General features: G+C 42.7%; 2 protein-coding genes across 3 annotated transcripts; one reads left to right on the forward strand and one right to left on the reverse strand.

The window, feature by feature from the left end:
• The first annotated feature begins 995 nt into the window (after positions 1-995).
• Positions 996-16,413, forward strand: UPRT (uracil phosphoribosyltransferase homolog). The gene is made up of 7 exons (XM_082770656.1): positions 996-1,379; positions 6,724-6,766; positions 11,230-11,299; positions 13,286-13,348; positions 14,119-14,280; positions 15,021-15,119; positions 15,978-16,413. The coding sequence occupies exons 1-7, from the start codon at positions 1,063-1,065 to the stop codon at positions 16,082-16,084; spliced, it is 861 nt and encodes a 286-aa protein (XP_082626782.1). The 5' UTR covers positions 996-1,062; the 3' UTR covers positions 16,085-16,413.
• A 2,335-nt stretch (positions 16,414-18,748) lies between these two features.
• On the reverse strand, positions 18,749-45,589 carry ZDHHC15 (zDHHC palmitoyltransferase 15). Of its 2 annotated transcripts, none has more exons than XM_082770852.1 (12): positions 45,454-45,589; positions 42,660-42,686; positions 40,203-40,297; positions 38,627-38,747; positions 37,726-37,795; positions 37,083-37,115; positions 35,891-36,011; positions 33,971-34,103; positions 32,682-32,808; positions 31,132-31,241; positions 25,131-25,214; positions 18,749-23,768 (listed from the first exon to the last, which is right to left on the reverse strand). In XM_082770852.1, exons 1-11 carry the CDS (start codon positions 45,569-45,571, stop codon positions 25,171-25,173), a joined length of 999 nt encoding a protein of 332 aa, XP_082626978.1. In that variant the 5' UTR covers positions 45,572-45,589; the 3' UTR covers positions 18,749-23,768; positions 25,131-25,170. The 2 variants fall into 2 exon arrangements, with proteins under 2 accessions (XP_082626978.1, XP_082626979.1); XM_082770853.1 differs by lacking the exon at positions 45,454-45,589 and adding an exon at positions 45,124-45,179.
• Between the last annotated feature and the right edge of the window lie 26,500 nt (positions 45,590-72,089).

Genomic DNA, 72,089 nt, shown 5'->3' on the forward strand with positions numbered 1-72,089 from the left:
AAGGACATCGAGGCCCTGCAGTGTGTCCAGAGCAGGGCCACGAAGCTGGTGAAGGGCCTGGAGCACAAGTCCTGTGAGGAGCAGCTGAGGGACCTGGGGTTGTTTGGTCTGGAGGAGGCTCAGGGGAGACCTTATTGGTCCCTACAAGTACCTGAAAGGAAGGTGTGGGGAGCTGGGGGTCAGCCTCTTCTCACAGGTAACTAGCAATAGGACTGGAGGGAAAGGCCTCAAGTTGTGCCAGGAGAGGTTCAGGTTTTAAATGAGGAGAAATTTCTGTCAGAAAGTGTGGTTAGGTATAGGGACGGGTTGCCCAGGGAGGTGGTGGCGTCACCATCCCTGGGGGTGTTCAAGGAAAGGTTGGACATGGTGCCTGGGGACATGGTTTAATGGGTGACACTGGTGGTAGGGGATGGTTGGACCAGATGATCTTGGAGGGCTTTTCTAACCCTAATGATTCTGTGATTCTGCAGCTCTATGAAAGCGCACTACTTTGTGTGGTATTTCATGATTTTCAGCATGGAGCTTCACCTGTGTAAGGACGTGAAGCAGCAGAGGCTAAACCAGAGTTTACTCCAGCGTATTTGGGGTTAAAATCACCAAATAGCCCTTTGACAAGCTCCGAACAGGCCAGAGGGACAGGCCAGAGAGGACTCCCCCGAGGCAAAGGCAGGGCTGCGGAGGGACAGAGCAGCCCCAGCCCCGCTCCTGGGGCAGCCATCACCTCACAGCCACCCCACCCGAGGGCCGGGCAGCGGCGCGGGGCCTCCCGGGGCCCCACACGGGGCTGGAGGGCCGAGATCGTGAGCTGAAAGCACCGAAAGCACCGAAAACACCGTGAGGGGGCCATGCGGGGGGGACAAGGGACGGCCGCGGGGACTCCCCGCTCGCCTCAGCCGAGGCCGCGCCGCCAGCAGCGCCCCCCCGCGCCTCTCCCCGCCGCTTGAGCGGCAGCGCGGGCGGCCATTAGGGCGGCGGCGCTCCCCCACGGCCCGCCCTTCGGCGGCGCAAGCCGGGGGCCGGCGCTGAGCACGCGTGGCTGCCTGTGGGGCCGGGGCCCGGCGCATGGAGGCGATGCCGTGCCGCAACCAGCGCCTCGGCCCCGCGCCCGGCCCGCAGGACGAGCAGCAGCCGCCCGTGGTGTTGGCGGCGGCGGCGGCGGGGACAGGGGGAGGCGGCGGCGGCTGCTCGCGGTTGATCCGCTTCGCCGAGCCCGATGAGGGCGGCGAGAGCAGCCCCAGCCCGGACAGCAGCAGCGGCAGCAATAACGACGGGGGGGTGCTGGTGGAAGCGCGCAGCCCCGCGGCGGAGATCGGGGCGCAGCTGAAGCTGCTGCCGATGAACGACCAGATCCGGGAGCTGCAGACCATCATCAGGGACAAGTGAGCGCCGCGAGGCCTGCCCAGAAACCGGCGGGCAGGGAGCGAGGGAGGGGCGGGCGGCGGGCTCCGGCCGCGCTGAGGCGCTGGGGGGCGCTGAGGGGGGCTCCGAGGGGCTGAGGGGGGCACCGGGAGGCTGAGGGGGGCTCCGAGGGGCTGAGGGGGGTGTGAGGGGGCTGAGGAGGGTGGTGGGGGGCTGAGGGACGCGGCCCCGGGGAGGGGGGAGCGGGACGTGAGGGGAGCCCCCCTCACCGGCAGCCCCTGACAGACCGTGCAGTCAGAGAGGGTTTCGGGGTGGAAGGGACCTCAAAAACCATCCGGATCCAGCCGTGGAGAGCGCCCAGGTTGGATCCGGGAGCGGTGAGGCGCTGAGGAGGGTTTGGCTGAGGGGCCCTTAGCTCCGTGGGACGCTGCCCTTCCTGCAGGCGCTGCTTTCCGCGCTTGTCGCTCGCTGTCACCAAAAGCCCGTGCTGCCACCACACCTGGCGGGACACGGAGCTGTCGGCCCGCTTCTGCGGCTCTTAGGGGCAAAAAGCCTTTAAAATTGGGCCCTGCTGCTCAGCACCTCTGACACGAGGTGCTTAAGGCACAGGGAAACCTCAGGTCTCACACTGTGCGTCAGGAGCTCTCCTCCCGCCCGTCCTGTCGGCGTCCGATTGTTCTGCACGTGGAAGGTGATACTACAGCCTGATAAATTTAGCGTGCGACGTAACACAAACGCATGTAGAGGGCATCCCTTAAAAGCACAGTTTGCCTCCTGTGATGCGAGGAGCCCCAGCAGGTACAGAGGTGGGAAGCAGTTTGTTGGTGGAGTGTTCCAGGATCCCAATAACCCCTTATTGTCCTGCCACACGCGGTCTTCCTAACACCTGCAGTAACCAACTTGGTTCTTCCCCTTATTTCTTCTCTGTTCTACCTGCATAGGCTGCGTTTTGGTATTTCCCAGCTCTTGAGTACTTAACTTTGCAACTGTAATACCACTAATGTATTTTTCTGTAGAAGTAACCATCAAAGACAATACCTACGTTAATTGTACTGGCTTAGATGTGCCTTGTTACCTTAAATTAGGAATTTTTGACTCTTCAAAGTGTGGAAAAAGCTGATCTCATTGCAGGCAGGAGCACATGAATCTAGTGCTAGCTTGCTGCAAGGAGGGCAGTTGTGGCAAGACCACACAAAAGATCTCTGCAGGTAAGAATGTCTTCTGGCAGCCTTCCTGCAGAGCAGAAAGGGCAGTTTTACCTGGGCCAAGCAGAGAGACAGCGAGGCAATCCAAACTCTGTTTGTTGCATGGCCTACAGAAGGGTTTAAAGTTAGTGAAAAGGAAACAACATTTAGCTTTGATATCTAGGTGAATACTAGCAATGTAGTTACTGTACCCACCTAGGTATTTTTATTATTGTTGCAAGTAAATTTTTAACTCTTGCAGATATATTGAACAAGTTTCTGGGTGTATTGAATTTAACCAGAAATCAGCAGCTGATATTTTAACTCGGAGGAGATTTTTTTTTTTTTTAGAGTTGCATCAGGCCATTGCACAAGACTCCAGTAAGGCAAGGCGTAGAGCAAGCCTTGGAAATAATGAGTCGCTCCTAGCTGCAGTGCCAGCACACCGCGCTTTATTCTGAATGTGGCTCAGAAAGGCAGCAGCATTTCAGTGAAGAAAAGGCCTCAGATGGGACTACTTCAATGCCCATCGTCCAGAAAGATGGTAAAATGTGTGCTCAGCTGCACAGGTGCGAGCATCTCTTATGCAGGGGTTAGAAACTGTTGCAGTAACCTTTCCTCGAGCAGGTGTAATCTGCCTTACAAGGCCTCTGTCCAACTGTGCCATTCCAACCAAGTGCTACAAGAAGCTCCTCCTCAGACGTTTAATAGTTATGAATAAGGCGCTATGGCTAAGAGGAATTACTGGTCAAAAAATCTGATTTAAACTGACAAAAGGCTGCTTTTGTATACGAAAAGAGGGAAAAGCTATGTCACTGCAGCGCAGTTAGATACCACCAGTGTAGCTCTGTTTCTGGATTAGAAAAGAACAGGCAGCCCCACAGCTGGGAAGGCTCAAGGAGGGCATTGGGAATGCCCCCAATGCTCATGAAGACAGATGTTCCAGGTACAGCAATCAAGGGAAGGGCAGAAATTACAAAGCAAGCTGCTGGGAGAAACACCAAAAGAAGGAGAAAACAGTCAGTTTGGGGCGATTCCTGTGCAGAGAAGAAGGGATAGACATTCTTGGTGTGGTGCCAGCTCGCATCAGGCACTTTTACATCAGCCTAAGGATGCACAGGCTGGGTGCAGAAGACCTTAGGGACTCTGTATTGCCCATAGAATGAGCCGCACAGAAAAGTGGAAAGGAATTCAGGATTTAGAGGCATGCAACACAGCCTTTCAGTTGGAGTAACTGTCCAGTAAAAAACAAGACAAAAACACCTTCATGTTGCTGGGCCCACATCCTGTGGCAGGTTCAGAGATGGCTAACTGAATCAGTGGTGAGCATTTCATAGGCTGAAATTACAGTTTGTGTAATTAACTGCATTTTATGTCGCTGTCACTGCAGTTAATGAGGTCTGGGAGCCAGAATTAGGGAGGCAGAGAGGTGGCCTCGGCTTGTGCATGTTTTCCCCCGGCTGGCTCAGTTCTGGAGCCTCGGCTGTGCCAAACGGGCAGGCGGGTGCCTGCTAACACTGTCGGGCGTGAATTCTGGAGTCCTCTCTTAAACTGATGAGTTTAAGTACAGAGTGCCCGGGAGCAAACAGTCAGAGCCTCTTCTGAGGAGGGTGTGACCTCGCAGTGGTGTTCGGCCTGCGCAGGTTGGAACCAGCGATCTGGAAGCTGAGATGAGTAGCGTGGCAATCCGCAGCCCAGAGCGCTGGTTTCTGCAGGAGGAAGTTCATTAGCTCAGATGGGTAGTGCCGTTGGAGCTGCCGGTTTAACAACAGATTTAAATGTAGGTATTTAAGGGTTGGCGCATCTTTTATGGGAGATCATCGTGCTGTGTTCTGCTGCGGCTTCTTACTCCCCAGGGAATGGAGCGAGCAGCAGAGCGGCGCAGGCAGCGGAGCAGCAGGACGCAGCCCTGGCTGCCCTACAGAGCGCGGTGATTCGACTGCCACTCAGCCCTGATGAGCAGAGGTGGCTTTGCTGCAGGCAGGGCAGGATCCCTTTCACATGGCACCCCCATCCCGAGTCCTTACACACAGAGCTCTGGTGCTCCATCAGAGAGAGGGTGCTCCTGTTCCCAGCTGCCCATTAATGGCACCGGGTTCTGGTGCCTACACTTCTTATAAAGGTCTTCTATGAATTCTTCTTTGGGGAAACAGCTTTTTTCCAGCCTTGCCTTCGCAGCAGCCTGCTGTCTCTGGACGATCTCTCGTGCAAGGTGAGCAGGAGAAACAGAAATTACTGAAGTGTGTCAGAGTAGGACCTGCCTCCAGCCCTGGCAGTGGTTGGAACCAGTCCCGGTTACTTTATTAAGAAGTTTGTAGGCTGCTGTAGATCATTGCTTTGTATCCTCCTGATCTGTAAGGTGAGCAGTTCCAGCGTTTTCACATGAACCTTTTTTCTGGCCCCTTAGAAATTAATTTTCTCGTGATGTGGGGCTTGAAACCTGGTCACAGCTTTCCAGCTGAAGGTGTGCACGAGGTCTGTCATTTTCAATATTATTATTTGTCTCTAATTTTTATGCATGCCACCACTATTGTTCTCCATCCCCTTAAAGACCAGACAGAACTGACCAAGGGTGTTCTGTGAACAGTGTGTAAAAACATCAGCCTCCCTGTGCGAGGACAGAGTAGTTCATTTAAAACCTCCTAATCTGTATTAATAGCCCACAGTATTCACTCTGAACTTTTATTGCTTTGCAATCAAAACCGGAATTGTGACATGGTCAGGTTTGTCTTACCCCCCTCTCATGAAATATGAGTAAGCTTTCTGCCATGCCACGCTCTAGTCTGGAAAAACCTAATACACCACCTACACACTTTGCTACTTGCTGTTATTTTTTTATATTTGCACACACCACAGTTGGGGATATGAATCCCTTTAAAAATCTCAACAAAATCAGGTTGTGTGATTGCAAGCTTGTTTCTTGGGTATTTGATGGGGCTTTCTTCAGTTCTGGTTTTCTGACGAACATCAAAGTAGCAGAGCACTAAGAGTATCCTGTCATTGCTAGAAAGAGCAAAAAACAAACAGCATTTTGAATAACAAATACCGTGGTGTTAGCACAAGGAAAGAAATCAGATTAGGCTGCCAGTCTTTTAAAACCTCACTTTCTTAATGTGGCAAGGTTGTACTAGTAGTACGGGGAGTCAGCAGACAAACATCCTGACTGCCACTCTTGTAAACAGAAGATGTTGCAGAACCTTGGGGATTAAGTGCAAAACTATCCGTGGTATTTCAAGAGACATCCAGAGTATCATAGCGTGGAGATGAGCGAGGGGTAGGCCTAGTGTGATTACCAGAAAGTTTCACTAAAAGCGACCTGCCTGCGATAATGATTCCTTGTCTGAGGATTTTTAAGGCTAACGTACTGGAAATGTTGTCTCCTTAGTTGGAAGCTTGTCCTGCTGCTGTGTGGTGAGAGTTGGTCTTGACCCGGGAAGCCAGGTGTTCCAACCTGGCTTTCCGACGGCAGCCGTCCCCGTGGCGTGTTTGCACAGCAAGGAGCGGGGAGAGGCCAGCCTGCCCTTCCTGCCTTCTGGACGGGCCAGCAGTCGTGGTAGTAAAAAGTTCCACCTAAGCCACTAAGCCAGGAGAGAGGGGTTTGCGTAGTGCTGCTTGCTTGTCCCTGCTCATTTTAGGCTGAGGCTCACCAGGCTTACCACGCAGTGAGTGAATTCCTGATAAGATAGGAGATCCTGCTTGTCAGGTGTGCTGGGTCAGCCTCAGTGCCTGGGATCTGCTTCATCACTGTCCTGGGCTCCGACTGGTTTGAGAACGGGCAAAGCAAAGCTCTCCTGCTTACGGCTGCAGAGAACCCACCAGGCTGGCACAGCTCAGAGCTGCTGAGGTGTTCTGGAAGCGAGCTGGCATGGCGGCACAATGGAAAGCCTGCAGAATATCCTGCAGAATATCCTGCTCGTGTTTTCGTGCTTCAGTTGCTACGTGAGCAGTGCAGCGACGTGGCCAGTGGTACGAGGCAGAGCCCCGCGCGAGCTCACTGCAGCTCAGGCTTCCCCAGCCAGTAGGAAACACGCGGTAGGATCTCTGGGGGATAAAGTTGGAATGTGGCAGGAGACCTTTCTCCAAACCGCCTCTGGAAAATATTGTCCTTCGAGTAACATTATATTTAAGCACTGCTCTTAATTATTCCCCAATTTAAAATAGAAATTGTTACCTTTTTCAGGACAGCCAGTAGAGGAGACTTCGTATTTTCTGCTGATCGCCTGGTAGGTGAAGAATTTCTTCTTCTTGGTGTCGTGCTGTGTAATTGTTTTATAAAATGGTCTTATGAGCTACAATAATGTTAGCGTGAGGGCAACTTTTCTAAACAAAGGAAATTGCTGTTTGACAGCAACTTTCTGTAAGGGGATTCTGTTCTTTGTTACAGTGTTTTCATCTCAAAGGGTTCCAGAAACTAAGTTACTATCAAATACTTCAGTACAGTGAGAAGTAGCAACATGAGAACGCAATTTAAAAACAGATGCACAGAGGCTGTAGATAATTTAGTGTTAGTTTGAAACAGTACTTTCCATCTTGTCAACAATTTCTTACAGTCTAGATATCAATGACTGATTGCGTGCAGAGCACCTCCCGACACTTACTGCGTGGTAGATGAGCAGCTCTGGGTGCTTCCACCCAGGGAACGGGCCTTTAACCATGTGGTAGCTGCTAGCAGGGACAAAGCAATTAGAAACTTTCACACATCCTGGTAAGTCAGGACAAAGGCTGGTGGGAATGCAGCAGTTATCTCACGTAAATTAAATGCTTACAGAAGCCCACAACACTTACTACCACACATGTACTGGATACGCCCTTGTATTCAAGAGGGTGTTTCCTATTTGCGACTCGTTACTGAGGAAAGCCTTTCCTTCTCCCTCTAACAAAGATCAGTCCAGAGAGCACTCAGTCAGTGGCACTATTTGCTAAACCAGCCAGGTTTCCTGTGATGAGCCCAGTCTTAACCCATGCCTGATGCAGGCTTGCTCAAGGCTTACATACAACCCCGACCTGACGTGTGACTGCAGTGCTTTTTATCTCTGCAGCTTGTTCCACTTTCCCCACTGCTTTTCCCTTCCTGAGAATGTTTCTGCCTCTTCCATTCTCCAGGATCAGTGAAAGCCTGAGCCAACAAAACTCATCCCTGTAACTATTGGGTCAAGTTTCTGACTGCAGTGTCCCTCTTTGCCTTTGTCAGGGACAGGCAGAAAGCCACAGTCCCCCCTTCTTTCTGTGCCAGCAGTTCTCCGCAGACGTAATGTCCTTCACAGCGCTGGACAAGTGGGAACAGCACAGGAAGCATCCACAGCCTGTGCTAAACCAGCTCAGCTGTGGGTCAGTCTTCCTTTTCTTTTTTTTTTTTTTTATTTCTGGTGGTTTCAGCTTTTCACTTGCTTAAATGTGTAGATGAGATTCAGAGAGCCAACATCAGCAACCCCGCATACTTACAGGGTGCAGGTCTCCAGGCCAGTCAGGCCCCTTCCCCACCAGCACTCCTCTCTGGTTAATATTCTTGTTCTACCTTGCAGCAGCTTCCCGTCTTCTCAGGAGCATTCCTTCCGATCAACTTCCTCGAACTAAAGCGAAGCAATAAAGATTCCTGTTCTGTACCTTAAAAACGAGACAAATAATGGCTATTCTGTCACAGACAGGAGAACCCTTACGGGTCCCAGCTGCACTTTATCACCATTAATTAGTGTGACGGCCTCCCCCACCTACCTTCTCACTCTGTTTGGAGGTGGTCTGCTGGTCTGCTTTTCATTTTGTGAGAGGAATATTATGAGAAACAGTGTGTGACTGCCCCATTTTCTGTGTGGTATCACAGTTGCACGTGGGACGTGGGCTCCAGTAGATGTACAAACATTGTTAAGACACGCTGTGTGTTTTTCATCTGACTAGCAGACAGCTGATTAATGACAAGATGCAGTCTGAAAGCAAAAAAGAAACAAATGCAGAAAACAAGAAACTCAAATGTTGTAGAGTAGCAAAATCTCATTGCAGAGAGAAAATGAGACTGGAGTGAAGGTTGCTACTAGTTTGGCAGTTACTAGGGGCAAATATCTCACAAAGTCACAATAGGAAGAGGGTTCAAGGAAGGGTTTGATGAATTGATAGTGGTACAGTTTTTCCGTCTGGCAGCTTGTTTCTCACAGAAGGAGATGATAAAATAAATGTTCAAAGATATTTGTGGAAGAAAGGAGTTAAGGGATGGTAAAGGTTAGCAGAAAGTTCCTGAATGCGACTGCTGATGGTGTGGTCCTGCAGCTGCAAGATGGGGGGCTGAAATCATGAATAAGGTGACAAACCATCTTGTGTCTGGGAAGGAGAAGAGGCAGGCGTGGCAAGTAAGCCTCTAGCACAAGAAAGGATCAATTGTTACAACTCCTGGTAGATATCTGAACAGCTAGAGCAGAAGGGGGTAGGGAGAGCAAGCTGAGAGCCCCCAGCAGAGAACTCTGCAAAAGGCTGAGGGTGAGCCCTTGTGCACGTGCTGCCCTGCGTGCAAAAGGAGACTTCCAGTGATGGCGCCCTGCAGCTCATCTGTGGAATTAGTGAGGAGCTCACCAAGCCCCGGCATTCATACTGAGACAGCCTGAGAAGTATTTTAGGGCATCCCACTTGGTAGGCAGTACTGGATAAACTGGGTTCAGTCAAGCTGCACGCAGCTGGGTGGGCACCACAGCAGCTTGTTGGGGGCCCAGAGCCCAGGTGAGTGACGGGAAGAGGGGACATGTCCCAGAGAGACGCCAGGCATCACGTGCCTCGAGTTTGGGCAAGGACTCAGCACAGTTGCCTTGCAGCCTGGGCTCAGGCAGGGGTTTGTCATCTCCACAGCACTGCCTTGCGGCCTCAGCCGACAAGTAGGGTGAAGATAATGTTGGGCACTCTGGAATTTAGACTAGAAAAGTTGGAAGGGACTTTCAAAGATCATCTAGTCCAAGTGATTCTTTAAAAATTCATTTTTAATTTATTTATATTCTAGTTCGTTGGCATTTCATTGCTTCACCTCTTTCCAAGCTGCAGGCAGGCACAACGGTTGTGACATGCAGCCGCTCGGGATTACAGTTACCTGCTCAGGTGTCTCTAGAAGGGCTCTCCCTTTTCAAGGTTTGTCTGCTCAGAGACGCCATCCCTAACTGCACCTCGGCTGGTTTCCTGAGTTAGTGATTACACCTCCTGTAAACGGGAGTGCTGGCAGCTGCTTTCTCCAGGTGCCTCTATCCTGATTTCTCTGTTCATGGACCCTGAAGGACTGGTCCAGCCTGATTTCTTCAGTGGTATTTGAGAGTGGCAAGGAGACTCGATCCATGTGCTTAACTGGCTGAGAAAGGGTAGGGTCAACACCTTAACATCCTCAAAGCACTTCCGTGGTAGTTAGCTACAGCTGCTCAGACTCGTATTAGCTGTGGCTTTTCCCAGCAATTCTAACACACCTCGTGCTACTGAAGGTGCAAAGCAAACAGCATTTCCCTTGCTTACTGCAGGGGCAACCTTAAGCATATAACTGTAATAAACGAGCACATGGACTATATAATTTTGCGTATCAGCATTAAATGCATAACCTGAAGCTTCAGCAGAAGTCTGCGAGCTGTTACAGTTTAACTAGGCCTGCTAGAACTTAACATTGTTAGCTCGCTCCCTCCTCCCAAAACCTCATCAAAGAGGGACATTTAGTTCACTAACTCCTAATGCAGTCTGTGCCTGCTAGGAACTGGGGCAGGATGGAGGAACAGAAAAACTTTCCAGCCTGCCCTGCTTCTGGAGTGTCTGAAGCGAGCTTAGTCCCAGGAGCAGTCACCTCATTTCTGCCATCACGCAGTGACTTTTGCTTAATAGGTTTCATCTTGGCTTGGCGGTGGCTTTCCTTGAGCAGTCCTGGCCTTTGACTCTTTGGCTCACCAGCAGAGAGAATCCTGTCTATCTGCAACACCCAGGGCATCTGTCCTGGGCAGTCCTGCTGGGCTGAGATGAACGCATTTCGTACCTTCACCTGGGGTACAGCACAGGTTTCCTGCCCTCCGGAGGGACGTGTGACACGCCAGCCACACCTCCAGGATGTCCCCACTGTGGCTGGGCCGTCTGCACCCTGTGAACACACAGGGGCTGAGCAGAGCGTGTGGAGCAATCAGAGCTGCCAGGTGCCAGAGGAAGGGGGTGATAAAGAGAGTTGTAAATCCCCTGACACGTCCTTGGGCACTTGGTAGTGTGCTTACAGCGCTGCAGCTCCTGCAGCTGTTTGGGCAGCCCTGCTGCAGCTTCTTCTTAGAAATATGGATGTTAAAACAGGCCTTAGGGCCTAGCTGATGGGGAACTGAAAGAAGGGGAATTTTCCTCTTTTCTCACTGATATTTTCTGTCAGCAACATGAAGTTAACATGGGTGGTTCATTTACTTATGAGAAACATTTGTCTTTGACGGCTTTATCTGCCAGGCAGAACTTAAGCCGGTTTTATGGAGGCATTACAGATGTACCCCTACCCCCGTTCTGTTTTTTAATGCCTTCATTTGACGTGTGGACAAAACATACACATTGCCCTATAAAAGGTCTTTAAAGTCTATCCCTAACTACTAGTGAAAGAGGATGTTCTTGGCTGTTAGGCATTCACCTAGTACTTGCAGAAACTCCTAACACATTTAGTATCTTATCTGGCTTGATAACAAACCCCTTCAAGCTGCTTTCTCTGGTTCTACAGATCAGACTTGTGGTTGAAGAGGGACTGAACCAACTGCCGTACACGGAATGCACGGTGACCACTCCAACAGGTACGTGGGAAACCACTCGGTCAGGTAGGACTGGGAGTGGAAGCTGAATTAATATAACAATGTGGAACTGTTACAAGAGGCCGGAACAGCTTAACATTCAGGCTAGAGTACAAAGTTAAGGTCCCCTCAAGGTATTTAAAAAAAAAAGCTAGAAGATGTGTGATGACAGGACTGAGCAGAACAGTTATAGAGTTGTCACCTTACTATGGTTTTAAACTGGTCTTGCAAAACTGTGATAAAAACATTAGCAGTGTACGTGCGAGATCACCTTACTTGCCCCTATCACACCATCGAATTAAAACTGATGACATTTCATGTGCCCGTTACAGAAAAAAGTGCTCAGCACAAGGAGTTTTGTCATGCCAGCCTAAATCTGCCTCTGTTGCAACTGTGAGTGATGGTAAGCAGGAAATAAAAAGTGGCTGTGTTGGCGTTAGAGGAAACCCACTGCAGTACTTTGGGTTTGCTCCTATTAACCTTAAAAGATACGTAAGGTTGCATGGGTTACTCAGAGGTAGCGTAGTTGCTGCTCAGTACATCAGCCACATCTGGGGAGCCTCAAGCACACCCAGGGCACCTGCAGTACCCCTGCAGGACAGGCACCAGCTGAGTCCTCCTCCCCTTGAGGATTTTGCTGGCATTTTCTGCAGCCTGAGAGCAGCTCTGTACATCCTCTCATTCACTCTATCCCTCTGCCCTTCACCATAAATCGTCTGTATGTCTTCACCCTACTTTTAGTCACAGAAAAGATGGCCCGAAAACACTCGGTGCTGAAGCTAGCTGGAGTTTAGGAAGGCGCTCAGGCGCCACAGTCACTTACCTTGGCTCGCTTTTAACTAAAACAGCAGCTGCTTCGTGAGGCCTGGCTTCACATCAGTCCCAGGTCAGTCGGGCAGTTTGATGGCTGTTGGCTGTCTGCGTTACCCAGTTTGGCAGGTCCCCGGCGAGTAATGCCCTCCCGAAGCTCTGCAGGTGTTTCTCAGTGAGCCACTCGCCTGCCTGTGAGGAATGAGCGCCTTGGGCCTGCCCCTCTGGGCACACGTCGCTGTGGTGCACAGGCTGCTGTCTGCTGGCACTGCCAGCCCTGCCATCAGAGCGTCAGCCCTTTCACCCTTACCCCTGCCCAAGGAGGGAGCTAAAACGGCCTCAGGTGCGCCCATCCAACAGGAAGCGTGCCCTGAGAACACAGACATGTACCTATGAATCGTTGCTTATTTATACTGAACTCCTTCCCTCTGAGCATCTGGAAGCTGCCGTCAGCACAGACAATTTGTACTCCTTCAGAAGCAGAACGTCCCTCGAGGCCAGCAATGCAATGCCGTGTCGTCTCTCCTTTAAAAGGAGCCTTTGGACCTTTTTCAGCCAGGCAGAATATGCAAAACCCAAAAAAACACTGCCACGTGTTCTCTGCAGTGGTACTGGGAAAGTTCAGGTTGGATCTAAAGAGCTACGAGTGGGCTTACCTTGCTTGGCTGCCTTCGAATCCATAACCTTGAACTCACAGTGCTGGCGATCTCTTCCGAACACATACCCTCGCCCACTTCTGTCCTTCAGCGATCAGGAGCACAATTAGAGTAGCGTCATGCTCTGGCTCTGCCTCTTCACCTGCAGCTCTGGAGTGCATTTACGTGGTTACTTAGGGCACGTACCATTTACCTTTATTTTGGCTAACATCCTTCATCTAAAATAATCACCTGAATGTTTGAGTTATAAAACCTCCAGGCAGGATCACGCCTGTGCCGCTCTCCTGAAGGAACCGTTAGGAGTAAGTTCCTTCATGGTTTCGGTCCCGTTCCCATGGCTTGTTTGGGGAGTGCAGGATGTGGCGTGCAGGTGGGGCCACGCCACCTGCTGAGACACACAGAGCTCAGTACCGGTCCCTGTGCGGGGGAATCTCGTTTCTGTTCACACCAGGGTCACTTAAGACAGGATGGGGCAGAGGGGAGCAATCGCTGCCGCTGAGCCTTGGTTTCTTTGCTTTTTTAGGATACAAGTACGAAGGAGTGAAATTTGAAAAGGGAAACTGCGGAGTCAGCATAATGAGAAGCGGTAGGCAGCTTTTGGTTGTTGAATGGGTGTGAATTAAATGCTTTTGAAACCAGTAACCAGCTTCCTTCTGAAAACGTGCAACAAACTGCCCTACAGCAAAGGTTTCCCCCCAGGCTGCTAGCTGACATTCTGTAATCAAGGATACCTAAAGAAGAATAGCAAGTAATACGTTTCTTCAACATTTCAGCAGACAAATAGCAGCAGCAGACTACATCTGACCTCTTCTTTAACAACCAATAGCTCTGAGAGGCCAGGCCAACTCTCCTTCCTTGTTTGCCACTAGTTTTTCCTCCTCAAAGATATCTCCCCAAATAAACCATGCTCAGTGGTGCTAGAGGCAGCACTCTTTTGTCCAAAACTATGTAAAGCTTTTTATGATATAAAATCCAGCGGCTCCTAAGGTTCCTGTACTATGTTTTTTACCATGGTGTGGCTATGCAGAGCTCAGAGTTGTTTTTCAAACCACATACGAATTATGACATTAGTTGTTTTGATATTTCTACTTCTCTCCTTTGAAAATGTGCTTAGCACTAGAACATGAGAACACAAATACCTGGGAGCCAAATGACACAGAGTAGGCTTGTTTTTCTGTCTAAACAGAGATAAGGAAAATAGCTTAAGGTCTTTTTAAAACTTGAAAGCAAGGAAAAAAAAAGCTCTGTTCAAGAACTATTCGTCAACACAGTATTTGGACAGTCCATTTAATTGTAACGTCTCGTTGTTGTGCCCTTTGTTATCACGTAATATTTTTTTCTTCTGCTCATTTTGAGGCGAAGCAATGGAACAAGGTTTACGGGATTGCTGTAGATCGATCCGCATAGGAAAAATCCTGATACAGAGCGATGAGGAGACTCAAAGAGCAAAAGTATACTATGCTAAGTTTCCCCCAGACATTTACAGGAGAAAAGTTCTTCTTATGTACCCAATACTAAGTAAGTGTCTCTATTATTTCCGGTGACTGTTCTGTATTTAAATTAAAGCTTCTGAATTTCCGGGGTTTTTGTTAGATTTTGGCTTGATTTAGGTGACGTAGCAGGGACTTGATCAGGCTGCTCCAGAACATACATCAGTCAGCCCACATCAGCGTGAACGCAGAGCAGATCACTTGGGTTTGGCTGCACTTGTGAGAAAGGCAGCTGCATTCAAGTCCGATGGCAAAATTAAAAAAAAAAAAAAAAAAAAAAAGAACTTATATGAGAAAAGACTTCAAATAGTATTTTCACTATTAAAAGACTTTATGAGGAATAATTCGAAAGTAAATTATTTTAAAGTTAAATGCAATTAAAACTACAAAATATATCAACGCAGTAAGGACTTTGTCAGGATGAAGGAAATTTTCCAGTCTAAGATGTAATTCTGGTTCTGCACATGGAGCTCTTAATTGCTAACTTATTATTTTAGATGAGTTTTCTTGCCTTAGGGCTTTAATAAAATCCACTGACTTCAGTGTTTAAAACCTGGCAGAGTCAGCTATTTGGGTATAAAATTAAATTCCTTCATCAGGAGACAAAAATTTTCAATAATTAATGCTTGCAGAGGTGACAGTCGACCAGTGGGACAGGACAGTATTGTCGCTCAGCCCCACACCAGGATTGGTGCAGGTATAGCCCCGGCTGGCTTAGGAAGAGTTCTTCCAGCAGGAAAACAAAAATCTCACTTTTTCCCCTTTTAGGTACTGGTAATACTGTAATCGAGGCTGTCAAAGTTCTTATAGAACACGGCGTGCAACCAAGTGTCATTATCCTGCTGAGCCTATTCTCCACACCGCACGGTAAGTCGCGGGGCTGCGTGGGGGGCAGAGGTGCTCGCGCCTCTGCCACCCAGCAGGGAAGGCTTCCGGCAGTCCCGCACTCCAGGCAGCTGCCAAGAGCGCTTCCCTTGCGAATAAGGACACCAGCAGCACTCTGCTCAGGATTTTTTTCCCCTCTGAGTTTTGAAACTGAGAGCAAACACTGGCACGTGTGGCATGGGAAGGGGAGAAGGCTAGCAGAACAAAAAGGGCCTGTTACCCCTCACGGCAAAACTGCAACTGGTGAAGCATTCCTGTCAGCAGGAATAGGTAAAGAAAATGCTGCAACGACCCTAAGTCTTCCTGTTGCTCCAAAGCACAGCAGCCCATGCTGAGTTGGTCAGCCACCAACTAACACCAGTTGTACAGAAAGCACGATGTAAAATAAGCTACAGAACCGGACTGTCTGCACATTAAAGATCTTTTAATTTAAAAGATGACCCTAAAAAGGAATGTCTGTTTCTCTAAGTAGGAAAATGGATCTTGTATTTTTATTTTTAAATTGGCCATGGCAGAAATCACTATCAAAAAATCGACCATGGTGCAGAGAGTTATTCCTGGCAGTAACCAAAATAGTAACTGGATCAACTAGGGAATAGTTTAGTTTGGGAAGTTAAATGTATGGTGAAGAAATGAAAAATCCCAGTAAGAAAACCCAGAAGAACAATGTGGAATTCTGGAAGTTCTTCCTCACATGCAAGCAGATAAGCCAGAAATGAAGCAGAAGAATAGAGGCAGACTCAGCTGCAGAATTCTGCTTACCTTGATGTAACACGAGGCGCTGAAATACGGCTGCGGTGCGGCATTGATTTCTTTGATTTCTCTTCTCTCTCCCCAAAGGTGCCAAATCGATCATCCAGGAATTCCCAGAGATCACAATTTTAACTACAGAAGTTCATCCTGTTGCGCCAACACACTTTGGACAGAAGTATTTTGGAACGGACTGATGCACTTGGAACAAGGCGATGTGACTGTATGATAGTACAAACGAGGTTTTTTCTACATTTTATTATTATTTGTAGCAGAGTTGGTTGAGGGCATGTTTAAAAAATCTTTTTTGGCCAAAGGGGGAAATACTTGACCTAGATTGCTTCTGGTTGGTTACTGCCTGAACACTGAACCAAGCGCAGTAACAAAGCACTCTGAATCATTGCAAAGTCGAGCATCTTCATGTTGTACTCGTATAAACTGCTGCACTCTCTGCTTTAATTTATTTATTCTTCCATAGCCTGTTTTGTGGCTGCTTGCAAAAGCGAAATAAAACAACTAAATCATGAAGGTGTGTCCTTCATTTCTAGTGCTGACGTTGACATCGCTTCAGGTTAGGCAGCACAGCCACTCTTACTGATTCCAGTACAACAGGTGCACTCGGTAGCAGCCACACTGCATTCCTGGCACAATTTTCAGTCTTGGGATGGTGGCCAAGAACTAAAGATATAGCTCTCTGAATTTTGCTCTAAATAGATTGTTTTCAAATGGTAGAACATCTGCAGTTATCTTGATCCATGGTACTGAAGAAAGAATCTTCCTGTTGTAGTGTATGTGCCCTGATGGGCTGGGAATTGAGAATGGGAGAAGTGCTGTCTACACAAATTCTGCTCACAACGTGGTTGAGTTTTGCCTCTTAAAACTTCCGTGGATGAATCAGTATCACCGACCATTGTAAAGAAAAAGAAATGGCAAAAAGCTGGGCTCAAATTCTAGCTCTGTTCACAAAGCAACAGGGCTTAAAGTCAAAAGACAAACACGGTCCTCATTAATTTGCACCCTTCCAAAACAGCCGGTGCAGGGATCATCTGAATCAGACCAGGTGTAAATCTACAACCAAATACTCGCTTTCTTTGTCTGTATCATGTGTGCCGGTAAGTGCCCGATATGCAAACTAGCTCATATCCTACCTTACTCTAACTTTTGGAAAGTTAACATAGAAAGACAATGTAGTCCATTATTACTTTTTAAATATTCTAAGAAGTGCAGGATTACACAATGTCATCGCAGGCTTGTTACCTCTGTCAAAGGGCTGGAATGTAAGGCCTGGGCTGCTCCAACCAATGCCTTGTAAGACAAGGGGGCAGGATTTAATTAACGTATTTTTTTGGTACAGATGAAGAACCTTCCCCACTCTGTACAGTAATTCCGATTAATTCAAGTTCTGTAAGGCTTCCAGAAAGAGTATTTTCCCTCGTCATGGGTTAAGTCATAGGAAATAATCACTCACAAGTATAATAAATTAACCAAAAATGGTTTTAATGCAGTCCTTGCCTGCAGTACAGTATAAACTGTGCAGGCTTTCTAGTATAAACCATAATAGAAAATGACAAAGCAGAATGTACAGTATATCCAGCTGTAGAAACCATACAAACACTCGGAATATGCTAGTGAAACATACACAAAGCATTCATATTAAAGACAATGTTTGTCAGACGATAAAAACAAGTATCCAAAGCTTTTGTAAAAACCCATTTGATATCAAAAGTCTCAATGCTGGCAACAGCATTAAACTCCTGAACCCTACTAAACATCCCACATGTTGTCAGTGGACCGTTTGCAATGTTCCCTGGAAAACATTTCCTTCCTATTAAATTAAGGGATAAGAAATCAGTATTAAACAACCCAACACTGGGTGTCATGTCCTCTGCCAAGCAGAATAGTGTTGACTGTATGCAAAGTTTGCAGACTCAAGACGTTTATAAATACCAACACCAGGCCATCCTGGTTTCCTGAAACATAACTGAATATAATAATAAATGAAATTGATTTTACTATTTTGAATAATTTAGTAGTTATTGGCACAGAGCCCACTAAGCCAGTCTTCCTTGATATGAGAAGCTCTTTATACTACAGTGGTTTACAGTCAAAGTTCTGACCCAGTTGGAGAGAGAGTGTATCGGCTCCCAAACAGAGCTTCCTAATCCAAAACCAGCCTGATTCTCAGCTGAAAAACAGCTGGACAGGTAGAATAATTTACAGCAACCTGATCCTTTGTTTATGTTACTAGCAAGAGGGAAGCCGCAATAGAAGCTCCTGGCTCCTAACAATGCAATCTGGAATTACTGGGGATAGCTCGAGTCTAGATGATCAGTGAGCACAACAAAAGTTACACATTAACGTAATTATTGCAAAAGAAGAATGCCTGCACACGGAGTTAATTCAGAACAGCACCACACGTTCCACCTACCTCTTCACACAATCTCTGAGTCAGAAATAATATCACCTCCTCGTGGAGGCCACGTCTGCACCCGCCCGGGTTCGTTACATCAGCAGGATGCCACGTGCCTACACCAAAACCTCCCGCTTGTACACATCCTGGATCCTCCAGGAACAGGCACAACAAAGAAAACAAAACAACGTTTTCAAGAATCCACTGGATTTTTGTGTCTCTTATAAACTTTGGAAAATGGTGATCTGAGGAGGTGCAGCACATAACCCTAATGCAGAACGGAGATGGGGAGGACAAACCTTTTTTTTTTCTCCTCTCTCTGGGCTTCCTATGGGATTTAGCCCCAATGAAAAGTTTAAGTCTACTGAGTATTGAAATAGCAGAAATTCCATCAGATAAAACACCTTTGTGTTACATAAGCTGTTTGATATTAGTGTTTGATGCAATCAGGTTTCTTTGTTGTTTTTTTTTTTTTTTTTTTTTTAAGCACAATTGGAATAAGCAGCAAGGATAATCCCCTTGTACCTTTTTTCCTTAACACAAAACCTTTTTTTTTTTTTCTGAACAGTAGCTGTTATCCATTGAAGCTTTACACATGCTGCTGTAAATCTTAACCTTATACAGAAAAAAATAAATCAAGCAGCACGAAGGCGTAACCAGCTTATATGCTCACATCAGAAAAGTAAACTTACGTTGTACTTCACAAGGTTTACATTTCAAACTGAAGCTAGAACATGAAGAATTAAGATTTATAGGAAAGAGAAAAGCAATGCAGAAAGGTAGATCCCACTGCCCTGAGCAAAGCAAGCTGAACCCGAACGATAAAAATCACCAAGCGAAACCTGACAAACATTAAGATTGATTACAAACAAAATACATGGCCCAACTGTTTAAAATGACACCTACTCGCCTTGTTAGTATCCAAAGAAAACAGCACAAACAGTTGAAATCTGATACATTGGAGCTATGTGTTCGGGAGGAAGAGCATAAAGGGAGAGGGAGAAAAGACAGTTAAGAATAAAACTGCGACAGTGGGTATGGTCTCAGTGTTAATTACCAGAAAAGGAACTAATGCATTAAGCAGGAAGAATACATAATAATGCCACAACCTGGAAATGCTCATCACTGCCAAACTGTTTGACAGACCATTACTTTTAATGACAGAAGCCACCCTACCATGAATACGCTTTAATTGATGGCTTCGGAACAAGTTTATTTTTACACATGTTCTGTAACAACACAGAAGCTGATAGAATTGGAAAAATATCAATAAAATCCAGGTATGTTCAAGTCCTATGGATCGATTTCAAAAATTTGTACCACGAGAGTCACTGAAATGAAAATGTGACTCGAAGTTAATTAATTCTGGCTTAATAAACAAGGTCAACAGCACCTCCTTAGCCTGCTAATTCAACACGTTCAGGAATGAGCCAGCTATGCAAACAGCAAATCTGTTCTGCTGGCTTAGCAACTACATTGGAGGCAGCTGGTCCCTGAATACATCCCCACACATCTTCCTCTACATCTAACTACAGGGAGGAAAAGGTTAAGTTCTATTTTCCCAGACGCTTTACATTCATACTATGTTACAGACTTTATGCATCGAGTTTTGTAACTACTACTAAGTTGTGCTTTCAGTCCACGCCAGCATACAGAATATAAAACCTACAGTTACAGATTTTGCTGAATCACATCTCTGGTTTGTTCCAGGAAGTAAACATTCATTGCTACAGTGCTATTAAAAAGCTTCCTGGCCTCCATCAGCTACAGCACACCACATGCACTAGTACAGGCCTATGAAAACACAGTACTGCTCCTTGCTTAAAGGAATACAATCTTACTCTACTCCAAAACCACACAGTACCAATTCAGCAAGAGAAAAAAAAAATAAATTGCAGTGCAGTGATGCTTATTAAAGTCCTGATTCCTTGGACAATGTTCACTGGCCAGGGACAGGACTTAGCGCAATACAATCCACAGAGACATCAATGTGATGTCTGCTCCAAGGGAACTGTACCTGCATGTAAACGGGCGAGACGGGGAGAGGTGAGGAGGGGGCTGTTAGTGGGAAATTATTTTGGAGCATTATCCTCAGAGAACAGGGATATCTACCCTGCAGACTGCACCAGTGGATTTTACCCCTTAAAGGGGTAAAATGTTATTTGCATGTTAAAAAATCTAAATTGCACTCAGCTGAATACTTTACCTGTTTTGTTACCTGCAGCAGTGATTACAGGCAGCCTGAGCAATTTGTGTTCCAGTGCATTTACCTGGTATGTTTGATAGAACCTCACGCATCCTGCATTTACCACATTCTTTGTATACAATTTTCTTTCAGAAGCTAAGCAAACAAAAAGCCAATTTAAAAAGTAAACAGGAGCCCAGCCATAGGTAGCAGGGGGTGCAATGAAAATGACTGCTTTTATGCTGCCCTGCTCTCTAGTTAACAGTCTTCTTAAAGGCCAGAAGTGCCAGCTGAAAGCACTGTGTTCCCCTTAGTAGGTCATCCGGAATGATGTCTGAAGCATCAGCTGCACTAATGCACTGAGCAGAAGGATCCCAGCAGCAGTATGTGGAGGAACACCAAGCCTCCCCAGGGAGACCCAGCTGCTCACTTATAGGCTGCCCTGAAGAACAGAGGCTCACTGTGGCTACAGCAGCCACCCCCCAGACTCCACTCCTGGGCACCAGCACCTGCACGGCAGCTTTCTGCATGCAGCTTTAACCCAGGGAGGCAGAGGAAGCTGCCCAACTATTCTGCTGCGCTTGAGTTCAGCATACACAGTCCAAATACTGGGCTGTAGGAAGGGCATCTCCTCCAGCTCAGCAGAATAGAACAAAATGGAGTTTGTTCAGTCACCCAGACACACCAGGATTTGTCCGCTTCAGTATTTGTTTCATGTTTCACTCTGAAGCTTTCAAAATCTGATGGGTGTGAATGTTGACTTATGGCTCTGCAGCTATCAAATTATTTTTCATTTCCACCTGCACAAGAGTTTGTTCTAGCTAAGTGAGGTTGAGCAGCTTTTAAGAAAAGGAAAATGTGCCATTACTAACCACAAGAAAAATTACTTAATATGAGTATGTTAACGAAAGGTGTCAAAGCATCATTTAAGCACCTGGAAACCTTTTAAAGCTGCTTCTAAGTCTGAGCTGGAAAGCTGCATTATCCTAAAGACAGTTGTTTTAATAATAATTAGAAGACAAAATAGATTTTACTGGCTAAGGAACAAAGCTGCAGCTAGACAGCAGGCAGGGATCTGCCTGCAGATCTTCTAGGCAGCTCTTCTGCTGCTGTTTGGCAGAGAAACAACCCTGCAAGGATGGCACGGCTGTGAACAGAACCAAATGCAGAACGGACACAAGAACCTGCTCAGAAACTCTTGTAAATCCACTTGGCTTCAAACGCAGCTTTGACATTCCTGTCTTAAAAAACACATTTCAGTTGACAGGATGGGAAGTAGAGTTAGCGATTTATCCTCCTGCTTATATAAACAAGGAATTTAGTGGTTTAAAGGCACAAATACACAAGTAATAGGGCTAAATTCCTATATATTTCCTGCTCTGTTTAGCTACTACCTTCCCCTCTAGAATACATTTTGTCAGCCAAGAAGTGACCAATTCTATTGCCACCTTTGACAGCTTAAGATCCAGCACAGGATTTCTATTAGAAATGAAGGTTTAGATTTAATAGGAAAAAGAGTTTTGTTGGTTGACAGCTGTCTGATGAGAGCCATCCACCAGAAGTGGTAATATTCACAGAGCCTTCGGTAACAGCCAAAGGAGGAAGCAGAGTAACCCACACTGCGACTGGGAGAACCCGCCCCAATTCCCAAGACCTCAGCTTCAGCAATAACAACACATTCTATAGAGTCTACTGCCTCTTCTACACCTAAGTACAGAGTTTGATGTATAAAATATCTGTCCAAAGGGCACAGTTTATACCAGGTAGTTAAACTACTCTTATGGACAAAAATCTCTGCAAGAGTCTCTTCCATCTCACTAACACATTTCCGCTGGTAACAGCGGCAGAGTAAATAGAGGAGAAAAGACAAGAATGTAGCCGAGGCCTTTGTCACCAAACAGATACTTACCAGGTAATTTCTCTTGACAACTGCTTCTGCAGTCAAAGTCAACACAAATGGGCTGATGAACAAACAAAATCAGGATAGAAAACACTAACAAATGATCTCAGATGCAGTATACTAACACATTAAACATGCACCTAATTCAAACATGAGATGGAGTTGCCAGGTCTGAATCATGCAGATAAAAGAATGTCTCAGATCTAGAAAAATGCGTGTCATCCTGCCAGCAAATTCTCAGTTCTATTCCACAGAGTAAAAATAGCAATACATTCCTTCGACTGCCAATGGAGAAAAATAATAATAATAATAAAAATCACCTCTCAGTGCTGAAACACCTTTAAAATATCAGTCAATACATTTACTGAGGAAGAAGTTTGAAATAATTGAGTTTACCAAATGTCTCTTCAGCATTATGGGATTAAAACCACCGCTGTGGAGTGTAAACTCCAAACACTACTGTTGGAGTTAAACATTCAGTGCACATTTCTAACTCCTGTGTTTCAAATTTACTTCTTCCTTTCTTCCTTTCTGACTCCATGAACAAAAAATTTCCATCAAACACTGATCCAGGAATGAGTTGATAATGCTCTAATTACCATGCAAATTCTGTCATTTTAGCCCTAGTAATTAATGCACATTGTAATGTCTAAAATATCCATTTGCATTTTAGGTACCTGCAAGTAGGATTGGGCTTAAAGGGCACTGTAACTCAAAATCTAATGTAATTACACTTTCCTAAGAAAAAAAGCATCAATGGCCACAATATTCTTGAATCTTGATACTGGCAATGGGAATATTTTGTTTTTGTACACAGTTGCACATGTATATATACATGTTCAGCACTTTGTCTTTCAACAAACATATATCCAACTATCAATTTAGTGCCAAATCTAGATGAGTCTGTCTCTCATTGAGTTGAACTGACTCAGAACTTTAAGCATATTAGAAAATGCCACTTGTCAGAGAAGGTTAGAGAATCATTCTCAATATAAATACCATCCCCAAGAATATTATGGCTTGGAAGAATTTTGAGAACTCAAGTCCCTGATGTTTGCAAAATGAAAAGGCCTTTGGAAATGCACTCGCATCAATACTTTTTACCTATTTTGAATAAAAAATATATATTATTTATAAAATAAAGAGAGCAGGCCAAAGAAGATTGGCCAGAATCACTCTATAAAACTGTTCTGTTCACTCCATAACTTAAACTTATAAAGCCTTGAAACATCTGGATAGCGGGATTTCTGGAGAAGCACTCTAGAATGCAGATTCCAATCAGATGATACTTCACGATGTTTTCTCATCTTGAAGATCCACTTGTTTTCTGCCCCTCACAACTGAAGTCCATGCAAAGAAAAGGGATGTTGACTCCTGAGAGGAAAGCTGAAATTCAAATAAAGGAAAATGTATAAGTATAAAAGCACTGATCTGATCAGAAATATATGTCTAGTCTTGACTTTGAGCATCATTTTAAAGCCATGCAGAGTAACAGGCAAAGTGCTGCTTTTTCACCCCCTCAGTGGAATGGCAGTACGTAGTCCTCATTGACTGTCTACAGAAGAAACACAGGTTTTTCTCCTCAGTGGCAGAAAATGGGATCACACATACAATCTTCAAGAAGCCCATTTATAAAAACTTTAAGTTGCTCTATTCTAGTGCAAAACTAAGCAATGGATCATAGTGCATTAACTCTCAACACAGTTACTCAACATCCAGAGCAAGTAGGGAGGCGAGTTCTATCTAATTACTCCACTTTCTGCATGTAGTTCAGCAGAAGATATTCCTTGAATCTTGTGCAACAATACTGCACTGTGAAAAGGCTTCGTGGACACCGAAGAGGACACCGCGTGCAGCTGACTGCAAGAATATACGTGCAGGATACCTCCCCCCGTTACGAAAGTCAGGACAAATTGTCAACCACTGAACATTCTGGTAGCAGCAAACTGTATCATCTGTTGTCACACCCAAGTTTCTTCAGAATGAAAGAAAAATAAGTAAGAGCAATGGGTGATGTGGGTATTGCCAGCTACTTCCATTTACTCACAAGTGCATAGAGCACAGCGTGGCTGTTCTCATCCTCAGTTTCTTTCAAGACCTTATCTCCACCACCCCTCACCTTTCACAAGCCATGGAACAGACTTTTGTTCTTGTAATTAAACAACATAGGGGCAAGAATCATTCCTGCCACATTCAGCAGAGGAGTTGCCAGGGTTGTATCCTCCGCTAATAAACAGCGTTCTTGGCTCTTGTGTTAACCATGCAAACGTCCAGCCCAGGGCTACTAGAGAGACACTATTTTCTTTTAGATTCTCTTAAACAACATATTTCTGGACAAGATGGAGAAATATTGGTGAAATACTTCCACGCTCAGTTGCATCAACACGACATTCTGGTGGAAGGGTCTTTGCCCTTCTGTGAGGAACAGGCTGCCCACATAAGCTGTGGCTGCCCCATCCCTGGCACTGCCCAAGGCCAGGCTTAATGGGGCTTTGGGCAACCTGATCTAGTGGGAGGTGTCCCTGCCCATGGCAAAGGGTTGGAATTAGATTATTTTAAGGTCCCTTCCAACCCAAACCATTCTATGATTCTATCACAGCCCCGCCACTCTGAAGATTTTGGCATGTTAAATGACTGCCCAAGTGTCAAGTGAGATACGCCACCGTTAAAGTCAAAACCTGTCCAGGATTACCTACCAAATTCCCTGCAGAATGGCTTTCTGAAAATAACCAAGAAAGATATACTGACCTTTCTGAACAAGCTTTGTACTGCCATCATTTTCAAACCGCTATGTCTCCCTTTCTATGGCAAGGGATGAAGCTTCAGTGGAATCTATACAAGGAAAAACAAAGTAGTTAGAGATAAGTGAATCTGTTTTTCTCACTAAGAATGTATTTTTCACTAAGTATGGGAGCATGCCTTTAAGAATCATTCCAAACAAAAATAGACAACCACTTGTCAGAGCTAACTTAACAGCAGTATTTTAACTGAGATTACTCTATTATTGGCTTCATCTATTTCATAACCGTGTCACAAACTGTAAAGCCACTATGACAAATAAAGATCTTTCAGTTTTAATGGAACATTTCAGACCCTTCTGATTAGAAAATTATACTGGTTTACTTATAGTGTGCAAGATGTAATCTGAAAACGCTAAGCTTAGAGCTTCATTTACTGATGCCTTACAAAACAAGAAAAGCAGTGGTGAGAAAACAAGCAAAAGTAAAACATCATCATTTGTGTCTACCATGACCTCTCCCCAAACCCTTCTGTCAGAAGGGAGTGAGGGCACCAGAGCTTACTGAACCAGGAAATCACGTTCTCTGAATACATTTGCGTTAGTCCAGCAGAGGTAGAAATACATGATAATATATTAATATATGGAATATATCATCATTCACGATAGTTTATTCCTAACATTTTCACGTGCGAAATAAAAACATCATGTTTCTATAAATACACACAGTGCAAACCCTGAAAAACTGAAAGCAGTGCAGGTCAGATGTAAGCCAGAGGTAAGCAGAGGAGAAATTTCTACTTTAAACCTATAAGGCTGAGGCAGTTGGGCTTGTTTAATGTGGTGATGAGGAAACTCAGGGTCAACCTAATAGCGGTCTACAATTACTTGCAGACTGTTTAAAACACCTGGTTTATCAACTAGTCTAAAAGCAGCTCATACCTCATGTTTACCAGGAATAGCACCCTGCTAATTGTAGGTGACAATCATTTTTGCTCTAACTGTAGATCTGTGTTATTACAGCCACTAATGCACGAGAACCTCAAAAGCAGTCTATATGCATAGATCTATCTTCACAGCCTGCCTGAGAAGATTATCATACTGTACTTCTTGCCACCTGCAAAACACAGTTAAGTGAAACAAACTGTCCTATTAAAACAAGGAAAGACACCCAACAAAGAAAAAGCTGCAGCAGCTGTAGGATAAAGATTCAGTTCCCTAATGAAACTTTCAGAATTGTTCCCATGCCTGTTAAAAACAGCATTTCAAAAGTGTATTGTTCTGTAGACATCTTAACTGACCTGGCGCTGTTAAGTTTTAAAACCCAGAGCTCACTGTTACACATGATGGTCAAAATGCAAGAGCAGCACTGAGCAGTGTCAAAAATCAACTTGGCACAGAACTTTCTTAAGGTAAAGGAAGAAAAACAAACAGCAAACCCCCCCCCCGTTACCATTCAACAATACGTACACAATAAATAAATTTGCCTAGGCCTTTTGTTTCTTTATTATGCATACAGGGAACCACTGCTATTTCCGTATTTATTAGCATAGATATCTATTTTATCATGCAAAATCTGTTTATTCAGATGGGAAGTTCCAGGCAACAGCCTTTTATACTGCATTCCTTTAGAAAAAAATAAGTTTGAAGTGCCAAAGGGAACTGATAAAAAGATATATAGATCTGCTACCCAGACATGTGCCTCGCTGAAATTTCACTACCAACTTCTTATGGAATATCTTTTTTTCAAGTAATTCATTTAGCAGCTGCAGGTCTGATCCACATACAAAACCATATTGGTTTTACTAAATATATTTACCAATGCATTTGGTTAAACTGGTGCGGACTCCTGCACAGGTACCCCTCTGTTGTTTGAAAACTGATCAGAATGCAGTCAGTGACGCAAGGTTTAGCACTGCTTTAACTTAATCCTTCTTCTGCCAGATGCAATTTAAACATTTATATCACGCCTGAAATCCAGAGATGCAGATCTAGTCTTTTGTCTCAGTTTACTGAATTGCACAATACACCATTGTACTGTCTGAGCAATCTCTGCTCGCTTCCAACATCTAAGTAGCTTTTTTAATTTCTCGATGGATAGAAATTTAATCCCTACAATCACAACAGATGACTTCTCTACTCAAAGGACCGCTACGCCAAATTAGCCGGTATCGCAGGACATGATGCTCCTTTAATTAGACTCCTACCAATCTGAATTGAAATTCCAAGCACATGCCTTCAGACACCTGAAGCTTCATCACATCATCAGAGATCACCAACTTCCACCTATTTCTCAGGATACGCTGGTTTCTGCTGGAAAGATGTTACTTAGTGCAGATGACAAATTTTTGAAGATGAGAACAATCAGGGAAATATTTGATTCATACTGGAGCCTTTTGTACAAGTTAAAATGAAACATATTATTAAATTATTAATCAATCTAAGAGATCAGACATTGCTATAAATGTACACAAATGGCTGTCCTACCCTAGGCTCCACGAGACAAAGAGCACAAGCATTCACAGTACTGACACATCCGCAACCAACGCGTCAAATGCATTATAGATGAATTCTTTGAAAAAACTGATAACCTTATAAAAGCTGCCAGCATGTGATTTGGGCTAGCTCGCTGGCTAGACAGATTAAACAGATGCCTGTGAATAAGGGATGAGCATTAATAAATCTGGAAAAGAAAAAAAATCACTTTACCATGACTTTGGAAGCAAATGTTTTCAGTTTCTGGCTAAGAAATGAAACAAAAGGTTCCTCAGAATAGTTTTTTGCCCCTAAGTGAAACATTAAAAGCCTTAGCAAGTCAGGATATATATATATATATATATATATATATATATATATATATATACACACACTCACACACATAAAATCCAACCAGTAAGGGCACACACATTTAAATACCTGTATCACAGAAAAAAAGGACAACCTTATGGGTAAGATGACTGAGAAGGTGGCCTGTACACTCCTGGGACCCCAGACAAAGCTACCTCAGCTTCTTGCTGTCAGTTGGGTTTGTCCTCTCCTCATGAATCTCCAAGTCCCCTTAACGACTGATGAGGAGAGCCCTCATTACTATGCCCTGCTACATAACACAGGTGTGTGAGCAATTGTAGGTGAAACTCCAGGAGGAGAGAGACCCCACTTAAATACAACAGGGCAGCTATTACTCTGCTCTTGATGCAGCTGGCAGTGCCATCTCCTAGGACTGCAGGATTGAAACACCTGCCTTTCTATGCTTACTCAGCTCCTGCTTTGTCTGTGGGTGATTAATGTCCAGGTGATGTCTCCCCCAACATCTTTTACATTATTCAAAATGATAAAGAGACATTTGTTATCTGCACAGGCAAAATGGTACAGTGACAAGTTTAGAAAAAATGCTCTAAGAGATAGATTTATCATGTATCAGAAAACTACTTTAAAGTATTTTACATGCGTTGTTATTGAATCAGTTGCGACCCTACCTGGTGGTCATGGCGTGAAGACTCAGGCATCCCTTGTCTGCTACAGAGCTTTTTGATGAAAGCTCTTGTGCATCCCTGCGCTTGTGAAACTAGATCGTTGACAGAGACAGCCACACGCACTCCCCCTAATCCCCTTGAGGGATTTTATCTTGCAAAATTCAGTTGTTCAGACTGAGAGGTGAAAGGAGGATTTGGCTGTTTGTAAGAAGAATAAGGGAAGTGGATTCCTCTCAATGTTTGCACTAGCAGCTGAATTCCAGCTCCAAATCACTTATTTGTAGACACACAAAGACACATTGTCCTTACCTAGGGCATTATTTTTTTTCTTGTTCCCATCTTTACTTCACGCTCTCTACAGAAAGAAAACAAAAAGTCTTCTCCAGTCATGGCCCGAGGTCCATATACTAACAGCTAGCCATCCCCTCATGGAAAGTGCTCAGCCTGTTTTCTCACTTTTGTGTTTCCCTGTGCACAGCCTCAGATTGGCTTTTGTAAGACAGAAAGATGTTCTATTCTACCGTCGTTACAGCTTTACAGGTTCTTGGATTAAAACTACAAACGCTTTTTTCACCAAGAAAGACTAGTAAAGGCCATTTATTTCATAAGCACTACAAACTGTGGGACTTCATGCAAGCTCCAGATTCAGATTCTGGGATCCGACTTGGCCAAAATTCATGTAAATATGAAAATGTTTGACAGTGATGAATTAATTTTTTATTCAGAGAATTTTTGTACTTTGGAAAAGTTGGAAGAACTTCAGATTGATTCCTAAAGGAGTTATTTTAAGCATCATAAGCAATACACAGAGATGCCATATTTTGTTATTTTTACAGTCAATTTGTGTTACCTTATCACTGCCAAAATATATAGAACAAAACAGGAGGAACAGATAGTTTTCTACCCACACAAACACTAACTAATTAAAGCAGTTAATCTGAAGTAAAGCTGAAATGAGCCTCTTTAGCCCTATTCACAAAATCCTGGAGAGTACACTTTCCCAGCAGTACATGCAGCATGCCTTGGAAAAAACACAGGCTGTTTATTTTGCAGTGGAACAAATGGTTGCAAGTAAGACCTAACCAGAGACTGAAGAGCAAATACTGTGCTGCTCAGATTAAAGAGCTCATTGCATGGTATTTCACACACCTATACAAAAATTCACGTGGAAAGTTCTTGTTTTCCCTTTTGACCAAGACAACTGCCTTCCTCATGGGTTCCCAAACATACATTGTGCACCTATCATTAAAATGTATGCCATGAGAGGGGACATGACTGGCAAAGTTTCTGAAAACTGTTCTGTAGCAATAAACAACGTGACTATGGAAACCACGTCTCTGAACAATAAAGCAGTGGTAGTTGGTTCTCCAAGCATACTTGCTTGATCCGTTAATTACAGCAACCTTAGAATTAAACAGGCTTTCACCATTCTGTAGAAGTGAAAAGAACAGGGAGCTTATGACGTTTCTTTCAAGGGAATCTAATTGTCTTTCCTATAGCATGCGGTAAAGTTGCTGTCAATTTTACTGTTACTATAAATGTGGATGACATCCTTGGTCTACAGAAAAAATAAAACAAACAAAACAAAACAAAAAAATATGAACTCTTGCTTAACTTAGCAGCAGGATTTCTGAATGCTGGTAACATGATAAATATGAACCCTGACATTAACCCTGATATTCTGCTACATACTGTATTCTCCAACGACCAAAGCCTGGTGATAAATATGTAAGAAAAAAACCCTCAAGTATGAGCAGAGAATAGTAGTAGTAACAAACCATTAAACTAATTTTGGATGCATCTCACAAAAATCAAAGAATGTATATATATATATATATATATATAAAGTCTTTTTTCTAATAGGACATCTATAGTATAAAAAATATGTTATCACTTCAGAAACTGATTAAATCTATTGTACAGACATGCCAGTTCACCCAGAATTGCTCTCAGCATATATATTTCATAAAGATTAGATAGCACATAGATAGGTACTGTCTAATCTGTAAGTGTTATAGTATCAAAACCAAATAAACTTTTATCTTCTTGTACTAAAACTGAACAAAGTACAAAGTAGCTTCCTAAATGTAACACTACATGCAGGTGCTTGCATGCACATTTTCAAACTCTCAGAGGATAAATGCATGTAAAAACCTCTTAGTCTTTTTACTTTTGTAGGCACAGCTTTATGTCTCCAGGAACTGCGCTGCACACAACAGCATTTATATATAAATACGTCCAATTTGTGGAAATTTCAATTTCTTTCTGCAACTTGTAACAATCTCTCAGTCCATTTATTTGCAAGTATAAAGCTACTACTAAACAAACAAACAAACAAAAAACCACCACCACCAAAAAAAAAAACAACACACACCTGATTTCAAAGTAGAGATTATTTTTCTTTTGTGTTCATTAGTCAAGTCAGAGCAGCCTAGCGATTTAGCCAACGCACTGTTTTTTAAATTTGATTAGCTCTCATAATTCAGGAATTAGTCACTGTAGTTCAAGACACAACTAATTTCCTTTAGGGCTACCTTACCATGAGGCTCTTCATCTATTCCATCATCTTCCCACTGCTCTTCATTTGCTAGGAGAGGATTCTGAGCTTCACACAAAGCTCTCATTGGGAAAAAATGTCCATCACCCTGGCTGCATACAAAGATATAAAAATGCTGTAAAGAAGTAGTAAGTGATTCTGAAGGATTATTATTTCTACACATGTTCTTTTTGTTTGCAGAGGCAAACTGAAATATCCAATGTTTACTTATTATGCTTTAAAGCTTTGAAAAATACTGTGTTTATTTTTTGTAGCAGCTGAGATACTAAATACTAGATTCAATACTAGATTCAAACCTTAATTCCTTCAAGCTTTTTGGAGAATAAAATTAAAACCTATGTCCTGAATGAAGTAATTTCTAGCAGAATTTAAATGTGTAACTTGATCAAGATATTGGATACAACAGAAAACAAACTTAAGGACAGCTAGAAGTGAGATGGTACTAAGGAAAGTATTTATGTAGAAAGAGCAATTTTACCAGTTTTTATCTATACCATAGACTCTTCAGAGCAGAAATTATACTTAAGTGTTTGAATGATGCCCAATAGGAAATGGCCCCAATCTTAGTTAAATGTACTGAAAGACAAGACCGACTTTCCTGTGACCTAGACCTGTAAATAACATGGGAAAAAAATACCCCATGCAAAAAATCTAAAACCGGAAAAGCTGTTTTTCCTTTACTCTACCAAATATAAATGCGTTTGTGTGTATGGATATCAAACAAATTACTGAAATTCATGTAAAATAAACTAACAAGGTTAAAAACAGGATGTTACAGATTGGTCTGCCCCATATTTCAATTCTTAACATCCAGCAGCCTATACAGAGGAGCTGTAAATTAGCTGAAGTACCTTTTTCTTCTGATAATTTATCCTTACCCAAGGAAAATAACCTGCGTGTTGTCCCTAGGATTACTACACACTCTGTTAACGTGCCTCTGACTAGCATTCTGTGCTGCCTTTCATTAACAGCAAGGCTTCCTGTGCTAATCTTTTCCCTTGGACTATTCTTAGAAGCAGAAAACAGATGGCACTTGGGATGCAACTGGGTCTTAGATCTTATACACCACTACTTGAAAAAGTTTCAAGTTGCTGTGCAATGAAGTTATTTTAAATTGGGTGCAATAACTAAAGGAATTTAATTGGAGTATACTTTACTGCTGGTCGACTAAGTGCCAAAATGACACCTTCCCCTAAATTAAATAGCATAAATCATTTCAGCCACAGGAGTCTGAGGATGAAGAAATCAGCATCTTTGCAGTGAAAACCCATCCACATGTCGCCAGGAGTCTAAAAAGAAAGTTCAAACACCCTGTGCAGTGCGTTTACCTGACAGAAAGCTTTCACTTCCAGACTTCTTGTGTATGGGATTAACACAGGTGGTGCCTGCTGGTGCATTTACAGCGATGTACAATAGCAGGCAGCCAAGCCACACAGTAATAGACATAACATGTGAGGCCATACAAGGGATTTAGAAGTCAGTCCCTTTAGTTAATTCTATCAGCTTTTAGCACTGATTTGATTATTACTTACCTAGAGGCAATAGGCAGTAACCACAGCTTTTTTTCTTCTCCAAACACTTGTTGAAGATTCTTTACAAAGCCAAGATTGAATCCATTTTTATCTGGGCCATTTTGAAACACTGGAGCTGAGAAAGCCTCTACATACAGATGCAATTTCAGTGAAAAAATGAAAATCAATGCCAAATACACTGAAACAGGACTGTGCATGTTGTAGCCATCTAAGGACAACATGATTTGCCAGATTATTAGCTAGCATTACAAAGACACAAAGTGTGAAAATAATAGGTTTCTTATTTTGCAAGCCTGTAAAGACTTTCAAACTGAAGGCAGGAATTTGGTCTTGGAAAATTAACTTAATGGAATAATCAAACTGAACTAAAATCAGTCTGTTTAATCTACAAAATAGAGTTAGAAGATCTTTGAATTAAATTTGTTTAAAAAAGGGGGTAGAAATTTCTAAATCAAAAACCTGCAGAATTAAGTAGGTCTGTCTTCAACACATACTGCAGAAGTAGCACTGGAGACTTAAATTGCCTCATTCGTTAATGATATAATGAACAAACATATGCAGACAGGCCCTCTGTTATGGTGATAAACGATATTAAAAAAGAAAGAGAGGGGAGGAGAACCTTGGGTGCACTAGAAACAATTTTATCTACCTTCTAAGCTGCTGCAGAGGTCTGATGTTTTGGGCTAGATGAGCTTCAGTGCCCCTTGAAATTGAGTTTTAAAGTTAATAATTATACAAAATCTGAGTATTTGCTCAAACTCTTGACACTGTTTTGTTATAGAACTTTATCCAAAAATCTTTAAAATTTGAACAGCTTATCTGAGGAAAGAAAAAGAAATCACTCCATAAAATCATACTGCTTCAGATTTTAATTTCAACAGCTTAATTTTACAGTCCTAATTTCTTTGCCTTTGTCACTGAAGATGGACATTGTTTTTCCCAACCTCACCAGGCTTAGGATGCACTCCAACATATGAGCATAAACAACCATTATTCCTGAAAAGCTGCACTCATTTCACTGCAAATGTAGTTACACATATGCATAACATTTGTATAATTGGACTCTTACACTTTAAAGCTCTAGTTTCCCTAACAAAGCTTTTGTCACATCAGCTAATAAATACAGCTCATTTGCAGCAAGAAATTTCTGCAGCACTGTGCCAAGACCTTAAATCCTCCTCCCCTCACAAGCCAGCAAGAACATACAGTAGAATATATTTTTTCCCCTCTTTCTTGTTACAGCACTGCTTAATGGAGTGTCTCACCTAAGCAAGACCCAAGAGCCTTACCTAAAGTAGATCTGTTTCTACTGACAAGCCAGCAATGGTAGCCAAACAGAAACATAAGGCTTACAAAGAACATAACCGCCACAAAGAGAAGGAAAAGGACGTGAAATTTGGAACGTCCATTAGTCAGTTCTCCCTAGAAAGAGAAGAAACACAGAACAAGTGATAAGAACAAATAAAAGCTGATAATTCTTTCTTCCCAGAGAAGAAAGATATCCTCTAGAACACTTATTTTAAGTTACCAAACTATTATACAAAAAGTTGCACCTTACTATAAAAAGCAAGAAAAGACAAAGAAGTGATCTGATTCTTTTCCCCTCCCATAACCAAAGCTGAAGGAGTGGTATGCTACTAACTTTCTACATGTGACAGAGCCAGTAAAATCATGCCGTCTTCCCACCTGGGCACAAGACTGTCCTGTGTCCACAGGGAAACAGGCAGGCACAAGCTCTTGAACTCCTCCTTATACGTATACATCTACAGATGGGCTGTGGGGACCCCAAAGCAAAAAAAAATTTCCTCTAAGCATTTGTACACCATACATATGCAAGCAGAGAGTTGAAGTCTCTGTGCCTTTCTTAGCATAAAAAATAATTCCTGCCAGTGTCTCATGAATATCTCAGGAGGCATTTTTTGTAGGTGATTAGACTTTATTTTTATTTTTTTTTAAAGAGGAATTAATAAGTTAATGCACAGCAAAGTTATGTTACTTAAACACTGTCATGTAGAGCTGACAGCACAGGGGACATTAAAGAAAAAAGACCAGAGACATAAGGTCTCCCTTAGCTTAGTTGCCAGGTGGTATTGCTTGCATATAAATGACCATTGATAACTGAATAAGAAGCATGTTTTATTTCCATCAACTTTTAAATCAAGAAAGGAGTCATATGGGGATTAGAAAATATTTTTTTTTTGACATTGTTCAGTAAATATGTGCGTATCAGTGCTAGGATGTTATGCTTTGATATCAGAACAGAGAAGGGAGCTGACACTCTTCAAAACACGAAGCTGCTGGAAACCATCAGTTAAGAGTGAGTAGTGTGGTGGCAACCCCAGGCTTAGTCTACAGGTCTGCAGTCTACACCTTCCTTTACTTGCTGTATCCCTACAGGCAAGGGACCTCATCCTTAAGATAGGAATATAGACAAAGATAAAAGAAATAAGCCCAGGCGGTTCAGGAAACAACATAAAAGAAAAACACCCACCCACAATTAATGGTTTCCTGTAATAAGACAGAATTACGTAGGAGGTATTCTTGCAACCACTTTAAAGACATCAAATGTTGACAGCTAAGAATTTCTACCTAGAAGACAACTATTTCTATAATCAGTAGAAGTTGGTTGTTGTTGGCTTTTTACACCCATCCTCCCTCCCCAATAAGGAGGTCTGACTGGCCAACAACAGCTGTATTTTGATGTGGGAAGATTAACCACATTTACATCTAAGAAGAGGCTAACCTAACTCAAGCTGTGTTTACCCCTATGCAACACCTCCGACTCTGGTGATAGGGCTGATGATATACTCTAATGTATATTGAAAAATCAACGTTTTAGTAAACTGCAATCTTGGGCTCTCTTTCAGTGAAGTGTATCTTCTTTTGAATGATATTTGAGTTTTCTAAGCTTATAGACTTGTGATACATTCAAAAGAATCTAAGATACACATGTTCATATACATTTGTACAAGAAAGAACTTGTTTTCCAGAAGCTATCCCTGTGATTAGAAATTCCCAAAGTCTATTTTCTCCTCACTGTGTGGAGTTCAGACATATTGGGAGTTACACTCAAATACGGGTTCAAAAAAACCCCACACCTTATAGAACAAACACAAACCCTCCACTGACTGAAAACAAACAAGTAAATAGAGTGCCTAAATCCCACCAGCTCAGAAGATACAAAAAAGTAACCAGATTCCATGACTTACTGTCCAATACTTAATGAAATACTTGAAGACTGTTGCAGCAATATACAAGCAATACAACAAAGAATAGGCTAAGAAGAGTAGGAAGAACTTGTAGTTAGAGAATCCAATGCAGTTATTCACCCTAGAGAACAAAAGCAAAGTTAGAATCAGGATATGCGCAGCACAGTTATAACACAGCAAGTACTACATTGTGGGGGAGGTTATTAACCCTCTTCATTATACAATGTAATTTCATCAATAAACAGCTCCCCTTAGTGGTCTAAACGAAATATAACTGAAGTCATTTTGCTTTTCACTTGAAGACTTACTCTGCCAAGTAAAAACACAGTTTGTATTGTCGAGAGCTGTTTTAAAGTTGGTAACTCTGGTAAATTTGTCACAGAGGCAGATCCTAATTGCTCGTGTCTGTTTCTGGTCTGCAGCGGTAATCAGATCTGGGATTTCTGTTTTACTTCTATTCATTAGCACAGCTCAGAAACCAGATTCACCACTTGTTTGATTACATATAAAACAAATCAAACAAATTTGATTCTAATTCTCCATGCACAGGGCAACTCTAAAATGAAACAAGGGAGTGCAGAAAAAAACATAGGCATTTCTTTCACAACTCATGTTTGAAAAAAACCCCTAAATTTAGGAATACCGCGGGTGTTCAGGTGGGGAAGTGTCTGCGTTGCTTATGATTTCTGAGATCTTCCTTTTTTAAAAAGGAGAACTCTAAGAGATTTAGTAGCAGCAATTCTCAAAAAGAATAAAGCTTAATGTTTCCATGCACCATTCTACACAAAGTATCTTTGACCACGCACAGGTGGCAGGCTTCATTTCACAAACAAATTGCATGCAAATATTATTATTGAAAGCAACCACCAACTGCATGCTCAAAGTACTACATAACCAAAATTAAGGGGTTAGTTGAAGTCCATTTACAATTTGAGTAATAGTCACAGTGAATTAGCAGATGGATTTTAAATTACATCTATAAAACAGCTTTTTACATGTAGTTAATAGAACAAACATGAATGATCTGTCTTTCAAAAATAAAAATGTTTCAGGCGATTTCAAAGTGTAATTATTTTATAAATCTCCCAATATGGTCTAAACTGAAAGAGGCATACAGACGCTATTCTACAGAATAAATCTATCTAAACAGCCTCCTTTTTCAGAAAATTACAAACCAGTATCTAGGACATACCATGGACAGTGATGATCCATTTTTAGCACACATCTGCAAAAGGACAAAAAGGAAAAATGGAAGACTTATATTTGGTACATAATTGGCAATTGCAGATCAGTAGCAAAAGCCCCCCCCTTTTTTGGGCAGATTTCCACATGACACAAACTCAAGATGATACTCTCGCTGAATTTTTTTTAAGGTAGGTATAATTTTAAGATGGAACATTTATTATTTGTTCAAGATCTGCCAATGTCTTTGGTATTCTGCAAGATAAAAAAATAAATAAATGCTTCCCGCCCCAGAGCACTTAAAACTTTTGCAAAACACCACTTGTAAAGGCCTACTATATTAAAAAGTAAAAACTGCACTTTATTTAACCTGCTACAGGCAATCAGTTAATCTTTTATCAGACAGCAAGCTTCCTATCAACTTAACGCTCACAGATTTGTAGGTGTGGGAACTGCAAACACTTCAGGGCCACAAAGAGCAGAATGCAAACCTTCATGCTGTCACACACGTACATATGCTGCTGGCTGCAGCTGGAACGGAGGTACTTGCGTACCTTCACATCCAAGTATGCAAAAAGATACGTGAAGAACCAGCACATTCGCATAACTTAGTGGGTACGTTCATTTCAGTGACAAACAATCCATTAACTTACATAGCACAAACAGAACAATGGTGACAACGATCTGGTTTTATCAGCTGGCATCTATCACAGAATCGAATACCTGTAATTAAAGACACATTAATAGCAAATAATAGTCTTTTTTTTTTTTCATATTTGTTAATATTCTGCTCATTTTCAAACTATCTATATTCTTTCCCTTTATCTCTGTAAAAGATGAATGCATTTGCAGCTGAGATTTGCTGCCAGGTCATAATCAGATAAGCAATGCTCGCAGTTCTAGAGATTTGTACATGCAGGGAACTCTCCTCACTGCAAAGCATGCGATCAGCATAAAACCACTAAAATGGAACTGTATACTTCCTTCTGGCTTCTACATTTACTCAGACTTTCAATACATTCCATGTTGATAATTGGCTATACAGCAGCTCCTTACTTCAGAATTCTCTGGTTTGTCTGACAGAAATGAACAGGCCAGAACTTCCAGTCTGAAAAACGCTTGGAAAGGACTGCAGGATACATTTACTCACAGAACAATTCAATGAATAGATTTTTGGACCGTATGCCCTGCATCTGTAAGCTACACTCCTTTTAAAGCAAAAATCACTACAGATTTTGGTATATTATTATTACTACTGCAACTATTAAACTCAGACAATGTAAGTAGGCTGTTGAACTCTCAGTGCAAAGGGTAACATATTGCTACTCAGAGCCAGAACTTGGTACTCCACTGAAGATGAACCAGGTGTTAAAGGCTTTTTTTTGGTTTTCCCAAACATAAAACCTGACAGGAAAGATATGAAAAATCTTAGTACAAAAGCTGTGCAGTGTATGCAATGGCATCAGGATGTACTATAATCTGCATTGCCAGCATATGCTACTTTAGCCTGCTTGATTTGTTTGTTTTAGAGAAACAAAACTCTGCTTAGCTGACCTCCATTCCCTGTTCTTGTGTACACTGGCAACTTCCTGGCAATTTCGGCGAGAATCTGCCTCTGCACCTCTGGCCTTTCTTCATTTTCGTAGCGTTCTTTGTCAGCATAGGATATATGATACTAAAAGCAGAAGTCATGAGAGAACCAGTTACTCATGGGTAGAGGAGAGAATTTTTCAAATCTAGTCAAGTTTGGAAACATTTTTATCCCACACTCCTTCTAACAGGATTAATCTAACAGGAAAATATATTGGTTAAGGAGATAGAGTGAGAGGGTAAGTGCTGGACTACACACTACATCAGGAAAAAATGCAGAAGTGAAATTAAGATCACAAAGCAACATACTCTAATTGCTACTACTGTTGCTGCTTTTGACTTTTTCACAAATAGCATTAATAACAGTGATAATGACATTTCAAGCACTTTCCTTGTGAGCAAGAACCTGTCCCCCAGCTATATTTTTCTAACACTGGAATTAGTTATTTATAAACTCGTGTTCTTGTAATTTGGATTAGATTATGGCCATGAATATTTCAAGAGCCACACACCTCTTCTATTGCTCTAAACACAATGTTTTATTGGTATTTTATAAAGCAGTAACACAAAATGCAAAATAGTTCAATCTGACCTCCACAAAAAAAAGTAAATATTTGGCAGAAAAACAATAGAAGCAAATGTCTACCTGACTGTCCTGCGCCCTAAATCATACTCTTGCCCTAAAATAAGTTATCTACATCAAAAAAATAATACCATATCCTTAGCTAAAGTGTAACTTCCGAAATAATGTGGTTTTGTCACCGTGCACCCGTTTCTCTTCACTGTAGTATATTCTTGTATTTATCTTTTATGATACTGTTGACCAGGGAAGTAACAAGTCCTGGTGTTACTGGAGCTATCCATCACCTCACATATGCTATGCACATAGCCACAGTCCTCACCGTCACAGCCATGTCACATCGTAATTTCATCATGTTTAAAATTAAATTGATTCTTCTATTCCTCACTGTCACAAGAACAAGTCTGACAAATGGGACGAGCTTAACTGTTGTAAAGAAGCCTACTCCCAACTAGCAAAGGGCTACAGGCAGTGCTGAGCCTTGGAGGCACACAGAATGTTCCCACCACAACAACCCAGCTGTGGAGATCAAGAAACCCCACTGCCATTAAAAATGCACCCGTTTCTACTTGTGCTGTGACATCTTCAAGGAAGACAAAAATAATGCCATAGCTCCTTACTCACAGGACTCCAGTCTGGCTAGGTTAAGCAAGGTTCTCAGGATTTCACTTCCAACTTGTTAAATGCTTAGAGATCAAAGCCACTATAAATATGTAAGGTAATAATCATAAATCCTATTATTCTCAACATTAAAAATCCTACCTGTTCCTGGAATACCTAAAAAGTGTAGCTTTATACTTAACACCGTGTCTGATTTAAATCATGCTCTTTGGGGAGTCAAAGGATTCTCAGAACAGTAAACTACTCAGCTTTTATAGATAACTCTAGGTTATCTTCTTTGAGTTTTCATTAGTATCCCTGCTTCACTCAACAATGAATGCGAAGTGTTTGGATTCTTACCTTTTTGCCTGGCTGCACCGGGAGAGTAAAAATAGACTTCCAATACGTCCACACAAAGAGCACAAAGAGAATATGGAATATTATAAGATAGGCCACTAAAAAAAAAACACAACAAAAAAACAAAAGCAGAACAATAATGTCTTAAGCAAAAGTTTCATTTACAATGGGCACAATTCCAATCTTTCAAAACAATGACAAAAAAAGAGGAAAAAAAGAAGGTTTGTATTTCAACCAGTATTATTGCACAGCTAAATCTTAGGGCCAAGAGGTCAGTAGAACTTGAGGGCTCTGCGGCTGCAGTGAGAGGACACCAATCTCACAAACCTCCCCATCTCCAGCCAGCCCACTTGTATGGGCAGAGAAGCACACAGCTGTGAGAGATGTCAACCCACAGGGCAGGCGACAACAGTGCCACCGGGCATGGCAGGATTCCTGCCTCTTTTCCACATCCTGGGCACAGGCAAAACAGAACTGGCTGGTGCTGAGCAGCATGAAGGCTAAATACAGCGATACTCCAGCATCTCCAAGTTTTGGGTTCCATTGCTACTGAATGCACTTATACTCACAGTACCCTGTTATCCCTGTACTGCTCATCCACGCAATGCATTTTTCACCACTTACAATATTTGAAAGAGAAAGCATGCTCCAGCAGAGCTTTAGATTACCAGAGAAGTCAAATGTCTTATTCAACATCTTTTGGCCTGTCAGAGTTGATAAGATAAAACAGGAAAACACCCTCAAAGTAAGGAAAACATGTCTTGTGATTACTGAGAAAGAATTGTAATCCACTGGACACAACATGGCCACATGAAATCCAGCATGCCTCAGAGCAACCTTATTTCAATATACAAAGCCTCTGGGCATGCGCAAGGCATATTGTGGTTCAGAAAGTCACATTCAGAAAGGACAATTATCCTTCAGCTACACAAACTATTTATTTCTTTAATAGTGAATACTCACTAAGACATCTCAAACAGTTTTATTTAAACACACTACGTAATTACAGTAATATCTTCATTTCCCTGTTTCTTTTAATCTTCAAATTCAGCAAACTAAGATTAAAAGTAACTACTACTAGTGGAAAGAGAAACCAAAAATCCAAAAAATTCCTAATTTTGCAGGCTGTGTGAAAGTAGTTTGAGAGTTTCTGAAGAGATGGCACACCTCACAAAGTACACCTCACAGGAATGTGATGGGCTGTGGGACTGATCACGTGAATCAATGATAATTCATTACTGCGCTCTTAAGTTTGAGATGGAATCCTCATTCTATGTGTAGATGGAGCCCAATCATTTTTAAATCAGTATTTAAGGGGAAAAATCTTACAACTGTTTAATTGATAAAGCAAAACAGCATATATTACAGGAAGCTGACCTAGAGATGCAAGAAAATATTTGGCAACGAGTAACTTTTTTTGCTGAACAATCATTAACATCACACTTTCTGTATAAGAGTTTCAAGTACTAGGACAGCCCTCAAGTGGAAAGAGAATTCACTTAACGCAGGAATCCAGAGGATCCTTGAAGTGTTAGCTGGCACTGTTCTCCACGGAACAGTTTGCCATCTGAAAACGGCAACACCTTCTGCTACACTTCACAACCATGCCAAAGGAAATGGAGGTAAGAGGCCATCGATATGAGCCAAATGCCTAACACCAAAGAGAGCAGATGAATACTAAAATGGCCACTAACTCCTTACCCTTAGAACACATTGTGGCCTCCAACAATGCAGCACTAGAAAAGGTCTCAGCAAGTGATCTTGCTGCTCTGCCCGAGGCGTTTGGTGACCACCCGACACTGCGTCAGGGCTTTCAGGGGTGCACGACCAAGTGCACCTGGGAAATGCACAGGTTGAGCAATAATGGCACAGAAACCTTTGCTCCAACTCCTCTGTGGCAGTAACTCAGTTACTATGTTCCTACTGATGTATGGTTATTGGCTAACTGAAACCAAAAACATTTGTTTTTGCAAAAGCCTCCCTAAACAAAGCATAAGAAATAGCTTTCAATGCAAGATTAAATAAAACAAGGGAAAAAAAAAAAAAGGCAAGCCACGGAACAGAATTGATCTTTTTTGTTTAGCTTGTAAAAGCAGCTCTGGAAACCTAAAATAGAAAGGAAGAAGAGACGTGTGGGCGTATAGGGACAGATGTGTATAGTTGTTTTTAATTAATTAATTTATTTATATATATTTTTTGAAGGAGATCATGGCCTTTTCATGTTGTTCATATACTGAAACTAAACTGGGGTATTTCCCAATATATCCGAAAGTTACAGCATTTCTAACAACACATGATGTATATACGTCCTGATGATGTGTAATTACAGAAGGGAAACACTGCAAGAATATGTAAGTTGAAAAAAAAATCCTGGACTGTATTTTGGGCATTTTATTTAAAATATTCATGAATCTTTTTACACAAGCACTTAATATCACATTATAAATTAAATGTACATACCTTTTTCCACAGGGTTGCTGAGAGTCACTGAAAAAGAAAAAAAAAATGCTTACAGAGCAAATAGTATTCCCAGTAAGGTTTGTGCCAAATGACATTTCTAACTATAAAAACTTGGATTTATTAAAAAAAAAAAAAAAAAGTCCATATTCAACACAGCAGACTAAAAAATCCTACTGGTTAGCATTCAAAGTATCCATAAGAATTGTTTACTCACAAATGACACCCACAAGATGTTCATTCACTGCTACTTATGCTGCAATTTCCCTTGATATAAAACACACATACATGTATATTTGTTTGTGATACTTTTAATATACAAAGAAACAAATCCACTGGTGACAGTCCTGTCGCCCTGATACTGCCAAGATTATCTAGCAACTGCCCAAGCAGCATCTGTATGGATGTACTCATAAGCCTGCTTTCCACTGATCTCTCAGTGGTCTTGATCCTCCACAGTAAGCCATGTCCCAGTTCATTTCTCCATCAGCATAAAAATAAATTAGCTGTTGTCTTGGCTTTGCTTTATCAGACACAAAGGATACGTGGTAACAACACAACAGTTTTCACAGCTCCTACTCGCAGAGTTTTTACAACTCCTCCTTGCCTGACTGTAATCCTAACAGTCCCTACTAACAAAGCTACCTAGAGCAAGCAGCAACGCGTGCACTGCTCCGCAGCTACTCATCCTGACTACTTTCAAAGTCAGTGAAAGCCATCATCCAAGTTTAACAGAAATGATAAGGACACAGTGGCCACAGCTCACTTCCCAGAGTCACAGTGATTTTAGAGAAACAAGGTGGTACTGTTAAATGACCCAAAGATTTTCACCTACCTGTGATGACCTTTTTTTTTTTTTTTTTTTTTTTTAACACCAATGGGAAAAAAAAAGATTGAGATCACAGCTTTTCATTTCTAGCCTGTGGCCAGCACCTGCAGAGACTCTACCCCTCAAGACTCACTCTGTCATCCTACTTGAAAACAAATAACCTTGGAAAAGGTAAATCAGAATAGTAACTAATAAAAGTAGCTGTCCTCAAAACCATGCTAATAAACAACTTTGATCTGCAATCTTCGTGATACAAAAATGGAAATGAAAAGAGACCAAATATTTGTTGTGCCTCTCTGCACTCAATTACAGATGAACAAGAATGTCAGGAAACTCAGTTTTTCCTTTCATTTGTTGCAAATCAACCTACAAAGAGCACATCAGATTTTCACAAATACTGCTCTGTTCCCTCCTGAAGTTCACACCATACTTGCTGCAGAGCTCTCCTGAGAAAAGAGCAAACTCCAAAGCAAAGATTACACGGAAGTTTTATCCCAGGACTCGAGGTCATCGTGGCCACTGTGGCAGCAACCACCACGTAGCCACGGCCTGCTCCGGAGTGTCAGCTGCTGGCTGTACCAGTCACCGAGCATTTAAATCCCAGCACCACGAGGCATCTCAGGACATCACCTCGCACTGATTTCAACCCTCAGCAGTATGCGCTGCTAAAGATGAAGATCAGGAAGTAAAACAGAGTGTCTGCAGTTTGCATGCCTGCAACAGCTAAAATGGCAATACACAAAGGGAATCTGAAGGAAAAAGAAAAGCCACCAGAGAAACCCTTATATAAATTTCCTTATGTTGGGTATTTTGGCAGGAGGGAATGTCCTGAGCACTGATTTTCAGGTAACTGCATATGCCAATAGTTAAGGTTCAAATCCTATAACTCAATTTACTCATTTTGACTTCTGTATAGATAACCTCTTCCACATGCAAATAAAATACCTGAGAGAGAAGGGTGAGGCAAAAAAAAAAAAAAAAAAAAAAAAGCAGACAGCTGTGGGTAAAGCAGTGATTTCCAGCTGTGAGCCTAGGCAATGTGCTGGGCTCCTGCCAGTCTAAGGCGTATTTTCAGAATAACACAATCCCAATCCAAATCCCACTTAATTCAGCAGTCTCGTCTGACGGCTGCACTGAGACTTGGAATTAAGCAGTGTTAAATAGTACTGTATTTACACAGTGTTTCAGGAGTGTATCTTAATTTTTTTTTGTCACGTGGTTTAGTCAATGGTTGTAGAGCTGCTGGATGTTGCCGTGCATTTTGGAGAAATCGCTCCATGTCAATCCCCAAAAGAAAAAGCCCCCAGTTTTAGAGATGGAGTGAAACGTCACGGAGTACTTGGGAGCTGCAAATTAAACCAGATGAAAGCTTTGCTTTTTATTTTTTTTTGTCCCCATGGAGAAGAAACAATAGCTCTCACTGCAGCACCACCCCTGTGGTCACCTCCTTCCAGGCTGCTGTGCCAGACACAGCCCAAGGTGCCCTTCCCAGAGCCTCTGCCCCATTCCCTGACTGTGCCCTGCCCCAGGGGACCCCCCCAGCTTTTTGCCTCCCCCTCTGCCAGCCCCTCCGAGGGAAGGCTTTCTGCACCCACCCCGTGCCAGGGCGCAAGAACCAGCAGAAAGTTCACAACTTACTCTGTGGCTTCAGGGCTGCGTTAAGCTGCAGCTCTGCCTGTCCCTGCTGCCCCCGTGCTACCACAGCGGCTCCTCAGGGCGCCCCGCATCCCCCCCGCATCCCCCCGCTTCCCCCGGAGGCCGCAGCGCTGCCGGCAGCCCCCGGGGGACAGGCGACAAGGAGCGGGGGGTCCCCCCCGACACCGACAGACACACAGACACACACAGACAGACACACAGACAGCGGGCCCGCGGCTGACAGCCCGGCTCGGCCCCCTTCCCCCCCGCCGAAGGCCGGGGCCCGCTGAGGGCCGCTCCCTCCCCGCCCCGCCCGCCCCCAGCGCGGCTCACCCAGGCAGAGCTCGCAGACGTAGGCGTAGTAGGACCAGAGCACGACGAGGGCGATGATGAGGACGGGCAGCCAGGCGAAGGCCCGCTGGCAGCAGCGCAGCCCCCGCGACAGGGCCATGTTCCCCGCCCGAGCAGCCGGGGCGGGCGGCAGCGGGCGCTGAGGCGCAGGGCGTCCCCTGGCGGCGCGGCTGAGGCGTGAGGGGAGCGGCGGTAACGGCCGGGCCCGCGCTGAGGGGCGCTGAGGGAGGCGTGGGGCTGGTGGAGTTACGCGAGTCGCTGCACACAGTATTATTATCATTATTATTATTGTTTTTGCCCTAGTTCAAGGCCAGACGAGGAGGCCAGAGCGCGGTGTCTGCGCACCCGCGCTATGTCCTCGCCCCTGCCAGCAGTGCCGCGAGGAGAGCCCCAGGAAGCAGAGCAGCCTGTCCTAGAGTCACAGAAGCGTTCAGTTTGGAAAAGACCCCTAACATCAAGCCTGGCCGTCAGCTCACTACCAAGTCCAACACTACACCGTGTCCCTAAGCACCACATCCACATGCCTCTGAAAGGGGACTCCACCGCCTCCCAGGGCTACCCCTTCTGATGCCCAACAACCCTCTCTGGGAAGAAATTCTTCCTCGTATTCACAGAATCACAGAATTTTCTAGGTTGGAAGAGACCTCAAGATCATCGAGTCCAACCTCTGACCTAACGCTAACAGTCCCCACTAAACCATTTCCCTAAGCTCTACATCTAAACGTCTTTTAAAGACTTCCAGGGATGGTGACTCCACCACTTCCCTGGGCAGCCTGTTCCAATGCCTCACAACCCTTTCAGTGAAGAAGTTCTTCCTAACATCTAACCTAAAACTCCCCTGGCTCAACTTAAGCCCATTCCCCCTCGTCCTGTCACCAGGCACGTGGGAGAACAGGCCAACCCCCACCTCGCTACAGCCTCCCTTGAGGTACCCATAGAGAGCGATAAGGTCACCCCTGAGCCTCCTCTTCTCCAGGCTGAACAAGCCCAGCTCCCTCAGCCGCTCCTCGTAGGACTTGTTCAATCTAAACCTCGCCTGGTGCAGCCTGAGGCCATTGCCTCGTGTCCTATAGCTTATCACCTGAGAAAAGAGACCAGCACCCTCCTGCTGCAGCCACCCGTCAGGCAGTTGTAGAGAGCAGTAAGGGGTCCCCTCAGCCTCCTCTGCGGCAGGCTCAACACCTCCAGTTCCCTCGGCAGCTCCTTGTACATCTTGTTTTCTTCACACGGCATCCCTGTGGCACTTCATAGGCCTCATACACTCAGGCGTCATTCCTCTGTGTTGTGGTGGATGAGTCCTTATAGTAAAAGCTCTTCTTATTGGTAATTACACAACTTGTACTTTGTTCATCTTGTTCATCTAGTTTTTCTTGTGGAATACCTTATGCTGCCACCACCAACTCTGTATTCTCAGACTTCTCAGCACAAAACCAGGTTACACAGTAACATGCGATTCAAGATAACCTGTGGAACAGAACTAGCATCCTCTCTAAAAGCTGATAACATGGCATTTGATGTAAAAAACAAAAACACCATCTCAACTCCCCACATTTCACCCAAGCCTGTTCCACAACCACCTTTGAACTCCCATAGGAATCTGTCATTTCCACATTCAGCAACGTGTTCTGAATTAATGCTTCAAGTCAATTAAATCCACTGTATTGCCCCTGTTAAGGAAATTAGTTTTCTCATCAGGAGAGATTTATCGAATAGAATGTCCTGCTGATAAAGCCCTGGTGCAATTTGCCACACTTTCCCATCACCTCTTTATTTTTTCCCCCTTGGAATAGACTGCCTATTGTTGGTATCAAGCTTGCAGTCTGTCTCTATCAAATTTTCCCTCTTTTTGAGTGTAGATACTGCATTTGCCATTCTCCTGCCAAAATCCTAGTTTCAACATCAATTACAAATCCTTGGACCACACTTGTAGTCTCAAATTTATTTCTTTTAATGTTTTAAGATGGAGATGATCTACAACCTTTGTTAAAAAATTTGATCAGTAATGAGGTGACAGCTACCTTAATCTCCTTCTCTGCCCCACTCAGAGTCTATAAGGTCATTATTCTTTTCTTGTCCAGGCTACTAAACTTTGTGTTCAGTACAAATCTGAACTTTCTGGTATTTGTTTTAAATTTCTGATTGTGGTCCAGCCTAACCAGCCTTTTGGATAATCCCTACTATCAAAAATTATTTGAAGAGATCATAATGTTCATTGGTCTGAGCTGCCTGTAACCATAAACACTGAATCTCAGGCATCCCACAACTGAGATCCACAGTCTAGGTCCTAGCTAAAGTCAGTGGAAAGAGAAATGCCCCCTTCAAGGGCATTCAGGAGGAGATTTGGGACAAGCAAACAAGATGCTCTGAGGATTCTGAATCATTTGATGTGAACACCTGCTTGCCTCCTCCTCCTTCCACACACTGCACAGAGCTGAGAAGCCAACAATTTTGCCAGCAATATATTTTTCCAACAGTAAGACTTAAAAACAGCTTTTGTGAGCTAAATCTCTACCTTAAGCAACACGTTGAATCTTTCCTCTCCCAAAATCTCAGAACTACCGATCATGTAGATGGGAGGCACAGCACGTCCACGGTTCATTTTTCATGTCTGTGTGTTTATGAGGCAGGAAGGCAACCTGCCCAACAGATAGCAGTGGAACTCTGTAAAAGTGAGCAGACATTTTCAGATAATACCTCTGTAAATAAAATTAAGACTATTTTTTTTGTTCAACAGCCAGTTTCTCTATGTGTTCTAAGATCCACATGGATCGTCTTCAAAATTCTTTTGTTTCATGGGGTTCCAGGGGAGACTTAGTCATATAAACACAAGCTCATCTGAGGTTTGAGATTCCCAAATACAGCTCTTTAAAACAAAAATAATAATGCGACCTTGAAATCTTGCAATTTTTTTTTTTTTTTTTTATGTGTATTTCAAATAATAGCTCCCCACTTGAAATTGCCAGCTGGAGTTGCTTATAACTGGTACAAGCTACCTTGTGCCCTTTTCAGAAATCAACACTAGAGATGTTATTCAAAATAAGTGTTGAATCTGAAGTTGAGTTACAGCCAATTTTATACAGTAAAGAAAGCACTCTCTGGATGTGCAGCATAATCAGGCTCCATAGCAACTACAACAGCTACAAGTAGCCTGATTAACAAGAGTGGTTTAGGAAACATGGAATTATCCTAACCCATATTTATATTTAATCTATAAAGTTGCATTCTGACCACGAGCAGTTTTCTGATAATATACACCACACAACTCTTTAAACAGGGAAGCAAACTTCTTGAGAGTTCAAAAAGCTGTGATTTCATCCACCTGCATGACTAGACTATTTAAAACTAGTGTCAAAGAATCCAGCACTAACTAATGAAGATGAAAAAATCAAGTACTAGCAGCTTTAGGGTAATTTAAAACAGCTTTAAACTTAGCTTTTCTACTGCAGAAAACTCTAAATGACTACATGTGCCAATTTCACCAAAATGGCTGTTATTCATATGAGGAAAAGCTCCAAGGAAAACCTACATATGGAAGAAAATCCTTAATTGTGTTGCCCTTTTAAAAGTCATGACTACAAACTGTAGTTTATATTTTCAGTGTTGAACATGAAATTGAGCACAGACTACAGTAGATATTTCAAAATGACACCAACTCCAGAAAATCAAAGTCAGGTAAGGTACTTCCACCACTGTTAATTTCAAAACCTTGCATAAATTTCTAATTTAAACTCTGTAGGTACGTGGAAAGATAGCTAAAAAGCAGTCATAAATAGCAATAAGCCAAGGCTTGTGAAGATCTCACTTTTCAAACTACTTTTGACCTGGTGTGTGTAAAATAAACACAAAACGTTTGCTACTGTCAGAGAGATTTATATCCAGGTATATTATCCCATTGCTTATCAGTAATAGAGACATCCAAGAATTTGTGATAATCCACGACCTTAAAACAGAACCAACGACAACCCTGGCTGTCAGCTGAGAGCCCCACATTCCCACTTGCCCTTGTGATCTCAAAAGGGCCAGCGGGCCTGAAAGCTGGCCCATTTTATCATTTACTGATGGACCACAGTAACTAGATCAATCTTTCAAGGCATGCTAAGACCAATCCTATCTGATCTGGGCTTTATATCAGGAATGCTGCACCCCAGCTTCCACAGAATAGTTAGACTAGGATTTTTCAGAAAGAAATGGAAATGAAACAGCTGATTACAGAGAGGGAAAAAAAAATAGTGTTGGTCCAGGGCCAGCCCATACAGGCTCTGTAACTGCTAATTAACATCTTGGCTGCTGTCCAGACTGTTGTGTGTAGTTACTGCAGCGTGAACCACAGCTCACATGGTTCACAAAGGCAGGAGCAGCTTTTTGCCATGGTTGGAGATTCCTGGCAGCCTTCATGGTTTGTTGCAAACAGGCTGGGACTCAGCAATTCTGTCCGACTGCTGTCATATGAAAAAGTTCAAAGGTCTAATGGGCCAAGGAGACGGGATTACAGAACACTTTTAAAAAGAAAAATTGCACGCAACTGATCATCTTCAGACTTCAAAAGAGATCCTGTTACTTGTACTGGTGAATTCTCAGAGAGAGTCACATGTTACAAAAGCTTTCCCTTCTCTTTCCCATTTTTCTAGCTAAGTAGTGGGAGAGGGCTAAAGTTTAATGGGAATTGATTGGTACTAATCTACCAGAAAAATGCACTTTGCCATATTCACTAAGAACTCTCCACATGTCCTAAGATGTCATATTTACACATCAATGCCCTCTCCTTTCCTGGAAATCCTGGGAAAACCTATTTTTCATTGCATTTGGAAGGACTCTGCAGCGCTGTACTGTGACTTCTGCATTTTATGTGAGTTTGTGCACACATACAACGGTCTCATCATACATTTATCCACATAATAAGATAGCATTCTGATACTATCTTGCAGTAGATAAAGTAAATTAAGGAAACTGTTAGGAAGTACTCGCCTAATGTAAATCTGAAAAGTTCTGCTGAAGTGAGTAGAGCCGTGGTTGTACATTCCAGCTTAAGATCTCTCTCTACAGCTCTGGGACAACAGGCATTTGGACAACTAGCCTACCACTAATATTAAAACCAAAGTGGACTGAATCCCCCCACACCCCATAGGTTTCCCAATTTCCTTTGTCTGGCAGGGTAGTATCTGCCCTGCCTTTGCATGGTGTCGTTGCTCTGAGTCATCGCCAGCTTCCTGCTCTCTCAGATGCTTCAGCCACCACTTCAACATTTAATCACAACGTGATGTGGAAATACGTGCAGGGTATCCGGAGCACGTAACAGGGTCTATCAGCCCAGATTGCAAGCAAAGCCGTTTCGAATATTACAAAACTCGTAATGATCACCAAGTGAAAAAGCAGCCATTTGCAGCAAAATCTGTCTCGTTACTACAAATGCAGGCATCTTGTCTGCAACTATATAGGAACATATGGTGAACGAGTGCTTACACCATTAGAGGGTGCCGGAGTCCGCACGATACCGATCTGCATTGCAGGCCAGCCAGTTCTGTAGCTGCTCGTTCTCCAGAGGGACAGACAGCGCTCTGATATGGGTCTCCGTGCTGGTGACTACAGAAAGATAAGTCGTAAGAAAGTTTTCAAGGAAAAATCATAAGCTGGTTGTGTCACATTTAGAGCCTTGCCCAAATATCGTTTGAAATATTTTCCCCTCAACTCTTCTCTTCAGATAACCCAGAGAGATCAGAAATCTTAATAAACACTTTTGTGCTACAGGTTTAGGTAAAAAGTCACATGAAGTGCTACAAATGCGACATTCCCTATTTTCGAGTTCTTCATTTTGCACCCTAAATAGCATCCTTTTAATAGGACAGTTAATACATACCATTCCTTATCTTTCAAGGGCAAAATACCAAAACAGATTTAATTCCAGATACTTACAACAAACCTGACAAACCTGTCTTCCCCATCCTCCTTCCTCCCCTGAAATTATCAAGTGAACCCTAAACTTTAATCACAGACATTTACTATTTGACACCGCAGTGACTAAATCTCTGCATTTTTCCAGTATATGGAGTCCTTGCCCTGTGTGGCACCCTCAGAAGAAGGAAAGGGAGGCTGGGGACAAACCCTGGGTACGGACCTGTTGTACAGCAGTTCCAGCAATGCCAAGAGCACGGTGTGCTGCTGCTGCTGCTTTGGTGCTACGCAAACCTTGGACTTCAAAATGGGTGCACACGTAATAGTTGCAGCACAGGTAATTTCACAAGGAGAATACAAATAAAAGAAAGGCTTCCTTTTTGGTGGCTTAAATCAGTTAAGTGTCGGTGCAGTTCTCAAAACCAAACCAGAAGCATTTCCCAAGCCAAATGGCTTCCCCGGTCCTCAGCCATGATGCACGCTGAGCAAGCTCCTGAAGTTTCTTCATGGCTTCTTACAACATGTTGGCCCACACAATCCCAACCAGCAGCCCTACAAATCAGACCCCAGTTCTGTTCCAGGATGTGCAGACAGAAATGGGAACAATGTCATCGAACCTCCAACAGAAGTACAGTCCTTTTGATCCTTGATTCTTACATTGACCCAGTTCATACATGAGTACTGTAGCAGGACACCAGTTTCTGGCTTCATAAATAGCTGTATTTTATGGTGTTTGTTTTATTTTTTCATTTATATCTTTTTCAGTCAACCCCTGGTACCTATTTTCCCCCTCACTGCTGAGCTTTGAAACCAGATAAACACACTTGTAGCCAGTTAATTATTTCCTTATCTTTTAAAAGAAAATATTGTGAAGTTTTGGGTCTTCTGAACACAGTGAAGCTTCGGCAAAACTTTTTTTTTTTTTTTTTTTTTTTAACTTAAATCAACGCCATCTTTCAAGAATGAGATACAGGAAATGTGTAAACTCACCAGGTTTTGCAAATCGATTGTTTTGCAGATCTTTGGCCATGGCAGACACGATTTCAGACCTGCACAGCAGTGCTGACTGTAGGCAGGCAGCATATGCCATGCGTAATGTTTTAATTTCCTGGTAGCAGCAATTCTTACAGGCACAATAGCAGGTTTGTTTGTTTTTTCTTCTTCATCAGGTCTTTTATTAACATTCTGTTAGATCTCTTGACTGCACCTGGCCTGTTGGTGACTGAGCATAATGGCATCTTTGCCCTGGGCTCTTGCAGACAGTGCATATGGATAGGAAAGGCAACAGATAATATGGATGCAAATTTCAAATTACTACTTTTGTCCCTGGGGCAGTTAAAAAGGACAACTCTCAAGTAAATAAGGAGAATAGCACAACTAGTTCATACTGAAGGTATAGACTTGAGTACAGTATTCATGGGCCTTGCAGTATTTTCCTTTGCAAAATGCAGAATACAAATTTATGTTGGTCTGGGGTAACTACTCTTCTGATGAAAGCTTAGTCTAGGGGAAGATCATCAAGAGCATCATGTTTCCAGTCAAGGCTTAAAGAAGAGCCAGTCACTTGCACAGGATCGAGATGCCAGAAATCCAGCAATGTGGATTTCAAGTCTGATGACCTGATGAGTGCACATTAATGATCACTGGCACAGAACACACTGTTTTGGACTAATCACTGCAAGGAACTGTCTATAATGAATTGAAAGGGGGGCATTTTTAACACTCAGGTCAATGTTCTCTAGTCTACAGAACTAGTTACATGAAAAAGGCAATTATCTTTTTCTATTTATGTTATTTTGTCTTACTGCACTTTTTTTTTTTTTTTTCCTTCCTCCCTCTCCCCTTTTCATGGTTCTATACTGATAAAATACCTAGATATACCACAGAACTGATCTGGTGTGACCCCAGCAGCACACTGGTATTCAACCTATGAAAGAAAAGCACAACCTGAACCTCTGAGCTGGAAAGATTTATCAGGTTTTGCTATTCCTGAGATAGAGCTCTCTTGAGCAGTAACGTACATACTTGCCTAGCTAGCTGCCTCACATCTTCCACTGCATTCAACTACATGATAAATGCCAGTGCTGTAGAAACCTCTCAAACATACTGCTACCTCCTCCACAAACTGCCAAGAGAGGCTTTGTAAGAAAAATGAGCTTCATTTTTAGGTATTTTTTAAAAATCAGTACCATAATTACTGACTTGATGTGTTTTCTTACTCTTTTCTCCATTAATGCATACCCATCTCCTGGAGGAGTCTCCAGCCTCATTTGCATCTGATGTTTCTTCCCAGCTTTTGAACATGTGTCAGTCTGGCAATCAGTTTGAAGACAGAATTAATTAAACTAGATTAGTAGAATGAATTCCATAATACCCCGGGATGTCTGATATTTGTAATCAGCTATGTAGCTATTGCTAGGATACCGGAATTGCTTGTTTTTTTGTTTTGGTTTTTTTTGGGGACAAAAGGTCTACTAAAAAGCTTGCCTTTCTAAAACTACAATTCCAAGGTATACAGAAGTTTAGCTGGCCCTAGAAGCAATTTTGTGGTGCTTTCATTTAAGTAATATATTAACTATATTAACTCCTCATTCAGAAAATGCATGAAAAAATCCATAAGCATCTACTAATATACCTATCAGATAATTCCTAAAACAAAACATAACATAGCTTATGAATGTTCAATTCCACGAGCTTTTTCCTCATCTACAAGCAGCATATGCATAGGAAGCATTGCAGACACACATAAGACAAAAACCATCCATTAAGTACCTTAGGATTACTCTGCATGCCAGGCAGCAACAGATCATCCTCTACAATATAAAAAATATACAACATTGAACTATAAAGGACTCAGTGATGAAGTTTGTGCCACCTTAACTAGATTGACTGGAAAGGGCCAAATTTCTGATTTCACCCTCAAGTTCTTTTCTCAATTTCCTACCTGTAGCCCCATAGAAAATACTGAAGAGTTCTAACTCCCTCTGCGGAGCTCAACTGCAATTACTCCTAGAAGTCTTTTTCCTCCTTAATTGTCATTTATCCAAGTTATAATTATTTAATCCTTTAATCTCTTTCAAAAGTCAATCAATCATGAGCTCTTCCCTACTGTTTTACTTTTCACAATGCTCAGCCACCTCAGCAGTAACAGACATACTCCAGCAATGACTGCGATGCGTGCAGGGCATCATTTTCTGGCAGTAACCACCCAGAGGCACCTCTTCCCAAATGTCCTTAGCAGACTCTAGTTAACTGCACTGTTCTTTGTCTCTTTCTCTACACAGTATTCTACCAGATAATTAATTGTAATTATGTTATGAAGATAATGTCCATTTTCTTTATTATGTTGCCTTCAATTCCAGTGTACATCTCCTTCACTTTGGTTATCTGGATAAAGACTTGGTGGTAGAGAAGCTATGGGTATAGAGACGTCTATAGCTGATGAGATGTCGTCGAAGCAATCAAAAGGAAAGACCACATTATCCACATTGTTTTATTCCTGTTTTTTTTCAACTGGCAAAGTGCTGGTGAAAGTCTGCTTGCACTGCAGCTCATTTTCAAACTCAGGTCTTAATTCCTGGCAGACTATTTCTCTCCTCTACACTGGCATACAACCCAAAGTTACAAGCAACTTCTGTTCACTGGGACACAACTGAGTCCTGCTGCAGCTTTATGAAAGCAATAAAGCTGTATCAGGGTCAAATGACCTCTTCACCCTATCATTAATCTCCAAATCTATTCCATCTAAAAACAGGACATGAGAAAATACCTACAATTACCACCTTCTGTCTTCAGTGTACAAAAAACAAGTGTAGCGGTTAAGCCTGCTGTTGACCATCCAAATCATTTTTCTCTTGCCTTATGCAAGCTCTGCCTAGTCTCGATTCTGACTGCTACGGATGTAATGGATGTTGTGAATTATGGCTGATGACCCTGAGAAAAATGCAATTTATTGTCAATTGTCCATTATAATCTGTGGGAAAAACAAAATAATTTTCTTGAAATGCTGTGTGAAAAACAAGTTTTGGCCCAAATTTTTCAGAACATAACATAACCACTAGATTCACTCTTCTCTTGTAATGCCGATGAGCCCCAGGAGTGCTTATAAATATTGGCAGACTGAAGTAGGCAGTATTTTGCCAGTTTTTTCCTGTTGAATTATAGTTAGTGTTTTTAACATAGTGATACATAACAACGCCCTTAATGCTATTCCTTGGAACTTCATCCTGAAATTGTGTTTCAACTCGCTTCAATCCTAGGACACGAAGATCAGCTAGCACTGTTGCTGCCAAATAGTTAATGAACTTGGTGATAGACCCTGAGAAGGGGGTCTGCATTTCAAACAGCTGCACTTCAACTGCAGCAGCAGGAAGCAAACTCATTTTTGCACTTCCAAGTCTTAATCACTTTTGTTCCATGTATATCAATGAGATTGACTTAAAAGTAGCATTCAAGGTGTCCTGTTTCTGAAATTCTTACCAAAACAGTTTCTGTGTCTCTATCCGGCTCTATTCAGACTGAGATGAATGTGCAAGAAGACAGCTGAAACACACTGTAGACAAATCCTCCTGAGACTTCACAGGAGGCTAAGAGCCTGTTGCTTTTCTTTCAATAATTAGCTCATACTCAGTTGATTATTATGTTGAGATCTAAAATTTCATTTCATCTTAATTGGTATTTGCCTCTATCTGGACACTCTCTAGATTAATGCTGTCACATTATTTCAACAAGAGTCTTGTGAATGAAGAAATGAAATGCAAGCAGGGACACAGAGCTCATTCGTCATCATGGCTATGTTAATCAGAAACTCTGCAGTCTTCCCAGTAATGCAGTTTGGGTTATATTTGTCAAATCTGTTCCTGTAGTATCTATGGAAAGTTTGCTTCTTTACAGTTTCTGCTAAGAAACCAACATATTTAGGAATGCTTCTAGAGAACCAAACACAGAGTCAGTGGCTACGCTGCACCAGGGATGACAGATACATTACCAGTGCATTGAGCATAAGTTTGTGAGATGCTAAATGCGGTGGAAATGGCACAATATCATAACAGACTGAAGCATCAAACCTGGCTGGATCCGTAGCACGTTGAATCACGAGTTGTATGTTTTAAAGTATCAGACTTCTCAGGGTTGCTGTTTTGCTCGGGACAACAGCCCACACATGGAATATTATCCTGTTTTTCAACCTTCTAGTTTGGTTGAAGTTATTTCTCCTAACAAAACCTTTTCATCCCAAATTGAAACCATGGCTAGCACGGCCTTCTGAACCACTAATGAGATGTGGCTGTGGGAATCCTCAAGACCAGTAAGTTTGAATCTTGAAAGGTATTTGTGTTTATGTAGTGGAAATATGAGAAAGCATATTTTGACTAATGGTATCACCCTAGAGGGAAACATACTTGTTATAAATATGTTCCATTGCAATTGCTGGAAATCTAACAAGATTGCCATAAACAGGACTTACATCAATGTTTCTGCTTGACCTTTCTGGGAGAATAAAAGTACCTTCTGGGAATGCAAAACAAATGAATTTTTTGGAAACAAAATGAGTAACACAGCCCTTCCTCTTTATAAAATGGAGCCCCGCTATAGCTGCTGCTGCTTAGTAACAGTTCCTCAAAATGATTCATAAAAGCACCAGATGTAAAGGTGCACACGTGTGTTTAACTCCAGGCTCTGATGCGAAACTCAGAAACACTCATGCTGTGGGTATGAGAATTTCAGATTTTAGATGAATAGCATTTTCGAAATGAAAACCATATCCTTCTAGACATGGATAAGCTATGCAATCAACTCCCCTGACATTCTTGTTTCTGCCAGTTGATGTGCTGTTGGAACTGCAATAGCTGTTGCACAGCATTTCCTGGTGCTTCCCTAAAACAGCTAGATTATGCCTTCGATAGCTCTCTTCTACATTTTCCCCTTAGGAGAATATCTTGTCTAGGACAGAAAATCGGCTAGAAATAATGTGATGAAAACCCAGATTTTTGGGAAATTAGTTAACCTACAAAAATACTATCAGCACCACTGAAGATGGGTATATTTAATAGGACTAGAAGGGTAATGAGACACTTCATGCTAATAATACTTAGTCCTTCTGTCCATAATTAAATATTATAGCCTGAACCCATACCCAGCTCAAGCTGCTGAGGGAAGAAACATGAATTCCTCAATGCAACATCCTCTTCATAAAGGATCTTTAAAAGAGAATAAGTAATTTAAAGCCAGTTAGAACTTCTGATGCACTTACTGCCCAGCAAACACCAAAACCCCACCACGTTTCTCTTACACGATTCTATGATTCTTGCAGAGCCCGATAAGGTGAAGTGAGCAGTTCCCCACACTGCTCGCAAGCCCTCCTGAGCAGACCTCTGCTTGGCAAGGCAGGCTTAAACCCAGCCAGGAGCCCTGCCAGCAACAGCACAGACCCAGCGTATTTCTACGTTGGCTCTTCTCCGGTGGCCTCTGCCAACTGGCTCCTGAACCGTGGCGGAGCTCAGAGTGAACTCCTTCGCTTAACCCCCTGCCACAACCCAGCAGAGACCAAAGGCTGGCTCCCAGCCTCTCCACGAGAAGATCTCACCTTTCTCAAAAAGCCCTGGAACTAGAGAGTATGGATTGCACAGCAGCACTCGTGCAAGTGTTAGCAAATACACGCTGTCCGGCTTTTCAGAAGACATCAGTAGATAGAGTTATTCCCACTCACCCCATCCTACACTTTTCCTCTCCTGCCTCTCTCTCCACACACCCACGTGTTAAAATTAAGTGGGTCTTAACAGATCCGTAAGTGGGATATACCCAAGTGTTTCCAATTTACCCTCAGTGAACTTGAATGAAAAACATTTGAAAATGAAATTCTGGGTGAAATCTTACAGCCTTGCTACAGCATATGGAGCTAATTTCAAATAGCACTTTGATAATGTCATGATCTGTTAGAAAGTGTTCACCTTATACTGAAGATATTATAAACTCGGTTGCATCACTCAGTATATGTTCATCTTATGATCCATAAGAAAGCTATTTAGTGGATTGTGAAATACGAACTTTGGCCAGGGCTAATTTAGAAAGCTCGGTGTACTGTGGATGGTGGAGCTCGTTTTTTCTGTGAGCTCCGTATTATTCAACTGTTCACAGCTAGTAAATTCACATCTAATAAGCTGCAAAAGTTATCGGATGAAACCCAGCCTATTGTAATCCCCACATGAAGCAAATAACTGCTGAAAAATTAGTTCCAGCATGTGTAACATATTTTCGCAAACAGCATCTGATAAAGGAATTGGCTTTATTAACAACTAACTTACAACTCACACAATGGAGAAAATGCAAAATCTGTTCTATCTCTACAGGCCACAGCATTTCTCAAATGCTTACCAGGAAAGAAGAGGGCTTAACTGGAAACAAAAGCATGTACAGACCACGTCTCCCAGCGGGCACATAGCTTGGCATGGGCAACGCGGCGGTAGAATGACGGTGGAGTAGAAGGGATTTAGTGGAAGGGATTTGCAGGACATGAAACACAGGCGAAAAGGTGCTGGTGCTAATGAAAGCCTTGCTGTAGGGCTGCTATAAGAGGCATCGACAATGCCGAGGAGGCCATATTCATAAGTTTAGCCAAACCGTTCCTTTCTCTGGATTTAGGAATAATAGGTTTACAGCTCGCTTCTCGAGACAAGGGCCAGAGATTGCTACTGCGAGTCCAACTACCTCCAGGTTCTCCCAAACCCCAACAGGCAGTACAATAACCCCGAGCTGTGCCAGCAACCGGGGCAAGTGCCAATGTAAGCACAAATATGTGCTTATCTGGGGCTTTCCCCTCTGCCTTTGTGGGGACAGAGGGTGGTGTGCAGCAGATTCGTGCTCCCCAGAATATCCCCAATTTGCAGGCAGCTCTTAAGAGCCTCTTGACCCCATGTACAACAAACACGGGGTGGCAGAGCCTACAGATCCTTGGATTCTCCCTGGAACAGGGAGCTTTCAGGCACTGTAAACTGGGATATCAGAAGCACTGCCTTGAATCTGAAACAACTCTCAGAAGTCAACTTCTTTGCTACAGACCAAAATTAGGTCCACTGCTGAATTTTAGAAACCTGTTTGCCGTGTAATACTCGAGACATCACCTGAAGTCCCGAGTGTGACAGCAACCCTACTGTGGTTTCCCTTCAGCAAGTTTCCAACAAATTAATGAGCAAACAGTAACAACTGGGAGGTTCCAATATGATGCACCAGAAAGGATGCTCAGGCACAGATCTAATAGAAACCAGCCTATTCAGAACAGGAAGCTCGAGCAGTTTTTTGGGGCTGAAGTGTTACAGAAATGCCCGCTGCTGGCAGTGATTGCTCCAAGCACTGAGGAGCCCACTGACTAGTTGCACTGAAAGGCTCTGGGTGCATGAGAGCTAACATGAGAACAAGAACTAAACTACAACCACAAATCTCATTCTCTAAGGGCTGAGTCCTGGGAACCTCACTCACTTTTTGCTCTTGAATTCACAAACTCCCACTACCATTAGAGACAGCTGAAATAAGAATTAAGAAAGGTCTTTCAGGATTTAGCCTAAGAAAATCAGTGTTATGCCTTGTACTAGGGACAACCTCATACACCAGAGGTGGTGGCAGAGATTTTGGTCAGCTGGGACAGATTTTCTTCTTTCCCCTTCCCACTAAGGGACTAATAGTCAGTCCCTTAGCGGGCAGCAACGCTTCTCCCTAACAGCCCCAGAGGTTCTCAGGTACTAAGGGGGGGATCAGCCCCTTTCCTCTGCCTCATTTCTCCAGCAGCAATTCCTCAGCCTCTGAAGTCTGTCATCTTCTGTTGCCAAAGAGAAAGGAATGACAAAAGCATTCAAAGAAAAACAGAGAAATCCCAAGCCTCGTGTGTGACATAAAGAAAACAATTCACATGATCTTTATTTTTGTAACCCTCGTCCTCCTCTCACCCCCATGCCTGTTGTTATCACTCAGCATGTTATTGTTATTACTTTAAATTTGTTTTTAAAAGTGCCTACCCAGTGCTGGAGGTGCTTGAATACACATTGAAAATATACAAAACATATGGCTAACTTAGACCGTATGTTCCCTGGGGAAGGGCTCGTATCCTCTGTAGTACACTCAGCACACTTATGGCATGAACAAATTATAAACAATAATAATAAAGAATAACTTGTGCCTATTTATCTGTTTGGTCTATGAAACTGATCTGTCAGTGACCCTGAAAACTCTCGGTGACACACACTGTGGTTGAGTTAAAACCAAGCTGCTCTTTCCAGCTTTTTTTTTCCGAATAGCTTGAGTCAAAATCCCAGGGTAGGTGACACAGAGCGACCCTCCTGCTTTTGATGTGAATGGGAAAGGATTTGTCTTTTTGTATCAAAGCTAGCTGGGAAGAGGAGGTGGGTGGCCATGAAAGGGAAAAGCCATGAAATTACCTCCATTGGTTTATAAGAAACAGCCATTCGATAGGATTTTGGGAGGGGGAAACCTTCTGAAAAATGTGCTCGTGTGATTCCTCTAGAGGCCAGCACATCTGAGCCAAGCACTCGTATCAAGCGAGGGGGGGCAGGAGAAGTTCTTCACTTAATTGAGAACACACTTGTTTGCAGAGTTCAATGTCGGGAACTCCAACATTGTTTTTAAAAGACAGAGTATTGTGTAGGTGTCGGAATTCAGAAGAGGCAAAACAAAAGCGGATGGAAAAAGGCAGCTGTGATGATTTAACTCTCCGAACACCTTCAGCCGTTTCCCTTCCTGTGCCCCACCAACCGGACCTTGCTCTTCTCTCTTGGCTGCTGCTACGGGGAGCGACCCTGTCTTCCTTGATCCTCTCTGGGGTGTTTTCCCTCCGGCCGCCCCATCCTGCCCACACCCGGCTTACCGCACCTCGCCGCCTCCCTGCCTGCCGCTGCCAAGCCAAAGCCCAGCTCCCCACATGCCGGCCCTGGCTCGAGGGAGAAGGCAGGGACTGGTGCCACCAGAAGGACTCATGGCAGAGCTGACGGTCTGCAAAGGAGGGGAAGTTTCTGGTGGGTGACATGCAGGTCAATGGTTGGATGCAGCCTTGGCAGGCAGGAGCCAGCCTTTCCCAAACAGCCATTTCTGGCATCACAAGCCCCTTATCATTTATATGGTTCTCATGAGCTTAATTAGGTGCTTTGGTGCTTCACCCGGCCAAACCCAAGCGGGATCTTGCTGCACAGAGCCTACAGCCTCCATCCCTCATGTTCTGTCTGAGGGAACCTCTAAGCACAACAGTCCAATGACATGTCTATGTCTGCCGAGTACTTCTGCCAACTCCAAATGAATACAACACCACAAGATACATCACTAAAAAAAAAAAAAAAAAAAAAAATCCTTTAAAATCCTGATTGTTTTTCATTATGATGGCAGTTTCTATATAGTAGTAGGAGTCCTGTTGAAACACAGGCAAACCAGAGAAAGAGGCTGAAGATAATGAGGAACTTCACATGCTTCACAATTCAATTACTCCTGGTCCAATGCACTAACAGTTCTGTATTCCTGCTTTTGAGGCAGACAAATGAAGAGAAGGTAGTGTTACATAAAACAGGTCAACCTTACCTAAATATCACTTATCTGCTAGATGATGCAGTCCCTTTAAATTCAATGAAGAGTTTGAACAGAGCAAAAATATTGTGAGACTTTCTCCTCAAAGGCTAAAATATTTCTAGGCCAAATCAATAAACTCGTTGACCTCTGTTAAGGTAAGGAACTAGGATTCATATTTTAGGTAGAAATAACTGGTAGTCACTGAAAGCCAATGCTTGAGACTAGGTATGGTTGAGGCAACTGAACTTGTGCAGCAACCACCACCTAGTTCTGATCAAAATGTTCTTTTTCTTATTTATTTGTCTGAAATATGTAACGAGCCTGTTTGGCAGTTACTTTCTCTTTACAGAAAGAAAGCAATCCCTTTACAGAAAGAAAGCAATCGTTCATCACAGCTGAGCTGACAGCAGAACAGTGACACGACACTTCTGACTTAAAGATAATAGAGAGACAAGCAGGTACCAATATGCAAAAGGAGTGAGAAAACCCTACAAGGCAGAATGCCAGATTCAGGCTGATGTAAACGCATCCTTCTGCATGACTCCTTTTATCTCAGCCTTTACATCTTGGCTGCCTTTACAACAATAAATGCAGCTCTGCCTTCCCGTCATCATCATATAGTTAAATCGATGTACCAGCTTGATTGTATCAGGGGAGTTCTGCCAGAAGAGGAAAACTGGGAAGAGATGTTCTGAATGTGAAAATAATTAGCACAGTTTTATATAATAAATTAAATGACTATAGCTCTTGAAAGTCACAGTTAAAAGGTGACCTAGCAAAAATTCTAAGCACTCAGAGGGAGTAAAATTTTACTTGCAAGAACACTGAAGGGCAAGAAAGTTTATATCACTCTGCTTTAATCACACTGCTTAAAACACAACAGGTAACTGGCGCTGTATCATAAACAAATGCTTCTGGCATAAACACATTTTATTGTATGGTGCATGTGCCTCTCGCCAACTCAAGGCAGGCAGAATATATTGCCACTGAATATCTATTTAATTCAATTATTGTAACCATATTAAAGTGTCTCTTACATTTAAAAGAAGTATTTTATCTTCAGTACTGATGCACAGGAAAGAAGGGGAGATACTGTGTTACCCCAGAAAGGTGTGTTACAACTTGCTTTCACATAACATCATAGTGATATTTAGAAATAAAAAGACATATCACAAGTTTCTGACATGAATATTAATCACTACAGAAATCCCAATAGCAGGAATAAAGGGTTCAATTATTTAGTTAAATGCAGTTTCTGGTATTATCTTGTGGTTGGCTTGGTTTGGAATCAAATTCACGTTTCAAACTAAAAAACCCTTAAGTGCAAAGGTTGACATGTTTACCCATCTCTTTCAGCCAGTAATTTACGTTTTCTCAGTATAAGGGCCAGAGTGGAAACAAGTTCTCTGATTTTTTCAGACTTCATTTAAAAGCAGGAAACATCTTGCAATATTTGTAGGCAGCTCAGTAATATTTAGCAGGACTGCCAGCTTCCACCATTGCATTAAAATCCTGGAAAAAAATTAGGAAGAAATTGCACTTATGCATCATATGATTGCATGTGGTCAGGTATAACAATCAGGTATGGCCATAGCTCACACTAACCTTTATTAAGAGACTGTCAGTGTAACCAGACTACGGAGAGAGAGGTTCAAATAAAAACTTAATCCAAACTTGTGGTATTTCAGTTTTGAATTTTTCATTCCCTTAGGGGTGAGGCTGAAGGATATGGAATCTGGATCTAGTTCCTAATTTTGTGGCTTGGTCTCTTTTCCAGTTCCCGCAGAAACATGTTCATCAAGATCTCCTGACATTTCTCTGCATTTTTTTTTTTTTATTTCTTTCAATGATAATTTGAAGCAAGCCCTGCCCTTTTCCACATAACCTTGTGCTTTTTACATGACTGCAGCATGTAAACACTAAAAAATGCAAGCATAGCAACTCTGTGAAATACATAGAAACAGATTCGAACAGACCAGCCTTTTCCACATTTTTATAGGAGCTGCACAGACCTGGGAACGCAGATGCAAAGCAAAGCAGAGTTGCACATAAACCAGAGCCCCGGATAAACAGACTGGCTGTGACTGCGTGGACTGACAAAGATGAAGGAATACAAAATTTTGGTCCTGGCCTGCCACTGAATCATTTCACTGCAGTGGGTGTGTTGTAATGCCACGTATTATCATTACAAATGCTTGTCTTGGGAACGCAGGTAAAAGCTTCAAAGCAATGGGTAGTTTGACTGACTTAAAAGATTAACAGTGCTTTAAAAGTTGTCCAAATAAATGGAAAATAGGGACTAAAAAATAGGCTCATGTCCAAAAGATGAAATCAAAGCCCTGATACCTTTTATGATTGTCTCATTGTAGCTAATAAAATTTCCATAATTATCTGAGGACACTGAAGCCTTTTATCTGCGATGAGTGACAGAGCATTGTGTGTCTTGAGTTACCAAGATAAATACAATACATGCCTGTGACAGCATCTCAAGAAACAAAAATAAACAGTGATCCAATTACAGATGAATACTAGCATAATCCCAAAATTGCTATTTCCCCTTCCTTGCTCTGCACCTTCCCAACCTCCAAATGACCACTGGGCAGCTTGCTTTCTCCTGTGTGCTTCAATAGATGGCTATTTTAGCTTCAGCAGAAAGCGGGCCCCAAAATACCTTTTTTTTTTGTTTAATCACTGAAAGTAGCCTCATCATTTAATCAAAAGCCTCTGCTTTAATCAGTGATCTCCTTCCACTCTAGGCTTACAAGAAACAGAAAGCATTCTTCTGTAACAAGCCTCTTTGCTCCTGAAAAATGAGGGATTGTGTAGACATTGAAGGCTGAAACTCTCCCAATTTGCCCCAAGGGATGCCAAGTGCAGATCAGAGAAGTACAAAGGGAACCTGTTCTCATTGCTTTTCAACTGTGGCCCTACTTAAATTGCCATGGGGGTTTCACATTTCATTCTCCTAAGGTTACTGTCTCAGGCTTCTCTGTAGAAAACATTAAGGACGTAGACCCTGCTTTAAACTGACTTCCCTGGGAATAAGATTGGGCCCGTAATCTCACAGTAACTAACGACTCACATGTTTGGTATTGTCTGTATTTCATGCATGAATCAACTGGCTAGATATTCAGAAAGAACTCCTAATTTAATCTGTTCATATATACACACAAACACACGCACGGCACACACAGGGAATGGAAAGAAGGTAAGATAAAATAAAAGCAGTGCTTTGTACTTCACAGAGACTTCACAACTGAAAAATTCACATTCTTTTTAGACATTTGATTAAAAATCTCTCTGCAATCTTAGTGGCACAAGCCAGTAATAGATATTATGCAGGAGGATCATTTGATCTACCGTTGAAATGCTGCCACCGCAGAGTGGAACACAGCATCTGTTTTACACATTATAATGGTTTGGGACATGAAATGAAAGTTCTTATAGCCACCTGAAGCTGTAAAGGAAAATGTAGGTAAAAGGAATTTTAATTAGCTGAATCACTGCAGCAAGAGCCCTGGGAATGCCAATGAATAAAGCAGGTAAGGGCCTATTGCTAATGTTTTGACTCTTCTGACAAGCCCCTAAATCATTTTATATTGCCTCTAAAAGATGTTCTCACTTACCTCAGCTTAAATCAAGACTAAGTCCACTAAAGTTGCAGAATTATGCCAGATTTAAACAGGGGCAACGACAGCAGCACTGCATCTGGCAAGTGCAGTACATATTACAGCTATCAGCTGCATCCCAACTGCAGTTAAGGCACCCCGGCGCCGCACTGCACTCTCCTACAGCCAGTGCAGCATGAAATATAAAACAGAAAGACAATTCCAGCCCAGGGAGCAACATCAATTTCAGGGTAGGTTTGCACAGACAGGTGCAGGCAGAGGAGAGCTCCCCAGGCCTGTGTGGCTCTGTGGGCAGGCAGCCACACTGCCTGGGCTGCAGCCAGCTCTGAGGCTGGGCAGAGCTCACACCTGCATCGCCCAGCCCGGGGGTTTTGTGGGTGCCCATGTTTGCTGACAGTGGTTAAGAACTGAAGCACAAGGGTACTGTTTATCAACTTACATTAATTGCAGCTCTGAAGGATGGTGGCCTGAATGAACTATGAGGCCTTTTCTGTTTTCTTCGCAGAAGCCTATTTAAGAGTCTGTGAAAGAGAAAGAAAAAAAGAAGAGTACTGATTTTCAAGTGTGGGTAAAGTCTCCCCTCCTCACCTCCTCCTCTTTCAGACCCACTCCTTCTCCCCCTGAACATCCAGATCCCCTAACAGATCCCATAACTCCAGTTGGAAATGGCTGCTGCTTACAGCATGCAAGAAGATGAAGAAAAACTTACACCACAGCCCACTCTGTCACAGTGAGAAGACAATAAATTGTGGATGGGGTGATCTGAGAAGTGTAATATGGTTTCCAACAAATTCAGCTAGATCCCTGGGTTCTCACTGGCACTAGCAATGTGCAATAGCCAAATAAACAGAATATTGCCAACACGTCCTCTCACCCAGCAGATGTGCAGTTCTTGCTCTTAGTGCTGGTGAAGATACAATATAATACATGTGCAGAAGATGACTACAATTTAATTTACACCAGTTGTACTAGAGAAACATAAGCCATCACACAGAGCTGAAATCATGCGGATGGTGCCATCTGTATGTAATTGTTAGGGTTACGTTTTCCATTACATTTTCTTCTGGAGGAAGGCGAGGATATACAACTGGGTAGCAATCATAACAATCAGGCCTTACAAAATATCAGTCAGAAATCACACTTTCGTTTGCTAAAGGGGTGATTTGCATTTCATTCTGACACATACAAATGGTCTATTTCTAAACAATGTCACAGAAAATTATATGAAATTAAATTTTTATTCCAAATATTGTAAAGCAATAGGCCAAACAGATGGACAGGTATGGCATTACTTCATCTGTGGCATGCTAAGCTTGGCTAAGGGCCTACGCAGCACAAATGTTTCAGCAGTCCTTAGGGGTTAACAGGCATTACATCCAGTGAGGCCCAGAAATTAAAAGATCTGGCAATTGTTGCTTTTTCTTTTAACCCTGGAAGAGGCTGCTAGAACTGGGAAAGCAGCTAAGATTAATCAGCTTGCCATTTTTAAAGGAAAACTTGAGCAGATTTAATTGAGACAACTGTAAAACAAACCAGAATACATTAAGCTTGAAGTTATTTAATTTGTTGCATTTGTTTTCTTGGAAAGTGAATATGTAACAAGACCCCAAGTAATCCTCATAGATCTAAGAATATTTTGGGGTATATGGAAAAAAGATAACAAACAGAGTAACATAATTTGGGGAATGCTTAAAATTAAGCAATCCCACTGGTTACTCACATGCTTAAAATTAAGTGTGTGTGCAAAGACTGGCAGACAGTCCTGCAGATTCAGATAAATACGCAAAGCTTCAGACAGGCGGATCCTTCTCTGCCAAGCCTTATCTTGCATCTTTCTAATGGAATCACTAATTACAACTAGGAGCTGAGGGTGTGCCACCTTCCTCTGCCCACCCTGTGTGTGCCCTTGGTCAGCTCCCTCCCTGCGACACACCTGGCTGCAGGGCTGAGCCCTGAGCCCCAGCAGGGATAAGAGGGGATGGGGAAGCCTGGCACTAAGCAGGCTGTTTGAGTGGAGATCACAGGATGCTACCTCGAGGCACCAAGTTCCTTGGGTCTTGCAAGGACTAACCAGGGACAGAGTATTTTCCTTTCAGAGCCCACGATGGCATCAGCTCCTGCAGGGAGTCCTACACAGGGCACCGTAGCTGGAGAGAGAGAAACGCCTTTGATTTGAAACACACTTTTGCTGTGTATATTTATCTAACAGTTCTGAGTTATGCCAACAGAGCCAATTATTTGACATTCCCCTCCAAAGTTTGCCCAGGTTTTGTGAGGACAACCTTTTTTTATAATCCTGTGAAACCTCAGATTTGCATATACTATTTGCATTCCTAGCCAGAAAAGAAGAAAGGGGATAACCGGCCAACTGCACGAACCATGCACTGCAAAATGGTCTGTGCCATTTCACATCGACACTTGGACAGTCCAGAACAGGGATTAATTTCTTTGAAACTTTGATCTTTAGCAATCCCCTATGGGTCTGGAAGTACAAACACTGTGGGAAAGAGAAGTTCTGCAAAGCACTTGCTCGTCCAAAATGACAACATACCTGTCGGAATAAGGCCCTCCTCTGACATCTTTCAAGATGAGCACTGCAGCCAACATGCACTTTTACCAAGAAATAGCTAGAAAAACCTACGTTAAACAGTTTTACCAGCATTCACCCATCCATCATTCTGTGGAACAAAACCTCTGGCAAAACTGCTGCAGCCCAAGACTTTGATGGATAGGGACTGGATTCCCTTCCAGGGAAATCAAAGAACTTCAGCTTAATTGTTTTAACTGTTAAAAGTGGTGGTTTTAACAATGATGCTTGTGAGATGCTACAGAAAAAATAGTTTTTGTTATAGTTAAGTTACAAGGTTTTAAAAACCCTTCTAGGCCCGTATAGATACATTAAATAAAATTCAGGTCCACAGAATGCGAGGGTTAAGCTTCTGTCCCCTTCATATTAAAGTGTTAAATGTTTCCAGAGAGGCTGGAACTATGACTGGGCAGTGCATACTTAAAGCTAACTGGCAAAGAAGTGTTGCTTTAGGCTTAGAAGCGCTGTCTTTTCACTTCTGGGGCCTGGGTCTGTTCCAGCTTAATCCAACTACAAATTGTTGTCTTGAAAAGCCTGCAGCTTCTTTTCAATGCTTCCCACCCCTCTGCCTTGTAGAGTATAATTACCCAGCAATTAACATTCTTGTTTACCAGTGGTGATTTCTGAGTTGTGTCAGTACGTGTGTGTTTATGTAAGAGACAAAGCCTTTATTAAAAGCTACATGAACTGACCCAAAGCTCTTGGGAAGGATAAGACAAATTGGTGAAGAAAACTGAAAGATCTTAATGATCCAAGGGGGAGTTGAGTATTAAGACAAAACACAAAAATAAAATATCTAATTTGTTTTTGCTTCGTTTCTTTCAAAGACCTACCACAGAGTTGTTTCCCCTACCTGATGTAAATCATTGCTTCTGCAACATCCAGTCATTCAAAGGCTGTTGTGTTAGAATAGCTGCAGGATGATAAAGTACTCTGGAGATAAGTTTACAGAAAGAGAAATTAGACTTATCCTGCCAGAATAGTGACTCAGCCTAATGTGTTAGTTTATGGGCTGCCCTGGCCTTGAAAATCACGGTTCAAGGCTTGGCAGCGAGGTCCAGGTGAACATCGTGTCCTTCACGTGGAGCATCGAGTTTCTGGAGCTTTGGCTGCCTGGCACACATGCTCAGAGAGAGGTGCTACTGCACGCTCAATTACACGGTCTCACTGCCTGAAGCAGCAAACCCCATCTGCTGAGTTTCTGTGCAGCGAGGGGCATTCATTCAGTAGCAGAAAAGGCCCTTCAGAAATAAGCACAGACTTTAACGAGATGCAAGGTTTTCCAGGAGTGTTACGCTCCAGTCTGCAAGAGGACCTGAGAAAGCACAGGGCCACTGCCGGATGGGATGCAGCACAGGATGAGGCTGTCTCTAACACATACCAAGCTTAAAAGAAGCAGTCTCTGCTCCAGAAACAACCAGGATAACGTGATGAGGGCGCTGGTATGAATCCCAGAGGAACTGACCAGTGGCTGCTTGGCATTCTGAGCCCGCTGAGGAAGTCTGGCCGTAACCTCTCGTTGGGAACCAGCGAAACATTTGCACATGCTGGTGGAAGGCCAGATGCTGTGGCACACAAAGCAGTTCTGTTGATGCTGGTGGCACACTTGCAAACCTGTGTTCCCACTGTGAGCACTGGTTCGTCTATTTTCTGTTGTCTAAGACACTCAGATGTGCCCTCTGCTCATATCTCAGCATCAGCTGCATGCTGGTATGGCCACTTCTCTGTCAGGAGGAGGAACAGGTAGCGACAGAAGCAAATTCTCAAATGAACGAGTAGAAGGTGAAGAAGGAACATATACTCTTTTCTGCTTTGCCACTTTATATCTGCCATTTATTGAAACTCCTCATATCACACTGCTTGTCTTTCAAATAACGAACTGAAAGGTTAATGAAACCATTTTAAGAACATGGTGATAATTTGCCTTCTGTAATAATTTCTACCTTCATTTCTCTTTTTCCTTTCTGTAGAATCTCAGTGACTGAGAGCCCAGTGCTGAATGATGACTGAAGAAAGAGGGATTGAATCCAGTAACATATGAGTGAAGACAGCACACGTAGTACCTGGAATTAGTGTCAGCTCCACATAGCCCAGGTCCAGGTACCTGAGAAAGCATTCTGCAGCTCTCCCGTGGAGCTACATTACCCTCTCTGATTTTCAATAAGTAGTATAACATTAAGCATGTGTAGCAGTCTAAAAGAAATGCTGAGCTCTGACAACATCCCACTCTTGCAAGAAGAAAGTACCACTGATAAGAATGGAGTTAAAAGAGCAATGATGGAAGAACTTTTGCAGCTTGCTAGCCCGTTCAAAGGAGCTGTTTAACGCTTGTTTGCTGGCTTTGGCTGAATAAAAGCAACCTGGTATCAACCTGCATTCTTCCCACTAACAGTTCCTCCCCTTTCTACAGTTGACTTTGCAAGCATTGTTGCAAATGGAACATGTAAGGGTATTTATCAGAAGGACATTTCCTTTGCTTTACTCCTGCTGGATGTAGGGGCACACAGAAATTCATTCGTATCTTCCAGTGCCTGGCATCCAGTAGCTATTTTGACTCTTTCCTCTAAAAAGATAGGCAACGTGCCTATAAAATGTACTCGATGTAACCTTGCTGTAATAAACAGTGTGTCACCACCAGCTACCAGCAACTGCAGAGCACCGCAGTGACACTGCAGCGCTAGAAGGACGTGAAAGTTAGTTTAGTTGCTTTATTTAAAAATCAATGCCAGCGGCAAAGCCACATTTAACAGCTACCTGTTCTTGCAGGTGGTCAGAGACTGCCCCAGACAGAGGTAACACAAGGTCCGTTTCGCCTCCCCACCAGGCCCTGCTGCCTTGGGGGCAGCAGTGGAGTGCTCTCACCTTTGGGATCTGATGCCTTCAGCATCTCCCAAAAAGCTTCTCATGTTTTCCCTTAACTTCTTTCTTCCTGGAGGCCTAGGAACCCCTCTACTTCTGCCCCTACCTCTTCTGGAAAAGGAAATAATCAACTGGACTTCAATGAACTGAAGAAGCAATTTCAGTAGAAAGTCAAAGAGAAACTTGTAATTTCTCGGAGGTCTTCATTCATGCTGTTTTTCCTGTTTTCCTTCTTTTTCTCCTTGCCCATCAGCTAGGCACAGGCCCACCAGTAAGGACTATTTAAACTCACCTGAGCAAAGCTCTGTAAACCCTGGCGAGACAGCTGCAGGACGGTAACTGCCCAACCCAGGCTCCTTCAGCTGGAGTCACAGCTCAAACCAGCAGGTGCTGAACCTCCCTCTGACGACAATTAATGCCAACACGGAGCTGGTGACCTGTTTTACAATCATAGAGGACATTATCAGTAACAGCACTTATTAAATTTTCAGTATTCAAGGGAGAAAACCAATTCTGATCATTTTAATGCGTGACAAAAAAAAAAAAAGTCAAAATGAGAGAAAGAAAAAGTAATCTGTTAAAGCCTGCTTCAACACCCTTTGCTCACATTGGATATGGCTCATTTGCAGGAACACTTCAAATGCTTAACCAGTCAGATTGTAAAGCCTTTTACAAAGTTTAAATCTTTCCAATTTTTTTTTTTTTTGTGAGTTTGCTACAAGTTTAGAATTAAGCTGTGCTTTATGCTGACATTGAAGAGTTACTACAGATTTACAAGTCCACAAGAATTCCTTCATCCCTTATTAATTTTACTTGTCTTAAAGCACTAGCAAAGCTGAGTTCTGGGTAATAACATGTTTATCTAGAGTTTAGTTTGGGATTTGAGGAATAAGATTATTTGTTTTCAGGCATGGAGGCATAAAGAAGGCTCTGAAGAAAATACGTTGCTCCACTCAGTCAGGTCATAAGCTAAGGTAATGGACTTACTAATTCTGTGCTGCGGTTTACAGTGTAGAGGAATTTAGCTGTAAGGCATTCACTGAAATAACAACAACAGAAGACAAAAGACTTGCATTTTTACATATCTGAATGCA

This window comes from Aythya marila (genome assembly GCF_965140915.1).
Source record: "Aythya marila genome assembly, chromosome: 13".
NCBI classification, from domain to species: Eukaryota; Metazoa; Chordata; class Aves; order Anseriformes; family Anatidae; genus Aythya; species Aythya marila.

Excerpts from the sequence above, each read along its gene's own strand:
- ZDHHC15 (XM_082770852.1), bottom strand. The coding sequence starts at position 45,571 with ATGGCCCTGTCGCGGGGGCTGCGCTGCTGCCAGCGGGCCTTCGCCTGG. Across the intron at positions 40,298-42,659 it reads CAGCAACCCTGTGGAAAAAG|TGGCCTATCTTATAATATTC; the intron begins GTATGTACATTT and ends TTTTTTTTTTAG. Across the intron at positions 37,796-38,626 it reads CACAAGAACAGGGAATGGAG|GTATTCGATTCTGTGATAGA; the intron begins GTCAGCTAAGCA and ends CTTTAATTACAG.
- UPRT (XM_082770656.1), top strand. The coding sequence starts at position 1,063 with ATGGAGGCGATGCCGTGCCGCAACCAGCGCCTCGGCCCCGCGCCCGGC. Across the intron at positions 1,380-6,723 it reads CAGACCATCATCAGGGACAA|GACAGCCAGTAGAGGAGACT; the intron begins GTGAGCGCCGCG and ends TACCTTTTTCAG. Across the intron at positions 15,120-15,977 it reads CCTATTCTCCACACCGCACG|GTGCCAAATCGATCATCCAG; the intron begins GTAAGTCGCGGG and ends CTCTCCCCAAAG.